Raw genomic sequence first — 72,089 nt, forward strand, 5'->3', positions numbered from 1 at the left:
AGGAAAGACTGTTTAAGAGAGAATTTCCAGTAACAATAACTTATACAATTCTTCTAAGTATACAGGCCAATCCCAGTCATAATTAACTCATTAAAACTATTTCCAAATTCATAAAGTACAAAACCCTGGCTTACCTTAGTAATAGCTATGCATTAATTACTCTGATGGTCATGCATGAGTACATGCTAAAATAATTCAGACTAAAAAGGGGAACAGAATTGTCTCAAGAGTATAATCATAGTTTATGCATGCTGATGGCATATTGATGTGGCATGACAGTCATGTTTTACATATGAAATTTTTAAGGCTTTGTTCTTTGATAACCTGGATATATATATATATAAATTATTATAATATATATTGTAGACTATACTTTTTTTACACTATTGCAGCACTACTCCTTATAACAGCTAAACATTTTCCCTCCAGTGAATCTATTTACTGCTAGCAACCAATGCTTCCTTCTGTTAGTGCTTTTTTTGATGATTTTTTCTGTAGAAACACTCATAATTAATGTTTATGTCTTTTAGGCTAACTTTCTTTCATCGTCGGTTAGGCTTTAAAACTAGAACGTATTCATATCGTGCTAAATATTTTAATCTTTCCGCCAATTTTGTGCAGTCGTTGACGCCATTGGTGAAGGGATTAATAAAACTAACAGTTCGCCCAAAACTCGGGGGCAATACGAATCTTTCTCTTCAAATAATGGCGTTTACTGGGCGTTGGCAGTGATTCGTATCTTCAACCTTTGTCAATCAATTGGTGAGTATTACGATATTGGACATCATCACCATGGCTATCATAAGATAGAGATTTGTAAAACAGTTCATCCTCAATCAATCAACACCACACTCAACTCAACTGTGAGTTTCACTTGGTGAAGCTATTGCTGATGAGGAGTACTTTAGAGTTAATGATGAATCAGCAGCTAATGCAGATGTTATAAGGAAAGGGTGTTACTCAAACAATTACAGAAAGTTTGGTGGTGATAAAAAGAGCAGGATTGTATTAGCTAAAGCATTTAAAGATAACAACAATACAAATATATCATGTATAGCTGTTGATTTAGGGATAGTATACAGTAATTATGCTGTACTAAACAATACAAGGTGAAACATATATAAAATAATAATAGTTATACCAACAATATTCTTGGGTTGGAACCATATTTTAGACTCCTTATATTTATGAGTATGGTATATATGATTGAAATGAACTTATTACATTTAAGCATGAGAATATAGAAAGTTTTTATGTATGATCTCTTGGATATATATAGAGTAGAGTATTGCGATTTACGAAAATATTTCATGTGACCTATAGCTTTACTAGCTCCTGTTAAAGATCTAACTGCTACAGTTTCAATGGATCTAGTGTGTTCCTGATGTGGTCTGACCATATACATTGGTAATGTACCTATCACTGGATATATAAACATCAGATGATCAAGGAAGGAAATTTATAGACACCAGTTAATACTACTGAGTACATAATGACATCTTAGTAATGATGATCCATGTATGTAACTACTGTTATATGTCTCTGGTATTATGGAGCTGGAATAGGAGATAGTAATAGTTGTTAGTTTTATATTTGCTAAAGGTATATTGTATCATTTAGAAAAACACACAATGTCATACAATTATGCATTACAATTCAGCTCCCAAAGATCTGTATTCAATTGCAATAGTGAGCAATCCAAATTTTATGTTTTACTCAACTGATCTTCTAGTTGTGCAACTAACAGATTCCATTTATGATTGTTAATATCATGTCTCCTACGAGCATATGTTGATGTAATCTATATACATAACAATAAACTGAATGTTACTATATCAGGTTCAACCCTCTTTGTCCTGGAGAAATATTCTTACTAGTGTGGATATAATAATAAAAAAAAACCAAAAAAAAAAAGATTCAATAAAAAAAAACAGATATTGAAAATAAACAAAAAATCAACAGATAGTACATTGTCTCCTATTTACTGGACAAACATTAATGGTTGTGTCATAAATAAAACATGAGTATATTAAAAAAATACTAGAAGTAACCGTGTAAATTCCTATACAAAAATAAAAAAAAAAAAAAAAAAAAAAAAAAAAAAAAATTCTCAACTAAAGTTACAAAAACTTCAGTAATCTTGATGGAGAATTGAAAGTCTTAACAATTGTGGAGTTCAGTAAATAAAAAAAAAAAAATACGTAACAAAATATTCCTTTGTCATCAAAAAAACTATTAAACAATAAAAAAAAAAAAAAAAAAAATTTAAAAAAAAAAAATAATAATTAGCGAAAAATACACTTCAGTTAATATCAGTATGAAAATAAGAACCAGTTATTTGTATACAATGTTATAACTATATTATAATACTACCTAAGTTAGGGATGTCAATTTGAATATACTTAATGATTGAAACTAAACTATTATACACTATACAAATATTTAAGAGCTTGACTACTAACAAAGCTAAAGGTTGTATACGTGAATATATCAACTGGTTTCTATGATTCTATATATATGATATTAATGAGAATGGGACAATAAGTACTTGTTCCTATTTGATATCAAGTTCAAGTATTTGTACCTGAGTTGGTACAACCGTTGATATCTTCAACTACAATACCAATGCAGCCTTCAGTAAGTTTTAACATTTCTTTTGTCACATACATATTTCCTTTAGCTGTTCCGCAGAGTTACTTATAATTATATATCCACCACTATGCAGTTATAATAACAGTGACAGTGGCCATCATCATCATCATTACTGTGCTGCTATCAAGAGGTTAAAACAAAGTACATACTTTAGTAGTATAAAGTATTATGTTAGCATTTATAGGACCCAATCTAACTGGTAATGAGGTAAACACAAACAAAATGAAGCATATGAGGTTATTGACGGTTCAGATTGAAAATGTTTCAAAATTTGTCTTACGAAGATGGTTATAAACTGAAAACCAATAAAAGAAGTGGATGTGATTATCAGCCATGGTGTCCTGGGGACATTTGCTATCACAATAGTATACATATTATAGATAGTGTTTGAATGCATGTATATATTGTTACACGTTACATATTTGATCAAATCTGCTATTGTAATTGTCAGAAATCTTAGAGATTTATTTTGTAAAAGTTGCAAGTACATTGAAATGTATCTAGAAAAGTAGATATTATAATTTGTTAGTTTTATATTACAGAATTAGAAATTGATTAAATTATACCAAAGAACTAGATGTATTTCTATCAGTTCACTTGTTCAAACAATATATCATATATACCCACTTACTACACAATTACAGTGTACAACTATTTAAGTTAAGAAGATAACCAACATCATGTAACTGTTGAGTTAAAAAGTGACTACTATTAAACAGGATACATACTAACAGCAAAATACAGTATTAATAATCATGTTGATATAACTATAAACTATAACAACAGAAGGAGTAATAATAAAAACAATTGTTTATTGGTCAAAGGAAGTGTCGGATTTTGGAATAAAAGGAACTCTTGAAAAGTACTTTTCACTAAACTCCAGCTTGTGGCTCATCTACACAAAAGAACAGAGAAGACAGTAGGTACATTACTTATAACATTGTTCATACATTACATGTACAATAGCACATTATATTACATAATAAGACTGAATGATAAAGAATCATAATGAATCCAAGGGGCTATTGATATCAACCTATCATAATATACATGTATACATCATATACATGTATATTACAATTACACAACATGCATGTATTATGGAATTTATTAAAAGTGCATTTGAAATCATTTTTCTTCTCACAATCTTGTAATTTAGTATGTAACAGTCTATCACAGACCTTCTAGCACACACAAACTGGAGTGTTTTACTAGACAATATATAGCATCTCTTACTTTTGTAAGGTACAAGTAAAAACATCCACAGTATCTCATTAAATACTTGCAATGCATATTGTTGGTAGAGATTGCTTTCACTACCAAAACTATATAATTAACAAAATTATTAACTTGAAACAAAATAAATTGTTATTTTTAACCAATAATTTTGAGTATTAATTTGTTACAGTCTTGTGAGATTTCAGTGTTATTAAATGAAATTATGGTGATAACTATTTATAAGAGATTAAAAAAACTATGACAACTTTGCACTCTGGTCTGGTTCTAGATATACTTAAGTATAACATTGTATAATATAATGTTACAATACAATTAATATTATTGTGAACTATTTAAAAGTACATCCCACTTTATTAGATGTAAACCTCGTATATACTCCAATCTATTAAGTAGAGTATACCAACCATACTGTTCATAGTGTATGTTTATTTCTTATCAATAATGCATATATAACTCACAGTATGTGCAGTTATATATATGCCAAACGTATCCATACATGCACAGATAGATTTGTCATTTTTATTGTTTAGTATAGATCACTCTAAAATCTGATTGGTGATTTAACATTTATGATTAGTTATACTCCAGGTTGCATATAGCCCCAAAAATTATTTTATGCAAAAAAAAGGAAACATATATCGCAAGAAAAAAATGTTTGTAATACATACTGTTGTAATTTTGATGTGACGTTTGTTGCAAAATCTTATAGCGTTAAAGTGTAAACAAAACATATAAGTTGCTTAATATACAACTAAGTATTATTAAACAACTCTTTTTGAGCTCTATATGTACATCACCGCTAAAAATGATTTGGTTATATAAACAATTAAAAAGTCTGTGAGCATTTGCAGCACAGGTAGATTTGTTTAGCTGCTGTAAACTAATCAACATATACGAAACAAATCAAATTATGAACAGTTAATTGGTCCTTTGTGGTACAGTATATACTCATTCATAGATTAGAGTATATGATGTTTTATGAAATAAAGTGGCAATAATAGTATTGTATTTAAGGGTAACATTATATATTTATACAATTGATAGGTTAATTATGATATGATGGGAGTACATAATTGTCACAGCTTTAATGCTTTGCTGGTTATCATAGTTTCACTCATAGCCGTTATGAGACGGAAATAATACTATCATGACTGTAGCAAATGGTAAAATTATTAGTTAAAGCAAACTGTATTATATGTATTGGGACATTCTAAAAATTGACATTTTTTAAGGAAATATGAATGATTGGGTTTGAACTTTGAACTTAACATTTGCCTTTTAAATTGTCTTTTGTAACTTCTTTTTTATCAATACTAATATAAATATGTCTATTAGGTCTACTGTCTGTGTTACAATTCAAGTGACCTACTGGCCAATATCATGGGTATAATAATCAAAGTGACAAAATTTGCAAACTATTCAATAAGGTAATCCACTTAATTAGAATGGTGTACAAGTAGTTGTTTATAATAATTATGTTATAAAATTGTATTTGCTTTCTCTTGCATTTTATCTTACTGTCTACTCTTCAGAATGTCTCTTACAGAGAAGACCTCAAACAGAGCAGGTAGCAGACAATCATCAACAGTTACTGGCAGTGATCCTAGAGGACATGCTAAGAAATGTCAAAAAGAAGATACATACATATGTGGCATTTTGAGGGATTAAGGTAGGGTTACTATGATTTTAAAGGACATAATGAGATATGAGGGAAGAAGCAATGAGAATATGGATGACAAGGAAGTGATTTGCAAGAAGCAGAAAATAATATTATACAAGAAGCAAAAAATATTTGAAAGACAGCAAGAAGAGAATTACCATAAATTACAAGATTAAATCAAAAAAATATATGTAGCCACATGTTATGTTCACATATAATGGCAATATAAAATCATTTAGGATTATACATCAATGACATCTGTTTATAATTTAAAAACTAATTATGATAATTGAGTCAGTTGATGCTTATTAATACAAAATACAGACAAGTCAGTTTCTGTATTAAGCGTTCATTATAATTAGAATAATAATAGATTATTATAAACAACATCAGTAAGTATGTAACAGCTAGCGGGCTGTAGTCATGCACTGATCAGATCAGTTGTACACATTGTTATTATAATATGTTAATATTTTAACAAAGAAGACTAATATCATGTAACTGTTGAGTTAAAACGTGACTACTTATAAACAGAGATACATACTAACAGCAAATACATGTATATAAAATCATGTTTGAATAACTATAACTATAACAACAGAAGGAGTAATAATAAAACAATGTTTATTGGTCAAAGACTTGTCCGGCTCTGGAATAAAAGTGAAACTCTTGAAAATGTACATTTCACCAACTCCAGCTTGTGGATCATCTACACAAAGAAAGAACAGAGAAGACAGTAGGTACATTACCAAATATTGTCACATCATTATATGTACAATAAGCACATTATATTACATAATAAAACGAACGATAAAGAATCATAATTGAGTCCCAGGCTATTGGGTATTAACTATTGAATTACCTACATGTGAATAATTAAGTTCAAAGTTGTAAGCAAAATTTAATAAACAGAAATTTTTAATAATAACTAAATGAATTTTCATATCCTTAAGAGCAAAGTAATGTGTATTACAGAGTATGATGGTTTAACACTTTGTTTACCAACGAACTGTTAAATAAAAGGTCTAGTTTTATTTTTATGCACAAATTTGAGGTTGGTATAATGAAGTTAAATTGCTTCATTACAAACAAACTAAGAAACTTTTACTTTATCAAATGTGAACTTAATTTTTAAAATTTAATTACAAATCAATGTAATTTTTAATTACTATTACTGTGTAATACACCAAAATGACTTCTAAAAAGTAAAAGCAATGGAAAATATATGATTGCAAGTCTGTACAGTCTTCAATCTACAAATATAGCAACACCTATATATTGAGCAATAACACCTTAACAAATCAAACAAACCACTATTAGCTATAAGTAAATGATAAAAAGTTCAAAATTGCTAAAGAAAAACTAAATAGTTAGTTAAATATTAACTTCTAATCAAATTCGTAACATACCATATAAGTGGTATATTTTGCGGGGATTTAATTTTGCAATTTCGTGATTTGAGCACATTCTCACGAAATTAAAAATCCGCAAAAAAGTTATCTTCCTTAGAAAAATGGGCTTGTCACTTATAGGGCGTGTCATGTAAAAGGCAAACTGCAGAGATATTTATGAGAACATGTCCAACTGTAATGTCGTCACAAGATCGCTTGACAGCAGTAGCCTACAGATCATGTATATTAATTACCTGGTTCTTTTTTGCACGAAAGGATTTCTCCTAGGCACAGCATCCAAATTTCTTTATAATTTATTTTTTTTGGCCACATATTGCAGAGTCCACATAGATTTATCTAAATGTGTTTTTTTCGCGAATATGAATTTTGGGTAAAATCGTGAAAATTTATACGCGAGAGAAATATACCTATATGTTACACTTACCAGATCTGGTGGTGTAAGTTATGTGTTACACTTACCAGCATCTGGTGGTTGTAAGTTTAGGTTCTTCTCTTGTAAATTCAGGAGCAAAATACTTAGTATCAGTTTTATCTGTAATGTCTGGGTTGAATGGAGGAGTGATCTAAAGATACAGAAAAGGACAAAATATTAATTTACACTATGAATATAATAGATTATTAATATGTATGTGAAATAATAATCTTGTACAGCCAGAGATGTATGAGGAAAAAGAACTCTCTGTAGAAAATATTTAGCAAGACATGCTATAACCTGGATGGAGCTGGACTTTGCACATTAACTGTTCCTTGGACCTTTAAAGGCTCATAGCTAATATATTATAAATTCATCTAGTTAGGTAGCTTTCAATAGTCTACTGGTATATGAAATTATAGCTGTTAGTATGTCTTTTTATTAACAACCTTCTCTTCTTGTGAAGTTGTTGTTATATCACATACACTCCCTCAGTGAGGAATGCAATTAATTTTTATGGTGTAGGTAATTTGATTTGAACAGATGCTTGTCCCTATCCTTAAGCATGTTTCATACAAGACTAATACTCAAACTTTATTTAGTTTTAATGTTTATCCATATCTAATAAAGTATTTTTATAATATAAATAGTACTATATCATGTTATAATGATAGAGGGACATCACTTCTTTCATAGAGGTCATCCCAATTTATGGTAGCAAAGAAAGGATGTGATTTGACTTAGCTGCATTCTTCAGCTCCAGCCTCCCAATCTGTGGAATGACAATATGATATAAGAATAAATCTTGTGATAGCTGTATTAAATAAAATAAATAAAAAAATGGAAAATTTTAAAATGTCCAGTTTTAAAAAAATTGTATCTGAAAACATACAAAAATTATTTGGAAATTAAACTAATTCAAATTTAATAATACTGAATTATTGATGCAATAAACTTGAATAAAGGAAAAAAAAAAAGCAGATATATTTAAAACAATTAAAAGATGGGTTAAATCGTCTACTATATCGTGAAGGTGAATAAGATTAGAGACTAAGTTAGAAGCTAGGTGGTATAAAATTATGTTATAAATGCTAAAGTTTATTATATCCTGGAAAGACTTAAGGAAGATATCAAAGTCACATTTGACATTACTATCACTGTGCCAGGCCAAACCTGCATATCTGTGTATTCCTAGTTTATAACATTTACCTCTTCTCTGGATTTTTAGTAAGGAGTCCTCCAAGTAAACCTTTAGCTAGAGCTGAAATTCGAGCTGGAAACTTAACCTATTCCTATACATACAACAAAATCAACATTATAGAATTGAATACATTACAAGTATGATTAGATAAAGGCTACAGAGGGAAATTAATTATCTTTTATGAAGTGACTAAATCTCATGCACAATGTACAAATGTGTCAGACCAAGTTCCTCTTATATGAATTAATATGACTTACCATATATCACTAATACACTAAATATGTACATGTACATGTACATATTAGTGGTATTAGTGATATATTAGTGACTTACCACTAATATCACTAATACCACTAATATGTACAATGTACATGTCTATTCAGAATAAACATACATGTACTATATTAGTAAAGTGTAAATATGTTACTTACCACTAATATCACTAATACCACTAATATGTACATGTACATGTCTATTCAGAAAATACACAGACATGTACTATATTAGTTAAAGTGTACATATTTACTTACCACTAATATCAACTCAAACAAAACCTCATGATCTCGAGAATAGAAAGGTAAACGCCCACACATCATTTCATACATAACCCACACCCCACACCCACCAATCTATGCTCGACCATAATCACATCTTCTAGTACCTAAAGTGACAGAGGGAGGAGGATTAGATAAAAAATCATATGATAATATTTACCTCAGGGTTCTAAATATCAGGTTGTACCACAAAAAATGTTCGTGTAGTTGCTCCAAAAGTGATATCTTCTTTACAGAGACCAAAGTCAGTTAATTTGATATGTCCATCACTATCCAAGAGAAAGTTCTCCAACTATCAATAATAATAATAATAATAATAATAATCACCCCATAATTAATTATTAATAAGCTCCTTAATAATACTTAATAATTAATTATTTCTATAATAAGTGAATAATAATAAATTAAACTAATAATTACATACAAATAAATGTTTTTATTTTTGTATTGTAAAAATAACAAGGCAATGAGAGATCCAATATCTCTTATTGTATGTTAATGATTTTAAATGTACTAGCTATACATACACCTAATAGTCACTATAAACAAAAGTTACAATAATAATGTAATAATATTATGTGCATAATGTGTATTCACAATATATATATATATATATATATATATTGCATTACCTTTTAACTAGCTTAATATTATTAGTAGGTTGTTACATCAAAAAGTTATAAATACGATTAAGTTTGTCTCAGTTTTTAAATATAAATCCCTGTACTCTGCCCAACACAAAAAATAAGTTCACAAGATCTACCACTTTTGCTTATATTTTGATACTAAATGTATAGTTTGTCAACATCTAGGAACTCAGACAAATGACTTCTATAGTATCAGTACTTAATGGTAAAATCCTCTTCTATGATCTGAGACAAATCAATTATAGTTATGATAACAAAGTCTTTATATAGAGACATGTAGGTACTGTATGTGATATTAAAATACCTTTCTCACTATTATTGTATGTGGTGTGTACATGACATTACATGTTGATAATTTATTACTGACTTTTAAATCACGATAAACAACACCTAATTCATGTAGGTACTGGATTGCTAGTATGATTCCCCCTCCATAGAATCTTGTTCTGTCTTCAGTAAAGACTCTATCTTGTGATAAGTGAAAGAAGAGTTCCCACCATTGACATAATTCCTTACAAAAACATAATCTATATGATGTTTGAAATGAGTACTTGAGTTTGCTGGAGAGGGAGAGAGAGAGAGAGAGGAAAGAGAGAGAAGGGGGGGAAGAGGGAGGGAGGGAAGAGGGAGAGAGAGGAGGGAGAGGGGGAGAGAGGGGGAGAGAGAGGAGAGAGAGGGGGGAGAGAAGGGGGGAGGAGGGAAGGGGAGGGAGAGAGAGGGGAGAGAGGGGGGAGAGGGGGGAGAGAGAGGGGAGATAGGGGGGGGGGGGGAGAGAAGGGGGGAAGGAGGGAGGAGAGAGAGGGAGAGAGAGGGGGAAGAGGGAGAGAGAGAGAGAGAGGGATAGATAGATAGAGATAGAGAGAGGTTATTGCTATACAAATTTCCTACTGATAGTTTAGTGTTGACACTATAAAGTGACCCAATATGATAATCATTAGACATACCTAAGTTGATTAGTAAAATAACAACCAACACAGGAGCATGTATAGTCCATATCCAAACAAGCATTGGCAACATTGATTATTATGATACATACCTTACAGGAAGGAAGGAACCTTACATGTATACATGTATAATACAATTATAACATGTTTATGGAATTTATTTAATATAGTAATTTGAAATCATTATTCTTCTTCACAATCTTGTAATTTAGTGTGTAAACAAGTCTATCACAGACCTTACAGCACACACACAAAGACTGAGTGTTTTACTAGACACTATATCACTTCCGTTCGTTTTTTTGTACAAGTAAAAACATTACATTATCTGATTTAATGTTTGATGTTTACAATACTATTTATTAGAGATCTGTTTTTCAGTACCAAGCTATAAGTAACAAATTATTAAAAACAATAGAAATAATGACAACATTGTTTCAAGACCACACTCATCGTTTTCAAAAATAACTCATACAATAAGGTATGAAAGCTACCTATTCTCAGCCATAATACTCCCCCAACCCATTAAAACAACAATGTACTAATGATGATGGTAGTAATATTATGAGTCAGTACTTACTGTTAGGAAGGATGCTTTGTAGGACTGTTAAACTTTGTTTTCTGTAAGAGTATGAGCAATTTCATCTTTAGCTACAATCACATCTTTCTTGAGAATTTTCATAGCAAAATATTTCACTATAAGTTTCTCGACAGAGAACCACTTTTTCCAAATGTACCTTTACCCAAGTACTTTGAGCATTTCAAAATCATCCATAGTCTAATGGAGAGAACAAAAGGTACTGAGATTATAGATTGCAAAAACTAGAAATGTAATACAATGGGTTTGAGTAAAATTTTGATTTAATAGTTGTTCCTTAAAGTGGTTAACATTGACAAAGTGAAACAGTATGATATTATCACTTTAATGAAAAATACAATCATTAATTAATGTTAATTTAGCTCAATCCATTGTATTATGAATTAAACATGTCATTTAAAATTATTGCTTTGAGAGAAAAAACGTTTGACCAAATCAGAGGCCATAGTTGCTACACACACACATATTAATCTCACAACATTGTTTTTGTTAGGACAAAAGAGCTAGTCCTGTCAGTTTAGAACTTATTTGTAAGCTGACACTGTTAGACACTTACTAAATTATAATATTAGAAAGTACAGAACACCTCATGGTTTTCCTAATTAGCAAAACCATCAGTGGCATCGAGGAATGCTGCTCTATAAAACCACACCTTTATGGGACACTAGAATTGTACAAAATAGCGAGTGCATTAACTAAATTTATCTGGTGGCTGACAAATTGAATTCAATAAACTACAAACATTTGATATAAATGTAACATGTGTGTACACGTACATAACCAGAAAACTAATAGTGTACATGTACAATACAAATCATTATACAATGACAAGAACATTATCTTAGTGCTATCCATATTTCTGTCATGTGACTGTCCCACATACACAATACAAGGACATTAACTACTGAATGCAAGTACAACTCTAATACATACACAGGACCTATTTCGTAATGAGGACATCCTCTATATTTTTACTATTCTTCAGGTCCACTGCTTACTACATTACTACGGAGTACGGACACATCATACTGACTAGTTACAATGTCCAATACAGAGTGTTAAGGTGTGTAGTACGGTAATCCTTCAAATTGTCATGATCATACTTTTAAAAACTGGTTTTTGTCTTGGTATCAGCTGTGTTTTGTTAGGAATCACTCCTAAAGCTGCTCTATCTTCTTCTCTTCTCTGTTTTTGTTAATCGCTCAATAACACCATCAATGGCCGCCATCCACTCATTTCTAATAAAATATATGAAGACAGTCACAAAAATTAATAAATATTTAATAGTAAATATCCTTTGAAGTAAATAATTTCAAAATTACTACCATATAACATTATACTACTACTAACATTATAAACATGACAATGTTTATAATTTCAGTTTTATAATATTTGTTCAGTCTTATTTACCTTTCAGATTCATTTTCAGTACAGAGGTTTCTCTCAACAAATGTAGTTAATTTAAGACATCTAATATAATTGAACCATATATACAACACGTACTGATTAGTTAAATGTAAACATGACCATATGAAGTAGATGAGTAATGTTACTAATATCAAACCCCAATAACAATTAAAATACCACTCCAACATTTGGCATGGCTATTCCAGAAAGTGCTGATCACTTGTTTTGACAGAGAGCTCATGTACAGCACTTTTAGAAGTGCTAGATTTAAGGGGACTTCTTTACGGATGTAATCACTACAAACACTTGGTTATGTATTATAATGTCATCATAACGTACTACTCTGTGATTTTAAATCATATTAACAGCTGTACCATATTTAGACAAGATGATATAAACAAACTAGTCTACACAAAAACACCAATACATATACACATATATCAGCATATGTACAAGTATTTGTCTCTTCCATGTATCATAGATGTTATATGTTTTTATAATATCAATTATTGAGATGTATATTAACTTAAGGATAACGTAATTATATTATAAAGAAGATTCATATAAATAATAAAATTGACATAATTATGACATCAATCTTATCTTAAAGAGAGCAACCTGTTTCTTAGTTTTAAAATGGTGTTTATCATGAAGTGTATTATATTATTGTGTAGATGTTACTTTAAAACAAGTCTATTATGAAAGTGAAAATTGCACTGTTTGATGACACTCAATGTAGTGTTGACATTGAAGATTGGACTAAACATATCTATATAACCTTAAGGCCTTCATTATAACATGTTCTATCAGAACTATTCATGCACAATTCAATTACCTTACAACAAACGCATTCTTCTTGATTTTATCATTAGCAAGATATGAGCACTTGCTGTAGAGAGAGAGAGAGAGAGAGAGAGAGTTGGAAGTGTAGCTAAACTGTGACATACCATCAATTTTGAAGTTATTCAAAGCATCTTGTTGTTCTCCAGTTCCTCCAGGAGTCATTGCTTTAAAACCTCTAAAAGTACCATCAGAATACAATACAAACCATCGAGATCGCCAGTTCTTAATATACTCTCCTGATAAGTAGTAGCAAATTGGACAGTAAAGAATTATTCGCCTGTATAAAAATCTCACCTCGTTTTTGTAACCAGCCTTCTTTCACAATTTGAGGGCCTTTACCAGACTCAGCCATAGCTGATGAGCTAGAACCCCAAAACAGGACGAGATAGTCTAACCAAACCACACATAAACAACCACGCCCTTTAGAGCGGCAAACACGTTGTAAGCATCACTTTCGCATATAAACTTGATTAATTAACAAACATCAAGTTAAGAGTCGAAATAATACAAGTTGAATTTAAAAATTACAAAAGAGGAACAATAAATGAGTAAATTTGTAACATAAAAATTCACACACCGCTAACAAATACATCTAATAGTCCTATAATAAATGTATTCCAGGATAATAAGTAGCTCCACCCACCTAACAACAGATTAACTGAAGTCTGTCCAGCATCTGGAGCAAAAGTGAAGTCCTGAAAATGTACATTTTCACCCACTCCAGCTTGTGGATCATCTATTATAGAAAAAAATACGATCATGTCACCGCAAAATATAGTCCAACAGTAATGCCAGACTGATAATAATGTACATGTACTGTGTAATAACTTATTATTAATACATTATTTACTGTCTCTAGTTTGTATGATAAATAAAATATATCTTAATAAACTAATATCAGTTACAATACATTATACAGCTGATAAGAAAAGCAATTTGAGAACCACATCAAATGACATATCTCAAAAGACACAGGATATACTATAGTATATTACATTGAAATCATATCAATTTCAATGTAAATAGATCTATTAAGGGTTAAATTTAGAGTATGCATACTACATAATGTACACATATTATATAATTATGATAATAATGCCAGTTTTTTTACATTGTATAACAGAACATACTTCTACAATAAGAGGTTAGTTTTCTAGGTAAATTAATATGATATTTAAAACAACTTACCAGCATCTGGTGGTGTCAATTTAGGTTCTTCACTTGTAAAGTCCTCATCAAAATAGTTAGTATCAGTTTCATCTTTAATTGTAGGTTTGAAAGGAGCCTCAATCTACACAAATAAAAATTGATTTTAAAAGTCTCATAATTTGAATGTTTTGAGGTCATAGTAAATGTGGAAGGTCAACCAAGCCAATATTTACAACATCACAGTGCTGTATCAGTGCTTTGTCAGCACTATGATATCACTAGGTATGATTACAATAACATACCATATGTGTACATGTACAGTACATGTAAGGAATAATAGTTCATTGAACTATAATATCTAAACAATTTGTTACATAAACTATAGTAATAACCCAATCCATATGTGGTAAACAAACTAAGACGTGTTCAATATAAGTACATATGTCCAGCTGTTGACAGCTCTAACAGCATATGGACATCTTGTTTCTGGATAAAGATCACATGATCAGTTATTAACAGACAAAGGACAGATAGAGACAGCCACAATGTTGATAAAAAACATTTGATCTACATATAACAAACCTTTCTTTTATTAAAACTACATTTGTCATACTGTATCATGTTATAATAATAGAGGGTCATCACCTTTCTTTCATAGAGGTCATCCCAATTTATGGTAGCAAAGAAAGGATGCGCTTTGACCTCAGCTGCATCTTGAGATCCACCTCCCAATCTTTGGAATAACAATATGATATACTCATACATACTAACTATTATTAATATATATTATTGTAACATGTACCTTTTATCCGGATCTTTTGTAAGTAGTCCTCCAGTAAACCTTTAGCTAGTGCTGAAATTCTAGCTGGAAATTTGACTTCTTCCTACCATAATATAGATGTAGTAATACACTGTTATAATGTAGATGTAGTAATACACTGTTATATAGTATTCACTTTGGTACAAGACAACAAACTTAATTTTAATAAGGTAATAATATTCATTGGTTTCTGTGTGTCAGCTGTTACCTTGTATGAGTTAATTTCATTCATTGTTCTCAGAAAGTCATACACAACAACAGATTAAAATAGTGAAATAGAATTACTCACATGGTTCTAAACAATCTTAGGACCATCTGGCATGTGTAGTGTACTAGGTAGAATAACTTTAACAATACCATCAAGATACATAAAATTTCCATCATATGTATATTGTATATGCAGAAGTTTCATCCCAACCAATGGTAGTCTAAAACTCATGTACAAACCAAGGTCTCCTTCCAAGCACGATAGTCTCAAACCCATGTACAATCAATTGAGCATAAAAAATGTACTTAGTCTCAAACCCAAGTTAAATGAAATGCACTAAAGTGCTTAACCTTGCTGCAGTCTTATCCAGAGACTTTCTTTATTCTTTTTAGCCTTCTCAAATGATGTAATCCACGTGATGTGCAAGATGATTATTGATAACTCAGCATTTCTCTTCAATCAAAGGGAAAAAAGCTTTGCCTTTTAGTGCATCTACTGGGTACTTTGCACTCTAATTGACAAAAGGTCCAATACTTTTCCAATTCTTAGTAAAAGTTAGTGATTCTCCCAATGACAGCTATGGTGCTAGTATTTTTAGTTCGTGCTCAATGTACAGACAAAGATAACTGCCAGAAGTTAGTAAAAACTGTCATAACTTTCCAAAGAAGTATTTTTTTGCAAAAATTCTAACTTTAAAAAAGTTAGAAAATGTCATAAGCTGTATGCAGGAGGTTTTATTGAATTCTTGAGTCTTCACTGAAAGCTGTGCTTTTTTTCAAAGGTTTTTCAGACTTTTAAAAGCTTTTTGTTTGTTTCATGCTCCTTTTGGCAGTATTCTTAAGAAGTACAGATGCTTTGCTACCGTCCTACCATCCACTATAGTTTGGTGGCTACCAGTGCCTTGTTTGCTGAGTTAAAGCAGTTCAAAGCCATTTGCCTGGGTAACAGACACACGCACAGACACAGACACACACACACTGACAGACTACAGTAACCCTCACTATGCACCCACGCACAGCGAGGTTAATGAAAAGAAAAACTCCACTCACTAAACTATGCATATGTCTCAAGTAGAGGTATATGTCACTATAGTAATATATATATACCGTAAACATCAAAATTTTTCAAGTAGTTATATTTTCGTGGTTTACACAAAACGCGAAAATTAGACTCACGAATAATTAATAGTTAATAATCAAATTTTCGCAGTTGACACAAAACGCGAAATTATGAGTTCGGGAGCTGGCGAAAAATTTTACACGCGAAAGTTTGAGCGGCGAAAATTTTGACATTTATGGTACATGTACATGTCTATTTCAGAAATACACAGTACATGTACTATATTAGTAAAGTGTACATATGTTACACTACTTACCACTAATATCAATTCAAAAAACCTCATGATCTCGAGAATAGAAAGGTAAACGCCCACAAATAATATTTCATACATGACCCACCCACACCCCACCAATCTACTGCTCGACCATAATCACTATCTTCTAGTACCTAAAGAGACAAAGGAAGGGAGAAAAGTGGAATGAGGAGAGGGGGAGAACAATTACATATACATCAGAAATAACTACAGTATAACTGATCTTCAGGTATAAGGAAAATCTTTGATTTGTACAAAGAATTTGATTCTGTAGATAATATTTCTTCCATAATGACAACTAAAGGTTGTCTAACTTTGCATGGCATGGAATGTTTCAATGAAATTTGTATGGACATGACTCATAACTTTTATTATTACATTACATTCATTACTTATGAAATAGAACTTATAGTTACAATAACTAATAAGACTCATAAGTTTTATTATGTTTTCATTCTTTGTACACAGGAAAACTAGCAACATAAATATTAGCATTAGGGTTTCATTTAGGGGGGGGGGGGGGGGGGGGGGGAGGGGGCATTGCCCCCTCTTGCCAGAGTATCACCCACCCTTGGAAATTAGGTTAGCCAATTTTTTTCAAGGGGTAATTGGATGTAATGAATACAGAACTGAAACTTACCACAAGGAATATACAGCATAAGATAACCTAGAGGATGTGCTGTCGCACACAGTCCCTTCGCCCCCCTAAATTTTCTCAAAGTATTATTTTGCCCCCCCCCCTTGTCCTTTTTTCTAATGATGAACCCTAATTAGCCTCATACCCAGGCTTTCGCAAAAGAAAAGAAAGCCTGGTAACTACTTAGAGTGGCTTACCAAAAATTATTACTAATTATTATTATTATTATTATTATTGTTATTATTATACAAATCATTGACTATTTGATATTTAAGAAAACATAAAACGTTACAGCTGGAAATAATGGGTGTGGTCACCATTGATACATATATATGTCATCAGCATGCAAAGGGTTAAGTTAATCATACATAGGTCCACACATATTCTGACACTGTCACTCCTTCACTTAGAGAGAAACGGTCTGGGAACAAGTGCATATAGAACTTGTATAGCCTAAAAAATTTTTCAGGCCACATTGTGCACTTATGAGTTCCTCTTTTTCACTTAACACCTATTCCATGTTGATAATGGCTAATAAAGTCCTTGAAGCTGTTTGAAACTCTGATCTAAATCCTTGAAGCTGTTTGAAACTCTGATCTAAAGCAGACACAACACAAGGCAACACTAGTTAGTAAAAGATGGTTTGTTCTTCTATTTTAAAGATCGTCAAAATGGCTGTTTTGCATTTTCACTTTCAGGTCTAAGAATGCTCTACCCACATCTGCATCCTGCTATATAAGTCCTATATTTACTTGTCCCCAGACCCTTCCTCTGCAAGTGAAGGGGTGGGCAATGCCAGACTAGTCCACAATATTCATGTACAAGTATCTCTAACTAACATATACACTCAGTATTACTGAAAATTTAGATATGACAATAGAAGATATGTATCATGTGAGGCACATTGATACAAAATCAGTTTAAATGTATACACAATGTTCAGTAATAATATTAACTTTATATTCAAGTTAGGAGCTACAGACTACATTGTATGATAATATCTTACCTCGGGTGCTAAATATTCAGGTGTACCACAAAATGTTCGCGTAGTTGCCCCAAAAGTGATTTCTTCCTTACAGAGACCAAAGTCAGTTAATTTGATGTGCCCATATTTGTCCAAGAGAAGGTTCTCCAACTATAATAACAATAGCAATATAATAATAATAATAATAATAATAATAATAATAATAATACTAATTATGTAAGGTTACTATCATCAGAAAATTACAATATTATTGACCTACTCACTACACATGACAAACAACAGCAGTGTGTGCGTGTGTGTGTGTGTGTGTGTGTGTGTGTGTGTGTGTGCACGTATGCACGTCATATTACATAGTGTGATATATATTATCCTATGTAGTCTAGAGAAGTACACTCGAATGCTTCAATATAGGAGTGTTTATCTAGGCACTTACTACAGTTATTGTGACAATTGTCTAAAGTGTGTATATGTACATAAAAATGTATGTGGTATGCAATTTAAACCACATACATGTACACATGTATACATAGTGTGTAAATCATGTGATCAGAATACACATAGTATATATCACAGACATTGTCCTACATGTCATTACTGAACTTTAAATCACGATACACAACACCTAATTCATGTAGGTACTGGATTGCTAGTATGATTTCTGCTCCATAGAATCTTGTTCTGTCTTCAGTAAAGACCCTTTCTCTTGATAAGTGAAAGAAGAGTTCACCACCATTGACATATTCCATTACAAAACATAATCTATCTGGTGTTTGAAATGAGTACTTGAGTTGCTGGAGAGAGAGAGAGAGAGAGAGAGAGAGAGAGAGAGAGCATTCAATTCGATTACAACAATCACTATATTGTCAGTACTTACTGTTAAGAAAGGATGCTTTGTAGACTGTAAGACTCTGTTTTCTGTAAGAGTATGAGCAATTTCATCTTTAGCTACAATCACATCTTTCTTGAGAATTTTCATAGCAAATATTTCACTAGTGAGTTTCTCTCGACAGAGAATCACTTTTCCAAATGTACCTTTACCAAGTACTTTGAGCATTTCAAAATCATCCATAGTCTAATGGAGAGAACAACATCATGTCACATGACACAAGCTGTATAAACTAATTCATGGTATATATGAAGATATTAGACCATTCAAATTGTAGTCCTTACTTTTAAATCTTGTTTGGTGCCTTTACATCAGTTGGTATTTTACTAGATATTGCTCCCAAAGAAATGCTATCTTCTTCTTTTCTTAGTTGTTGAAGTCGGTCAATAACACTTTTAATGGCTGTCATCCACTCGGTTCTATAGTTTAAAACAAATTGTTTATAATAATATTTTGTACATGTGTTAACTCAATACATTATTACAATATATATATATATATATATATATATATATATATATATATATTTTACTATAAGTGAAATGAGATAGGTAAAATAACTGAAATTATGAAGACAAAGAGGTGTCATGCCATTTCATCTAATCCCATTTTATCTAACAAAGTGTATTAATGTTCCATTTCATTTAAAAGTGTAAAACATCTAACATAATTGTGTAATTAGCTCCAAGTTTTTGATCTTAACTTTTTAAAAGGTGTAGTACACTTAGGATAATGTCCTAACACTAATAACAATGCTGAAGGATGTCACAGCAAAATAAAGAAGCTTACTAGAAAAGCTCATCTTTAAAATAATATAAAGCAATCATCCTTTTCAAATCTGAACAAGCAGCAACAGAATAGTCAGTTAATGGAATTAGCTGTGGGGGTTTTTAAAAAGGAGATTGAAATCTTGAGAACAGACTTTCAAATATAAAAGATAAATATTAAGTATTGGATAATACATTACATGAACTTCTTAGAACATGTAGCTACTGGGTTTCATTGTAATTGGTATTAATTTAAAACTCCATTGAAATCTGGATCATTGCTATTTTAGACGAAATGGGACAATAATACATTTTGTTAGACAAAATGGGATTAGATGAAATGACTATAAACTGTCAAACAATATTTGTAAGTGTGAAATGTTTTGACTATAAACCATCAAACAATATTTGTAAGTGTGAAATGTTTTGTATCCTTCACAGTTTTAGTACTAACAGAAATCCATACATAGAAAACAATATAGTATCTAGTTTGTTATTTGTTTATTTGGTAAGACAAGTTAGACACCTTTTAAATATTACATAAATTAAGAGAAGAACAAAAATTAGAGTATGTGAAGATCTTTGTCTTCTTTTACTGCTTTGTGCTTCATTTTCATAGTTATTACAGGGTTATCCCCATCACAAGTTTATTTTGTATTAAGTACAACATTTTAACTGTCATAATATAAACATCACTACATGTAGTTGGTACTGATACAGCAGATCATCAGATCACACTATTTAATTCACATTGATACAGCAGATCATCAGATCACACTATTTATTCACATTGATACAGCAAATCATCAGATCACACTATTTAATTCACATTGATACAGCAGATCATCAGATCACACTATTTAATTCACATTGATACAGCAAATCATCAGATCACACTATTTAATTCACATTGATACAGCAATCATCATATCACACTATTTAATTCACATTGATACAGCAGATCATCAGATACACTATTTAATTCACACTGATACAGCAGATCATCAGATCACACTATTTAATTCACACTGATACAGCAGATTATCAGATCACACTATAAATTCACAATGATACAAATTACACCAGACAATGATACATCTCAGAAATTGCTATCAAAGACTAATTACTATCTAGGCATACTATACTACACACAAGTTAAGATATTTGGGTTAACTATTACCAACTACTTTTACTATTCTATTTTTTATGAAGTTACTTTTCTGATCAAAATACAAGTTCAACATTTTGAAACATTCAACTATCAAGTATTAAATCTATATTAAGAAGTGACTATATCTATTATGTTAAACGAACAGTTAAATTGAAAATGCAATTGTTGATATAACTAAAGACATCAACTTTATACAGTTAACATAGTAGATCATAGATGACATATTTAACATCAGTACTATCCCATAATGCTATTACAATGATCTGTATCATGCTCTTGTTTACATAAACATATCAGAACTAAGTAAACAAAAAAACAGACATGACAACATCAATACAAACATGATAGTTACTATAACAACAAGATAACGAAGCAATGCTATACAAAAAGAAACAATTCTTATAAAATAAAAACTTTGTAAGCGGTTCTCTTAAATTCGTTTTTCCTTCTTATAATGTGATACACTAAACTAGTTAGAACTTTTTCCAATGACTTCAGACACTAGACTTTTCTCTGTAAACATGATCTATACTTGTAACTAATATATCCTTTAATCACAATAGACAAACTACTATCTATCTTCCAATAACATTTCCTTTTTTCTGATTTGTTGTTAGGTGAGAGATACATAATTTGGAATTTTAAAGTTGCACGATTCAATATTTACAAATACACACATTGACATGCACAGATGTGTGTGTGTGTGTGTGTGTGTGTGTGTGTGTGTGTGCGTGCATGCAAAGAGTGCTTAATCTTACCTTTCAGCTTCAGTGTCAGTGCTAAGGTTTCTCTCAACAAATGTAGTCAATTGAAGACATCTAATATAAAAAAGATCATATTAAAATGTCTGCAAACATCACTTATATCATATACAAATATGACATGTTGGCTTTTTCATTCATGGGTAGATTTCTAAAATTTGCTAACTGAACCTAATAATAACAATAATAATAACAATATTCATTACTTTCAAAATCATTACAGTTTACAAATAGGAAAGCCTATTAAATAACATCTTTAAAGAGTAGGTACATATCACACCCAATTCAACTATTACTTTTAACTTTTACAGTTACCTTACAACAAACGCATTCTTCTTGATTTTATCATTAGCAAGAATATGAGCACTTGCTGTAGAGGAGAGAGAGAGAGAGAGAGAGACAGAGCTGGAGGAGTGGCTAAACTGTGACATACCATCAATTTTGAAGTTATTCAAAGCATCTTGTTGTGCTCCAGTTCCTCCAGGAGTCATTGCTTTAAAACCTCTAAAAGTACCATCAGAATACAAGACAAACCATCGAGATCGCCAGTTTTTAATATACTCTCCTAAAGTGAGAAAATTAAAGTTACTATCTTTATCGATAATCTCACCTCGTTTTTGCAGCCAGCCTTCTTTGACAATTTGAGGATCTTTGTTAGACTCGGCCATTAGTTGCGTGCCACTAGACGGTTTTAGTAATGCCTCTCTTGAAAGTTCTTGTCAGCACTCACTACAACTGAGCATGCGTATTGTAAGTAGGAGGTGTGGCTGACCGAAGCCAAGATTAGAACTATGTTAGAATTTACTTCTTGGTACGTTTGCTTTGAATTATACAATACCTATTCCTAGTCATTACTATAATATCTTATTATGTTTTAGAAGTGTCTTTACATGTATGTTAGCGTGTATGTCTTACGCATCCAGTTCTTAGTTGGGTTGGTGGGTGGAGTAGTGGGCGTGAACTAAAATGGCTGCCTTTACGCCGTTAAGAGGTTTATCAGCTTCTGATTGTCCCGTCTGTTTCGAAGAACTAGGAGATGAAAAAGTCCCGTATTCATTAACCTGTGGTCACACACTTTGCCTTATTTGCGTTAAAAGACTGAGTCGAGGAAAGCAATGCTTTCTCTGTCCATTATGTCGTGAAGAAATCCCTGTCTCTAGAGTAAAGGTACTGACATAATATATGTTGTGAGAATAATACAGATAAATGAATGTTGCCAATTACTTGTAGTTCTGGTAACTAGTGGGTGTGGTTTAACTCCCTCCCTCCTCCCTCTCTCCTCTCTCTCTCTCTCTCTCTCACTCTCTCTTCTCTCTCTCTCTCAGCGCAATGTAACTTTATTCCAACTTATCAGTCAGTTGCGTACTGGACTGACCAATTCTCTATCTCAGACATTGACTATACCATTTGAGTCAATATAAAGTTAGGTCCCCTATTAGACAGAGGAGCTAGTGGAGAGGTATATCGAGGTACATGGCAAGAAAATGATGTGGCTATTAAAGTAAGTATTTTAGATTAATTTATTTATTATAAATCTACTTATTTTAACAGTACTATTTTAATGTAGTATCAGTACATGTACAAGACTATATGTAATAACTCAACATATATAATATAATATGGTAACTATCACAAGACTATATGTAAATAACTCAACATAATATAATATGGTAACTATTATAGATTAAGAAACTTTTACACTACAAATGTTTCATGTAAAAAATTAATATGTTGAAAAAATTTCGAATATGCATTACATATTGTAATATTTCAATGTGTAATAAATAATCTTAGTTTGTTTATTTTTGTTCACCATCCACTGTTGAATTTTTTCTCAATGAAACTTTCCCATTCTAAGGTATTTGAACTATGGGATGCAAAATTTAATACATATTGTACATGTACATTGAACCAGTTCCTCATAATAAAATTTTTTATGGATCTATTACTATTACTGGTAATGATGTTTTGAAATGAAGTTAGTAAACAGTAAAAAATATGTATTATGCCAGTAATACTACATGTAAAGTTAATTTCTATGATGGTTTTGAAGTGTTAGTGGTAACATTAACTAGAGATCAATATGAATGCTTTTTATTTATTTCTTTATAGGTCTTTTCATCTGGTCAGTTGTCACAAGATGCTCATGTTTCTTTTCGACGTGAAGTATGTGTCATGAACACCTCAGACATCCCAATGTGGTCTCCTGTTGGCTGCTTCCCCATTCCCTCCTCGTTTAGCTATTGTAATGGAATATGTAGGGGGTGGATCCCTATATTCACATATATATATTGAAAAGACTGCACTATCTGTGGAATATTCTGCACAACTTATTGCTGACATATCTCGTGGTCTACAATATCTTCATTCTATTAATATACTCCATCGTGATCTTAAAAGTAAAAATGTCTTGTTAACTGGACCTCCTCCAGTAGGTCAGGCTAAATTATGCGACTTTGGACTAGCCAGAATGAGATTAGAAAGTGCCACAATGACAGGTAAAAGAAAAAACTTTTTTCTATGAGCTTCTATACTATATAGAGTATGTTTTAAACATGTACACTGTGTTATTAAACATTACTTTATCTATGTAAGTATCATTGAACTGTGAACTATTTCCTACATGTGTTTACTTTAAAAACTCAGTTTGCATATTTTTGTTGTGTGTTTATTAAAGACTCATTCCTCCATTTCATAACTGTTACAATAACTTCCTCGAGTTCTCCCTTCTTAGCATATGGTACATGATCATGTGCATTAATTAGCATTACCAATTTGGTGTTATTAGTGAACTATATAAACACTGTGGTTCATTGTACAGGTGTTCCTATAATGTCTGGTCTCACATTCAGACTTATAACAAAGCCCAGTTATTACCAAATTTATACATAATATTATTATATAATACCACTGACTGACTGTATTATTAATTTGTAGCAATTGTAGAATGTCACTTATTAAAGATATTTGTATGGATTTGTCCATTTATCCTCCTTAACTTGTCTCTTTCCTTGTTGTCATTACTTACATCCCCTTTCACTTTTAAATGACTTTATAACACTTGCTACATAATACACATTGATTAAATATAATATGGACTGCATCAATGTCTACTACAGTTGTATAGAACATCTGTTATCTCATAATTATATAACCTATATTTTTTAGTGTTATTTTAGATCAGCTCACATATTCATAAGAGTTCTCCTAGTAGGGTAGTCAATTAATATTATTATTGGATTAATAGACAACTCCTTGTTTATACATGTACATACTAGTGATTACCTTATCCAATCTATTGTCTCAGAGTGTTAACTCACAATTAAGCCTGCTCAACTCCATATAAACTCCTTGTAGTCTTATTTTCACATGGTAAACCAATCTAAGCTATAATGGTAATGCTGTATTATAATATCAACAGATGAGATATTCCCAGAATTTCAACTCCCAAAATGTCAACTCTTATGCCAGTCTGTTTAGAATTTAAGGCTTAGTGTCTAAGGTATAAGGCTTAGCAGGAAGACTCATTTGCAGGCTGACAAGTATATAATACATTGTAAACCTAACATTACTAGTCACATGGACAAATGTTTTTTAACCACTTACATCATTTACATGTTGTGTATATTTTACTTTAGGCAACATAGGAACAGTTCATTGGACTGCACCAGAAATACTGAACTGTGGTCATTATAATTTCTCAGCTGATGTCTACAGTTTAGGGATGGTTATTTATGAGATGATTAGTAGGAGCATCCCCTTCTCAAACTTGCCTCCACCAGCTGTTATTGTAGCAGTATTAATAAGGAGAGAAAAACCTAAACCTCCTTGTGATATAAACTATATCTTTGCCTCTCTCATAGACAAGTAATTGTATAGTACATAGTAAATTAAGAACCAGTTTTGTATGTACATGTACTATTGTCCTTTACTACCTGTCTTCTACAATCAACTTAGTAGTTGAATGTTTGTTATTAGTTGAGTGTTTTGTTAGGGTATGTTTTAAGGGTGTGGTTTAGTTATCTCAGTACTGTATGCAATTGTGTGTGTGGCATTACTGAGTGATGTAATGGTGGTTTACAATGTATGCATTTACTTGTGTTAAAAGATTTTCAAACCTTCATCTCAGTCATATTCTGATATTGAAATCTCTCCCTCCTCTTCTCTCTCTCTCTCTCTCTCTCTCTCTCTCTCTCTCTCTCTCTCTCTCTCTCTCTCTCTCTTTCTCTCTCAGATGTACATCCTGGGAACCTATAGATAGACCTTCAATATCTTCTATTCTTCGTGACTTGGGTCCATTGTATCATCTTCCTCATCACAGCAAAATATCATTGGTAGTGGATTTGATCATACTGATAGTCTGGGACATGTAATGATAGAGTTTGAACTAGATGATGATGAAGATATGAACTTATGAAATTTCTACAAGTAATACAATTTATTATCTATTGTTTACATCAATACCTCCTACCTTTCTATATCCTCTTTACAATATCATCTCTATACTATAGTCAGGTCTACATCAAGCCTTTATTTTTTCTATCTACTAAAATATATTGTAATATTTAGATTTTAGCATATTTTGAATTTTAGTTATTTTCCAAGCCTTGGCCAATTCAAATGCATAATTTCATCTTGAAATTTAAATTTAGCATGTGAAATTGTAGCCTTTATGACATATCTGCTAAAATCAAATAGACACATTTAAAAGTGAACTTAATGTGTGCTAATAATGATAAAGCTGTATTCAGAAAGATTCTGAACACTACATCTTAAAATTAACCCTTCCTCCAACAAGTTCATAATATGTGTTTATAATTATAGGAGCAACCTAATGATAATGAGGAGACCAAAGGAAGAGAGATATTTGAATTACAACAAGATAATATACTACCAGAGACAGCTCTCTATGAAGATGTTAGGTTTGTGATATCATCATATCCCATATTATTGTACATGATATATTTAGTCATCATAGTACATGTACATGGATTAACTATAAAAATTCTTATGTATATTGGTCATATACTTCTTTGTGACTTGCTTTCAATAATTATTTTAACTAATGTAGCTATTTTCTACTAAATTTACTACATATTAAAACATAAGCCAGTGTTCTCTATTCAAATAGTTACTACTACAATTACTATAATCTTGAGCATCAAATGTCCAATTACGTTAATATAATTATTCAACCAAAATAAAATAAAGGAGCTATATAGTATCCTATACATGTAGACTGTATACTACATGTTTTTCTGCCTTTCTAAACTGTGACAAATATAATTGTCTTATTTACTATGACATTTATTATAATATATTATGTTAATACATTCTTTTATTACTAATAAAGAGGTGTACTATCACAACAAGAGCTGGATCAATATCATAATATGACTGAGGAAATGATTTATTCTTCACAAGTTCGTTCCAGTTTGGGGAGGTCTTACCAAGTTCCTTCTCTACCCATTATAACCTGCTAACAGAATTTCACCAGGTCACATGGTCAGTTGCCATAGTTACATGTTTTACATGAACAACAAAGGAAAGTAGTATAATATAACAAAATATATTTTGTGTTCAATACTTGACTTTCCTCTTTACAAGTTTTGATTTTGAATGCTTAAGTATTTCTTTGACTAATGAAGCATCATCCTGGATATTTTTCATGCTATTAACATTATAACATGTGTATGTAAGGTGTGTCTCATCCTTGAAGCATTATTTATACTAAAACAGTTAATATATAGGATTGCTGGCAGTTTAGGGGGCATGGTTTAAGTGTAACAGTAACCATACATCTGGGATAAGTAATCCTGGACATAGCTGAGAATTAAGAGGCTATATTTACTTACCTTTTTTTTCTAGTATAACAACAGTCCTCCTGTTAAGACCACACCCAGTGGTCATTCAGACAGTCAAAATACTTTATATCTCAACATCTGGTACATTATCACTACATAACCTAGTACAATGTTAAAGAATTATTACCTTAAGCACAAATACATTTGGAAGTTACATATTTAGCAATCTTCATGAATTTCACTATTTCACAAAAAATATAACAATGACAATAATGTAGCATATGTAGGGGGAGGAGCAATGTCTCAAAATTTTTATTTTGATAGATTTCTTAAAATATTTTTTATCTCAAAAACAAATTTCTTATATCATACATTCCTGTAAATTAGGAGAGGAAAGGTTTTAATAAATTCATTTAACAGATTAACTAGGAATATACAGAATATGCTAGGTTTTTTTTTTACCTCACATAGTAAAATGCCATATTTATTGATAATTGTTGTTGTTTTGATATCTATCAGTTCAGAATAATAGTAACCTTTAGTATTTGTAGCATAACTCTATTGCTGGAATGTTCAGATTAGTTTGCCTTAAGCTAAAGTACTCAGCACTAAACACCATATTGACTTCATGTAGTTGTTAAAATAACCATATTTTTTGAACAATTAAAATATAATATACTAACTGACCCTACTTATTAATTCACTATTATTATGTTCTTATTATGATATTGTTTGTGATGAAATATTTTTATATCAACTTTTATTTGATTCTATAGCATCATAACAGTGCCCCAACTCTTCCTCCTGTTACTGAGGCCACACCTACTACACCTCCATCACGTCCAAATAGTCAAGCTATGTCATATGATGGATTCAAACTGATGAAGATATTCTATTGGGTCCCTATTATGATAGAGATAGAACTTGCTTTAAAACTTCACAAGACGACAAAAACAACAATTAGTGCATGATTATCGTTTGGCATCACAACTTCAAAGAAAAGAACACACTGCAGTCCTCCAACTTTCCACTCTACAGCTTACTCGAGCCACAGCAGCTCCACCCCCTCCACCTCCCCTTCCTCCACCCCTCCACCTAGTCATTCTATTCAAAAATACCAACTAAAGTGAATCATCTTCTTGTTATGAAACAAGTTAAGAGAACTGGTAAAGAAAGAAGCTCAAAACATGTAGAAACAGTAGAAAAAAAGGCTTTCAATGTTGGTTAGTAGTATCATGTACTCTTTTGCCCATTGCTTTTTTTTTATTTTCACATGATGATCACATGACAGTGAGTCACATGATGATTCTTTTATTTTTTCTCAGGTCGTGTTGTAGATGGTACGAATAGTGAACTAACCAACTTACTTTACAAAAAGAAATTGCAGCTTTTAATCATAGCTATTTATTCAAGTAGAACTTCGTGAGCCTCCTCCAGCTTTCCAGTAGGAAGTAAGTTTCCTGTCAATACACAATTTACTATCCTGTATTGTAGACATAAATACACTAGTAATATGTATATGCATGGTTTTGTCTTGGCAGTTATAAATAATTAATTATTGTAAGTGTGGTTTTTTGAGCACATGTCATAAAACAATCATCAATGTGTGACAGCATGATGAAATGACAACATGAATAATGATTGTTTTCTGATATTTTATTATCTTTATATTCCTTCATTTGCTTCTTCTTCATTTCAAGTCTATACTCATATTCAGTATCACTTTCTTTTAAATGTCTTTTCTTTTCTAAACAGTCTTCAGCTCTTCTCTTTAAATTTTATTATAGTTTTTGCTCTTTCCTACCTCATGTTCTACATGTTCACTAGCACAATCTTTCAACACTTCCATTTTAGCACCAAAATATTAATGTGTGGTTACAAGTTACAGTAAAGCAATTACTACATTCCTAAGTGTGACCAAACCACACACACACATATATATAGATATAGATATAGATAGATTTATATAATATATATTTATATAGGTAACATTTCAATTGAAGTAGTTATAATTTGAAACAACAGAAACTAGCCCTTCTTTAAATCTTAATTTTTAAAGGTCTGAGTATCATATGTACTCTATGTGACTTTTAACAAACTGCATGCTATTTGTCTGTCCATTATTATAATGGGAGTATATATAACATATAAAGATTATAATAACATCATATGACTATTTATTCCATGCAGGGTTGTTGAGAAGAGAGAAAGTCATCGTGTTAAACCTATAATGACATCGTCTGAATTCACTCACACAGTCTGAAATACAAACTTATAAGAAATTTAAAATGAACACGTACAAACTAAAGAAAAAACAACACTTCCAACACATCAAGGTAACCAATAATTTGATAAATAAACACTATGTCTGGATGTAACCATTTTTTTACAATTATAATTATGTCTGTTGTCATTGTTTGGATGGTTTTTTTTAAACATGCTATTATTATTATTATTATTTGTTATTATTATTAATGTAGTTATGATTTTGTACTTGCCAAGTAATACCAAAAATATGATTCTGTGTTACACAAAGCACCACAAAACAAAGTGCTATTGTGTGAACAATTATTGTATTGTATTATATAACTTACTATTGATATGATGATTGTTACATAATTTTAGATATAGAAGCTGAAAAGAATCCTCCTTATCACAGTCATCCTCACCTCCTCCTCCTCCTCCACCTCCTCCTCCTCCCCCCACCCTCCAAGGTCACCCCTCCCCCGACCATCTTCACGTCAAGATAAAAGTAAAGAGTCGTGTTTTATCTCCTTCTAGTAAGAAAGGTGTTCCCCTAAAAGAGTAAAAAAAAAAGTTAGCTCTCAATACGAACATCATTGTCACAAAAGAACAGACCTGGACGAAGATCGAAAACTAAAATCAGTTCTCTCAACTTTTCCTCAGCAAAAAAAGTCTCAAGGAATTAGTCCTAAATCTGATGTTAATAATAAGATTCCTTTAAAGAATGCAGTGGGCAGTACCAGTAAACAATCAGTCTTGCCATCTGTAAGGTCAGTGGTGAAAAGTCAGTTCCTCAACTTTCTTCACCAAAAAAGCCTAGAATATTAGTCTATCAGTAAGGAGAGACCTCCAAAGAATACAATAACAAGTAAGCAGTCAGTCAGTCTCACAGTCACATGTTAAGGTCAGCAGTGATGAAGAGTTTGTTGAACCTAAACCAAAGTCACCTGTTAAGAAATCAGAATATGTTTATGAAAAAAAAAGGCAAGAAATAGTAAACTTATTTAGTTCATGAGATGAATAATTATTATTGTAATTTACTCTTTTACTGTTTTCATGATCTTCTATTATCTTTTGTAATTTGATCCTTTGTTAATAAGTTTTGTCTATTATACTTTGTTTTTGTTTTTGAGACAGTTTAATCTATAAAATTTTTATGAAGAAAACTAATACTGTTAATTAGAGGATATTTTTCTATCTTGGCTTTCAAATTAAAGAAATTACCACAATTTGAAATATCAATTTTGTTGTGGTTATAATTCATCAATGACATCATGCCAAAATGGTAGAGATCTGAGAGACAGTTAAATACTGACTACTGAAATACTGTTGAAAATATTAATGCTCAAAACATGAGATAAGAAAATACATAGTTTCATCCATAGATATTAGAGTAGAATATCTATGGTTCATCTAAATTGTGTTACATCTCAGAAAATGGTGGCAAACATTTTTTTGCCTATGAAAATTACTGGTTATGAAAAAAAGAATAAAATTTAGCATTTGACACAATTAATATTGATAGTAATATAATAATAATAATATTATAGTAGTAGTAGTAGTAATAATGTTGTTATTATTTATTATATTAATTACAGTACTGTTTGTACTGGTGCTTATTAATATTGCTTTACTTTTAAATCAGTCATCACTTGTGCATTATTGTAAAAAGAAATCCTATCAAGATTGAGAGATTGTGATGTATCTTGGCTGAGATATTTAGTGTGTTTTTGCCAATACGTTTCAATACGGACATCCTTACATGCATGTAGGGTGATTGCTATACCACGTGCCTGGGACATTTCTGTTCCACCACACTATATACAATTATAAAAAACGCCCCTCCCGTAGCCCTTGTTTAACATGGTTGCTTCTCAAGTAAAGCATGCACCTACTCCACTGGAGTATATCCCGATAGTACGAGATATTCAAGCTAAATTTGACATAGAAAATGCCCAAAACTGGGCGATTGATTATTGGTCTCTTTCAATTCCGATATCCGTCGCGTACGTCTTGTTAGTGTATGCTGGACGTAAATGATGGAGTCAAGGCCTTCATATAATCTCCCTCGTGCTCTTTTCTTGTGGAACCTTAGCTTGGGCTCTATTTTCTATGTTTGTGCTATGCAATTTGTACCAAACTTAGTTCATTCTGTCTATGACGGAGGCTTCAAACAGCAGTTTTAAGACCAGATACAATAACCAATCCACATATCAGTCTTTGGGCTTCCTCTTTGTCCTCTCAAAATTCATTGAACTAGGTGATACAGTCCTTCATTGTTCTACGTAAAACTCCTCTTCAATTTCTTCACTGGTATCATCATATGACAGTGGTAATTTATTCATCCATGGATCAAGTTCACCAAAAACAATTGCCCTCGGTCATTGGTTTGGCAGTATGAACTTTAGTGTACATACTATTATGTACACTTATTATGCTCTAAGAGCTGCTGGATTTAAAGTTCCTTCCCAAATGGCAAAGATGGTAACTATCCTACAATTATCACAGATGATTGTGGGCGTGCTAGTGAATATAACTGTATATAGGAGCTACTTGAATAATGAAGATTGTGACTTTGATATCAAGACATTTCGTGTTGGAGTAGTTATCTACAGTTCTTATGCTATTCTGTTTATGATCTTCTTTACAAGAGATACATAAAAATAAAAGATAAAAGGAATAGATACTAATGTCAATTTTGTTTTATAATTTGTATTTTAGTTAAATTATTGAAACCAATCGTATTATCTTAATAAAAGTGATATAAATTATTATTATTGTTACATAATGCCTACCTTATTTACACTATCATCTCTTTAATCAGACTGGATACGTTTCATGCTATAAACTTTAATAACGTGCATAAAGCTAGTCTTGTCTTCGAAGTATGTTTTACACCTAAAATGGGGGATTGCTACACTTTAGGAGAGTGTGGGGGGGGGGGGGGGGGGGGGGGGGGGGGGGGGGGGGGGGGGGGGGGGGGGGGGGGGGGGGGGGGGGGGGGGGGGGGGGGAGGGGGGGGGGGGGGGGGAGGGTTAGTTATAGTAATTGACCCTTGCAGCTCATTCGTGGGCGAGGTTTACGTCTGTCTGTCTGTCATTAGCTGACAATGCAACAGTAATTGCATTGCTCTCACTGCCACATCCATGCATTATAACACTTGCCACGCCTATAGCAGAAGGGTAGGAATGAAGTTTAAGTTGGGGGCTGACCTTATATTTACTTACGTTATATTATCAAACATCAAAAATGACCCAAAAATTTAATTCATCTGTTGTTAAAGGAAACAAACTCTTTAGCTATTTCTAATAAGTTTATGTTATCAGTATGGTTTTATGTGTATGTAACAGCATGACATGGTTTAGTAGTTCTTGGGTCATAGTACTTTGTAGGTTATTTGTAAGAGGTTATTGTGTACATAGCCTTGAGTGCAATTAGGGGGACTTAGCTCCCCCTGATTTGAAGTTGGAGGGGCTGTCAGCCCCCCTTTTCCTACCCCTATGCTATAGTTTCAACCCATAACATAATTGCATCGTTTATATAAAGTAGTCAGTATATTGAGTATAAGTTTTCATACAGTGACGTCATCACAATTGCACAAACTAACATTACTACAGACACTGCAGCAAGGTATCTGGGACATAGGATCCTGTACTTGGCTTGAGATTTCTTATTCCCAGATACCCATCAAGAATGCTATATCTACTTACATAATACACCTACATGTCATTAAAAGGAAAAATGGCCACAGCATATTAGTCATTGCATATAATGGTCTCAAATATCAATTACAACAATGATACAGCTTTTATAAAACACCTGATTCTTATTTTTAGTGTCTTTAAAGCCATTAAGACTACTATAGTTAAGCCTGAAAGTATTGCTAAAGTCAAAAAATGGGTGGTTCTTGGTGTAACTTGACTATGATTAAAGATGGTTGGTTAGGAGATAACCTTTGGCCTGTTGTTGATTGAATGGTAGTTAGGTGGCATTGATGATTGATAATAAAGCATCATGAGACAGTAGATGACAGACATGATGGATAATGTGTGGTTACTGTGATGTGTGGTCACAAACTAATGTAGACAGATGTAACATAAAACTAAGGTGTGCATTTTCTAAAAAAAAAAGAAATTTATTAGTAGATACTAGACACAGGTATCACTTTGTTGATTGTGTGAATGGATATCATTACCTTTTTGATCATCTTCATCAATATCTTCTAAATTGCTAAATTCATTATCACTTTATAGCATGACAGGGCGATCTTGAGGATCATCTAGTTCAAGAAAATGGTCGTGACACTTAATCATTTTGCAGTGTTTGCCATGTTATTTCACTATATAGCAGATTAGTTGTTTATATTCTAAAATTTTTAATTTATATTGTGTTCTTGTACAATATTCATACTTATGAATTATCATATAATTAAAATACTCGGAAGTGAAAACTTTGTGGTCATAAACGAGACTGAAGTCTATAGCAACCACTTGAAATAACACTTGTCAGACGAAGTGTTATCACTAGAGATAACTACAACCTCCTGTACTAATGATCTCCTTGATATTGTTTCTGCACACAACTAAGTATATCATAAGATCCACGTGACGCAAAAATGCTTCTATCGCATATAATCAGTGAATTAATCAGAACTTAACACATCTCACTGAGGTCACGTTAATTACATATTAATTACATTCCACAGAGCTTAATTTAAAACAAATGGTTTATTAAGACTAAATATTCAAAACATAATTATAACTGGACAGTACAAAATCAACTACTCCTTTTTATTCTTTGGTCTAATATACCTCCTGTAATAATAATACGTGAACAAAAGAGCATATGAACTATAGACAGTTGTTGCAACATAAATCACACTGATCTTTACATCACATTTCTCTTTGTTAATAACATATGTTTTATATGCAACTAAGCAGTTATCAAGCCCATAAACATTTGCATTAACTGCATAATAGTAATTGATTTTTGCCACTTGAATGGGATTTTGACTCCAACAGCTGTAAGTGCATAATAACTGTATAGAAACAATGCACACTATAATTCATGGCACCTAACCACTGGTTGGTAGGGTTAGCTCCACTCTGACTATATGCATATGTAAAGCTCACTAATACTGTCATGTGATGATACCAGTGAAGAAATTGAAGACGACTTTTACGTAGAACAATGAAGGCTGTATCTCCTAGTTCAATGATTTTTTGAGAGGGCAAAGAACAAGAGCCATATATTGATATGTGGATCATACTTTGTTGTTGTTATACAGACAGATTGTTTGAAACCATTCTTGTATATATTGTGAACTAGGTTAGGTACTATGGATAGTGCACCAAATATAGAAAATATAGCCAGACCAAAATTCCATATGAACAGAGTACGGTGAAGATCATAAGCAGGCTTTGACTCCATCCATTTTCGGCCACCATACACTAACAAGACGTAAAGTACTGCTATTGGTATGACGAGAGTCCAGTTGTTATATGCCCAGTCCTGGGCCTTTAAGACGTCATGTTTGGACTGAATATCACTGATTATAGGAACATATTCCAGCAGAGACATTTCAGAAAAGCTCTGACACGATAATTTTGGTATCCCTATATCCTCACATTCAATATTTCCTAAGCAAGCAAAAAATGGACCGGGTAAAAAAATGGACCCCCGTTCCAATTTTGGTCGCGCCAGGACTGGGCCCCAATTAGGGAAATTTCCCTAAAATAGGGAATAATTGATTAACTTAGGGTCCAGGGAGGAATTTTTTAAAAATTAAGTAATTTAGGATTTTATATTTAAAACTTTTAATAATATTCATAACTAATAATAAATTCATGACCTGTTTAAAATCTATTTTTGATAAACATGCATGATTACATACATGTAAAATTACTGATTAGCAGGCATACTACAAAACAAAGACAAGAAATAGTATAAAACAAAACTTTAGATTATTTTGACTAAACGAAGCTTGCCTTGCACTTTGTGGAATTTAAACCTGAATTCCATGTGCAAAAATGTTCAATTTGAGTGATGAAAACCTGACAATGACTGGGGGGGGGTGCCTGCCATGATTTTTTAAGTATAGAAAGTACCTCAAGGAAATATTGTAAAACTTAAGGGGGTTTTTAGGGCTTCCCTTTTTTCCTAGGGAAAATCAAACTTGAGTTGGAGGCCCTGGACTCACATTCAAAATAGATCCCTGTGTTACCCATTTTAGATAAGCGATCGAGAAGATTTTAAGAAGATGCTCTTGTTGAAGCTACCTGAAGAACTAGTTGATGGTGCTTTCCGACTTAACTGTTACCCTAAACTGATGTAGTGATGCTCGAAAGAGAGCTATCAGGAGCTGGATGTTTTTCGTGATGGAAGAAGAAGAGAAGAAAGACAAGGTAATAATGAAAGAAAGTCTTTTGTTGACTTACCATATCAATTATATAGATAGTTGAGCTTCGATTTATCAAAACTAGAGAAGAGCAGCTGAAGATACTTAAAGGCTTGCCACTTTGATCCAACTGCTGGTCACATGGGTGAAAAGAAGACTATTGGAAGGATTACTGAGCGGTTTATATGGAGTGAAATAGTTAAAGATGTAAAGAAAATGGTAATGAGGACTGATGACTTTATGATGAAATAGTTAACATGAACGGTGAAAGCTCCTTGGTATTATGTGGGCATAGATTTCCTCGCCCCAATGAGTCCACCTTCAAGGCAAGGAAACCAATATATCTTAACTGTAAGTGACTACTTTCACTAAGTTCGTGGAAGCTGTCCCATTGCCTGATAAATGTGCTCATGGTGTTGCAAAACCGTCATTAAGGTATATAATTATATTGTAATATAAGGGAATCAATACAGTTCAATCAATTGATGTATGGATCCTATATTAATTTGTGTTTTTTTTACTTTGTTAGATCTTCATGAGGATGGAATTCCTCGGGTCATAACAAGTGACAATAGTAAGGAATTTAAGAATGAGCTAGATAATGAGTTATCAATTAATTTGGGAATTAAACATATATTCACTACCCCTTACCATCCTCAGGTAATTGTATGATTTTTTCAATCACTTTATTTAATTTATTTCACAGGCAAATGGACTCGATGAAAGGTATAATCAGACGCTTCAGCATATGCTGGTTAGATTGTCCTTGACAAGAAAGATATGTGGGATGAGTTTCTTGATACAAGCATATATGCTTATAATACTTCAGTTCATGAGTCTACGGCCTTCACTCCATTTGAACTTATGTTCGGTCGCAAAGCTTTCCTTCTAATTGACATTGAGATTGATGACAAAGGTCCAGAAGAGCTAATAGAACAACTATCTAAAGATATAGGTGATGCTCAAGCAGTTCAAGAAATCACTAGTCAACGTCTGGAGTAACTTGAAGTAGCTAAAACAATATTAAGAAAGCACAAGAGAAGCAAAAAGAATTTTTGTTAGAAAGCATGCTTGTCCTAATGCCTTTTTAGTTGGAGAGAAGGTGCTAAAGAAAGATATGAGAAGGAAGAAAAGATCAGGAGGAAAGATGGATGAACCTTATACTGGTCCATATATTATTACCAAATGCTATGGCAAAGGTATCTATTCAAGTTGCTGATCCAAGTAATGTAATTTTGCAAGTTAGTGGTGCTCAACTGAAACCATACATTGACCACCCTGATGAATATGTAGGTACTATCCACTTGATGACTCAATTTCTGCCACTACCTCCTTGGATAACATAGTTAACCTCTCTCAATAACGAAAGTGAAACTAGTAGCTTTGATGAACACGTGAGTTATTGCTGCCAAATCTGGAACCGCCAGGTCTAATTTTTGCTGCCATAATTGGACCCCCCCTGGTTCGGTTTTTTTCCAGGTCCATTTTTTGCGTGACAGATCCCTAATAGTAAGCATTAGGAAACATTGAATTCCAATACTTTATTTTGACACCTAAGAGAAAGATAGATATAAGCGATCTAGATTTCCAATAGTCATCATTGGAGATATGAACAAGGAGATTAACAGATTGATGATATATGATTAGACTTTAACAGTTAGACTGTATTTCTTACCATACTAGTTTCCCTCTTCAAGTGGCAGCCGTTTTATTGCTAAACAAAATTTACGAGATCACATTCCTTGTGGTCAACGGAATCTGCTATACTTTGCTTATGAAAAGTACACTAAATCTTGTTCTTATGGTTTGGATCATATTAAAAATGACGTCAAAAGAACCAGATGGTTGCCAAGAGACCACTTGACTTTGAGAGTTTGAAATTGGTTGAGTTATTATAAAGTGTTGATAATATTTTTTACATGAATAGATTATAGTATATAACACTGTGGTAAACCAAAATTTCATAAGCTTAGACTTGCAGCATTTGTTTTGAAAGAGAAAGTTTAAAGTAAGACTAACAGATTACTAAGTTTGGGAATTAGTTCCCCTGTTCAGTCAAGGCAGGCTACACCCATAGTGACACTGACCTTCTAGTAGCAATTAACTTCCACAGCATTTTTAATAATTATAAATGAAGTAGGGAGCAATGAAGATACCAAACGTTTGTTGTGCCTCTCCTCCCCTTTCAAGACTTCTTTCTTGCCATTGGTTTGATCACAGATTGCTTCATAAGCAAAGTCACTTGCTGTTTTAAAAGTTTGATGTTGGGAGCAGAAATGTTCCTAAAATGGTTGTGTTGGTTAGTTGAATCTGCAGTTAAGTTCACAATAGTCAGGCAACTCGGACTCAAGCCACTTCGACAAGATGATCAAAACATTTTCTTCTATAAGTCTAATTATCATATATTGTCAATGACTTTATCATGTAATGATTACAATTACCATTAATTCATGATTATCCAATTACCATTACCATTGGCCTCTATGAGGGCAGAATGGACACTTGTTTCATAATTGTCACATTGGACAATGACACTCTGAGAAGAGCCCTTTATTAAAAAAAGGTGTTTTATGCATGGATGTAAGGTGAGGTATTTCCTTTCCTATTAAATCCAATTAGCGCTGAAGTACAATTTAAGTTTATTCATTATTTGTTCACGTGCATATCGTGATTCATGCGAACACACCATGTTTTTCTCTCGTGTTCTGCCTAAGATCACATAATCACTAATGTCTGGTCAAATTTAGTATATTAATAAATACAACAAAGTGATGTTTACTATACTTTATTATGTACTATGTCAAACAAAATGACAATGGATTGACTAAATCAACCAATATTTTTTTACTGTTTGATACTATTTACTTTTGACACCTAATTGTGCTGAATTGACAATTCATGAGTTTCTTAAGATAGGAACCCAGATAACGGATTAAATGAGTCAGTATATATTGGAATCTCTTGGATTAAAAATTAACAAATCTAGAATGTAAGATATTTGAAACATGTTGACTGACTGACATTTTATTTGCATAATTGTTATAATATTACCAATAACAGTATTAATTTTAAGTTACCATCATTGTCCAAAGAGCCTTTAGGTGCATAGGTACTATCCAATAACAGTAGTCTTCTAACATCGTAACTATAAGCACATGTATACTAACTCAGAAATGAAAGAAGTCAACATCTTGTACCATTTCGTAATTGTTTTGAACAATATGATCAATGCCATTTTTTGAATCTATGTATTATGTTTATTACTGCTTATTATTCATTGAAAAGTAGGTATAATTAATATAAGATCACGCCCATTGTAAATTTACCTGACCTGTCAAAACTTTGTGGTCAAGAAACGAGACTAAAGTCTATAAGCAAACCACTTGTAATAACACTTGAAGCGTTATCACTAAAGACAGCCTCTTAGAATAATCCTTGGATATTTTTTGCCAGCTGCACACATTAACTATATCATACGAATGAAAAAATGCGTCTATCACGTATATAATCGGTTAATTTATCAGAATGTAACACATCTCACTGTGTCACATAAATTACATATTTAATTACATTCCACAGGGCTTAATTTAAGAACAAATGTTTTATTAAGACTAAACATAGTTTTATAAGTCAGTACAAAATCAACTACTTTTTGTTCTTTGCCTAATGTACCTCCTGTAATAGAAATACATGAACAAAAGAGCATATGAACCATAGACACTTAGTGCAACATAAATTACACTGATCTTTACATCACACTCCTCTTTGTCAATAACTGATGTTTTGTATGCAACAAAGGTAGTTATCAAGCCCATAAACATTTGTATTAACTGTATACTAGTAATTGATTTTGCCACTTGAATGGGGATTTTGACTCCAAACAGCTGAAAGTGCATAATAACTGTATAAGAAACAATGCACACTATAATTCATGGCACCTAACCACAGGCAGGTAGGGTTAGCTCCACTCTGACTATATACATAGCAAGTGCTCAGCAATACTGTCATGTGATGATACCAGTGAATAAATGAAGACGACTTTACGTAGAACAATGAAGGCTGTATCTCCTAGTTCAATGATTTTTGAGAGGGCAAAGAACAAGAGCCATACATTGATATGTGGATCATTACTTTGTTGTTGTTATACAGACAGATTGCTTGAAACCATTCTTGTATATATGGTTAACTAGGTTAGGTACTATGGATATTGCACCAAATATAGAAAATATAGCCAGACCAAATTCCATATGAATAGAGTACGGCGAAGATCATACGCAGGCTTCGACTCCATCCATTTTCGGCCACCATACAATAACAAGACATAAAGGACAGCTATTGGTATTGAGAGAGTCCAGTTGTTATATGCCCAGTCCTGGGCCTTTAAGACGTCATGTTTGGACTGAATATCACTGATTATAGGAACATATTCCAGCAGAGACATTTCAGAAAAGCTCTGACACGATAATTTCAATCCGGGACTAAAACTGACCCTTACGGAAAAATTATTTTAGCTGCTAAATTTGGCCCTCACGACCAATTTCGTTATATACCATTTTTCTGTCCGAGCATGGTGCTACAGGTGTCATCATGACTTTTGAACCAACAGTTAATTAGGACTCATTCACTGAACAGACTTCTTTAGTACTATCTCCAATGTCTACTAACAAACCTTTAAGTTCAAGTTGATATATCCCCCAATGATGTGCAAGTGCATCATTTAACTTAACCAATCAACCTCCCAAAAGTGATTTCCATTTGTAATAATTATTATTGAATATTGTGTATTAATTATATTTGTTATAGTATTCTGTCTAGGTACTAGAAGTATGGTATTTTTCAAGTAAGTATAATTATTACATTCTTCTGTGATGTAATATGGTTTTGTGAATTAATATTCTATGTCTTGAATTGTATTGCTTAACTTCAGTTCAGTTTTAGAGTTGCATTGTCTAGTTCATATATTAGTTAGGTGGTACCCTTATGTGTATGATTTCTTAGAGTGTTGTTACTTATTGTAATTGAGTTATTCATGATCAAGAGATGCATGTGTAAAGAATCTAATTATTATATTTATTATTATTATTATATATTATTATATTATTTTACTATGATAGTTTTACAGATGCAACAAGATAAAGTGTTAAAGAAAAAAATTCATAAAAGATAAATTGAAAGTGCTGCTCTGAAGGTCGTTCACCAAGATCTGGTGATGTCTGACTATCTATGAATAAAAACTCTGGACAGGGATAATTACAATGGACAAGGACAGGAAATGTTTCTGGAGCATACATTATCCACATGAAACTTTGTAAAAAATAGTTGAAGAAGATTAGTTTTATCCTAAGGTTGATGGAGGCCATACTGCCTGAAATGACAATAAAGGAAGAGAGCCAAACACAAGCAATCAATAAAATGTTGGTATTTTGTTGTATTACATTTGTTATGAATCAGTCTTTTAGTTGAAGTTACTCTAGTAAGCGGAAGAGAAGGTTATATATTGAAGTATATCAAAGTTGTCAGATGGTTCTTTGAGACATCTCATAAAAAAATACATCATGCATTTCCAGCCAAATAGTTAAGGGCAAACATTTTTGAGAAAATTCTGGCCTTATAATCAAGACTTAAAGTCATTTAGAATATATTTGGTGGCTCTATGTTGTAATAACTCCATAGCCTAATGTCCTTGAGGTATTGTGACCTCCACAATTGAGAGCAAGGATTAAGTGTGTACAAGTTAGAGTTAAAAAATATATGTATAGTACTTTTTAGTGCTAGAGTTGATTGGAAAAAAAACTCTGCAGATTAAATAAAGGGAATGATAGCTTTTGATAAAATATATTGTAATGGACAAGGCAATCAAATCTGGAGATAAAAATATACCAAGATCACAGTGGCATCTGGTTGTTTGTGTGGGGTTCCATCTAAGTAAAAAGTGAAAGATTTAGAACGTGATAGCTAAGAAAAAATGCATATGGACACATTTAGAATGATTAAACAGAGGTCAATTTGAAAACTTAATCTTCATACAGGTGAGTTAATATCACTACTTGATAAAATTAAATACAAGTGAAGCACAAGAATCAGGAGGAGGTCCTTTTGTAGTAAAGGGGACTGGTCCTAACCTTATCAGAAGAGACTGGCTCTGCAAAGATCAAAGTAACCTCTGGAATGTTCACACCCTAGTTGACCGACACCATTAGATAAACTCTTAGAAAAGCATCCATTTGTGTTAAGGATGAACTGGTTTGTCTTCAAGGTGTCAAAGTTCAGTTATTGTCTACTCATAAATTAGCAGTGAACATAAGTAGTATACATAACAGATACTACACCTCATAAATTAGATACTTATTTTTATCTCATGAAAATAAAAGCCCACATGTCTGTGTGTATAAAAGTTGATTTTCTTTTCTTGTAAGAACAAATTTATGCTACAGTACAGTACTTTTACCTATATCTATATGAATAGACTTTAACACTTAGAATGTATTTCTTAGTTCTTACCATACTGGTTTCCCCTTCAAGTTGCAGCCATTGTATTGATTAAGAAAGCTCATGAGATCACATTCCCTGTGGTCAATGGCATCTCCTATACTTTTGCTTATGAAAAGTAAAATAAATCTTATTCTTCAGGTCAGATCATATAAAAATGACATCAAAAACAAAAGACCGGCTAGTCACCAAAGACCATGCATGTTTGATATTGGTTGAGTTATTATAAAGTTATGATCTTTTTTTACTGGCAAGGTGAACATGTATAACTATAAACAGTATGCTTGTAATGTATGACATTTAAAGCTCTGTGGTTTTCCTGTATGTTAATTTACTTTTAATGTGCTGTATAAATATTGATTTTTGTGTAATCTTGATCAGTGTGTGTAACCTGTGAAAGATATCTAAAGTAATAAAGAACAAGATATAACAATGGCGACGAGAGTTTTGGGAGTGGCATAGCCAGAGAAGGTTAGCCTTCAATTTTTAACCTTTTTCTTCTAAACTGGCCCACGCATGCGCAAGACCAAACAATACACGTTTATTCCCGGGAATAAAGTGTATAGCCATGCTATTTTTATAGCATTACAGCCTCTGGTATCACTAACACAGGTTACACAGCTAGCAATTGCTATAATAGTATGGTCCTCTCAGTGTCTGTTGAATCACCTTACCTTTTTAGAATTCCCTCAATTCCTGTCCAACAACCAGCAAACATACAGAATGTACAAAATCAGGTATAAATATAATAATATATTATTGTAAATTTAAAGTTAAAAAATTCAAACTAATACAAACTTATGTTACACAGGAGTATGTTTATTAAAGGTATTACGAAACCTATACAACGTGTACAGGTATAGCAGTGGTACAACAACACTTCCATCAGAATCTCTTGTTCAAACTCTATCAAGTAAAGAGAAAAAAAATACACTAAAATAAAAGAGTTTATTATTGCAAACAGATATTCATGAATCATTTGTTCCTGGTAGATACCAAGATGCTCATGAGTATTACATTCAACTAGTCAATAATTTTAACTGAAATTATTTGATGCAAGGTAAGGGCTTGTAACACATTTTAAAATGTTTATTATTGATACAGGACAAACAACTAGTAGAACAATTTTTTTTCAAAGTGGATGGAAACAGGTTACAATTCAGTAATATTTTTATCAGCTATCTGACTCTTTTTATCACAGTGACATGTAACAAATGTAATTACAGCAACACTAAGACACAGATAGTAGTGTTGGTGTATTGAAATAAATGTTAGTAATAATATTAAGAATGGTGTTCGTTGAACAGGGTAACAAGAAAATCCACTTCAGGACTTGATTTTGATGAGTTAGATAATTCAGACAATATTGTAGACTACATTTGTGAAGCTGGACATGTACACCTATAATCCTGTTATTTGACAAGATTCAATAGATTTGTCCCAAGGTTAAATAATATAAATTTCGGTCAGGCCTGGGGTCAGTTACATTGCAATGTACTATTATACTTCAAAAGTTTTCTATTACTATTACTATTACTATTACTGGCTGAATTCATAGTAATATAGTACTATTACTATTATTATTACATATTACTATTACTACCCCAGGCCTTGAAGCTGTGGTGAATTCTTTTCAGGACTTTTGATGTAACAAAACATGCCAACCTTTTAGTATTCAGATAACAAAGACTTCAACATCGTTAGTCAAAACATATTTGTAACAAATAACTTTATGGCATCAATCTGATGCCTTTGACACTGACTGTCTGAAGAAGGCATCACACTACATCAAATTGAAGCTCACACAAAGTGTGCAAGTAATACTGAATACAAAGTACACATATTATTGTTCATTGATTTGGTAACAGTTACAAAACTTCCAGCAAATCTATCTAGTCAACTAGTGAACAAAACGTGTTCAATCTGTGGAAGGGTTATTCATTTCGAAGTGGTCTCATCAAACACATCAGAGAGTCCACATAATGATGTGGAAAGTGGTCTAGGTACATGTAAAGGTTTGTGATAACATGCGTTTCATTACCTTTTTTAGTTAATATCTTTTACCAAAGAGTGCCAAGTCTTCAAAAACTCCTACATCTTCAATCAAACCATCAGCTGTCTATAGAAGAAAAGGAGATAAGTTTTGATACATTAGAAGAATTTTATGAATGGAAGGAAGAGTTTGAAACAAACACGTTCCTTATTGTTCTTAAGTGTGCACCACAGGTTCCAAAAAGTGTTTTACTATTACTGTAACAAAGCAGGTACATTACAAATCTGAGGGAACTGGAAACGTCAATTAAAAACACAAGGAACAGCTAAGATAGGATCTCAGTGCTCAGCTTTATATCAAGCAGTACGTAGACATCAACACACACAAAATTCATTGTTACTATTGCCCTATACCTATAATCACAACACAATTAGCTTATTTACGACAATTCGACAGGATATTGCTAAAAAACTTAAATAGGGAGTGAGTATGGAACATATTTTAGATACTATTTCGCGAGTCTATACAACAATATCAAACGAGAACACTTAATTACAGACAGGACAATCCACAACATAAAAACTCAATACAACAAGGGCGTTAATCGTCATGCCAACGACTTAATTAGTGTCACACACCTGAATATTAGATATCAAGCACTTCCTATAACCCCCATTTTAATTTATAAAGAGCAAGGAAGACCACAACCTGATGATTTAAATAATTTGGCAGATGATGATTTTCTGTTATGTACTTCAAACAGAATTTCAGAGGACATGCTATTGGCTTTTGGGCATGACACAGTATGCATAGATACCACACATAGTACCAACATGTACCATTGCAATCTAATAACTCTGGTTGTGATTGATGAATATGGGAAAGGAATACCAGTAGCTTGGATGCTTTCTAACAGAGAAGATGCAATATCATTGATACCTTTCTTTGCAGCCATTAAAGGTAGTAGTGGTGTGTTTTTCTCCATCATGGTTTCATGTCAGATACACTGACAATTACTTTAATGCATGGAAAGCACTGTTTGGTGAAGGAGATAATAAGAAAATTATTTGTGTCTGGGACATAGACATAGATAGAACATGGAGAAAGCATTAGCTGAAAACTGTGAGAGACAAAGAAGATCAAATAAAAATATACCATCAACTAAATATTTTACTCAGTGAAAGAGACAAAGCTAAATTTAGAGTTACATTGCAAACTATTCTCACTTACCTACAAAACAGAAGCATACTCATTTTTTTGCCTACTTTACTTCAGATTACTGCTCACGGTTACCACAATGGGCAACATGTTACCATACTCAAACGACAATCAACACTAACATGTACCTTGAATCATTTCATAGAGTCCTAAAATATTGTACTTAAAACCACAAAACAAAATAGAAGAATTGACAGTTTACTTTTTACTTTATTAAGAGTAGCAAGAGATAAGGCATTTGAACATTTCATAACCAAGAAATGGGAAAAAAATCACAGAATATGTGAGGTAAACAAACACCACAAGAGAGCTCTTTTGTTAAAATTGGTCTTCTGCTAAACAAACTGAAAATACAAAATGGAAAGTACAGTCACAATCATCTCCTGACACAAATTATGTCATTGAGAAAGCTCAGAAAATTGTGGATGTAAGCTTTGATGTACAGAATGTGAAATTGTCCCCATAACTACACTTGCACTTCCTTAGATTCTATCTTACACGGAATGGTATATAAAACATGTTCGCCTTGTACATATGAAATATATGTAAAAGGACTAAACAGTATGTCAGAAGATCCTACTCTGCTAACTGATACTTACTCCTACTTTACCAGCCTGTTATCTAACAAGAACCTGACCATCTTTGACACAAACTAAAACAAGCTTGTTAAAGAAACTTCAAAACTTGAAGCACTAGTACTTACTGTCAAAATATAGATGCTATACAGACTGCTAACAGGCATGTCAGCTGCTATCTCTGTAATAACTGTTATAAACCAACAAAGCACTGAAAAAAGCTACCTGTTTAACAAAAGGTGTCACCAAAACAAAATGTGAATATCAACACATTTTTTTACAAAAAGAGAAGGTACAGTTCTACTCCAACTCTGTCTGAGGCCTACTGTTAAAGAAATAAATAAAATTGAAAAAGACCTTGAGAGTGCAGACGTAAAATTCTGTGGTAGCTGTTAGATGACAAAACTGCTGTTGATATTGTTGAATGGATACATGTGACATATGCACAGTATGGTTACATCTCTATTGCACACAACCACAACTAACTACTATACCAAGCTAATTATATATGTCATTTTTTGTAACATCAAAGAAATAAAATGATTTTAAAGTGTATAATATTTCTTTCTTACTTATGATTAGTGTTGTTATATCCTCTCAATAATCCGATGCATAAGATTCTTTTTCATTATCTTTTGTTCCCTTGGTTACAACAGGTCCTTTATTTTCTTGACAGATCCTTAGCATCTCTTAAGTATGGTTGTTCACAATGTGGTTGATCATGTGCAGTACTACTCACATGAGGGTACTAACAAAACGAGAAAACAAGGGGTTAAATTTTTTTGGATAACCTCCGGCTAAGGCTATCTTACTTGGTGCCATAGGCGTATCTAGGTCTCTAGAGTACTAAGGCTCATTAATTATTTCATCATTATTAATTTAGTAATTATTAATAGTTATTAACAATTTTTAAACTTTTATTCAACCAAAAACAAGGCACGTTTCCTGTCCCTAACTCGTTCTGAGTGAATGCATCATCTGGATTGCTATAATAGAAAACCTACATGGGAAACAAAAAGCAGCATCCAAGGTTTTGAATTTCAAGCCAGGAGGAACATGTTGCTTGGTAACATCTAGGTTTAAACAATCGACTAAAACAGAAAGTGGAAAATCAATGCCGACTGGTTGAGTAGGCTTTTGGATTTATCTTTAGCTATGTCTGCAGGACCATCTACTCTCGGCTTGAGCTTGATGCTATGTCACCAACATGTACATGTACGTTAACTTCTGGTATTGTAGGTATGTCATTACCTAAACCCTATGAATCTGTAGATCAACACCATCACCATCTGTGTCTGCAGAGTACAAGAAAAGTAGAAAGAATAACTTCAAACTACTTTGTTATTAAATTTACAGCTAACCATTTTGATCATTTAATCCTCTTCTCTGTCAATTTCTTCATTGCTGTCATTTCCACTGTCATCTTCCTCACTCTCTGGAACATTGTATGATTTTTTTGATGGACCTACACCACTACTGCTACTATTACTAGAGCCACAAGTCTATAAGAGTCTTTTCATATTTGTACTCAGTCACTCAGATCACAGTTTCATAAAACAGGTGCTAATTGCTAACTGCGAAGTCATACATGGCATGTGTTAGTGGTTAATCTTTGTGTAAATAAAAGCAATGAATTTATTTTTGAAAAATATAATTAAGTTTGGTCTGGCCAAGCTTACCCGGGTAAAGCCCGTGCTGTCCCGGGTGCCTATGCTTGGTGCCTTAGCCCCGTTCGAGCCAAGCAAGATGCAGTGGACATCGTACCATAGGGGTAGAAAGATAGTAGGGATTAGGGGGGCTAAAATGTTATCAGTAGCAATAACTGTTCCATGAGCAGGGGGTTGCATTCCCAGAAGTTTTTAGTTTGAAAACCTTGTAAGATTATGTTAAATGATGACAGATGATTATGACTGAATTAAAGAAATGACATATATGTACATGACCTAATAAAATATGTTAATAATGTCCAAAATAGTTTGCACGTCTCTTGTTGCTGGTTACAAAATCCTTTGTGATACTTAATAAATTTACCTACACGCTCCTTGTGTGTGTGCATTAGTACTACATTATTAAGTCTCTTTTGAGTCATTGTGGATCTTAAATAATTATTTAGTCTTCGAAGTGATGAGAACGTTTGTTCTGCTGTAGTGGATGTCATTGGCACAGTCAAGTAAATGGGTTAAAAGCTTGTATACCTCAGTGAACATTGATTTTCCTAAGTCGCTACTGTTCATTACTTCACAAATGGTGCTGAGCTTGGTAATATTTTTTATCCTTGGCTTGGTGTATTTACTCGGACAAAATCTTGAAGCATTGAAAGCTGGTTCACCAGCTTGTCAAAGTTGATGACAGATGAATATATTTCCATGATTTTTTCAGATGGCTGTTTCAAAGTTCCATTACTGGGCTACTGGCACTGATGAGAATGTCTTCCATTTCACTTAAAATACTCAAACTGATTTGATTTAATCACTGCTGTATTTCAGTAAGTAATATATCTAGTACCTCAAAGTATTGTTGCCTATAATAATCTCTAGGTGTTATATGTTGATAGTTATCATCTATTCGTTTAGGAATTCTTTTTGGTTGTGACAACTTTGGTTCGTCAGTTTTATCACTTGCCTCTTGAACAACAGAATCGTAAAAAGAGTTGAAAGCTTCCTCACATCTTTGTCTCCGTAAGTAAGCCATTGTAGCATCTCTGGCTTGAATGGAAACTTCAGCAGTAATCGTCTTTCCTTGCAGAGTGGTAGCTAGCTGTTCAGTAGCACTAAATACTAGATGACACATTTTAGTCCAAAGTAGGTATGAAACTGCTCCAAACTTGTAGCCAGACCAGCAGCTTTAGCCCCTTGCATCACTAGTGCAAGCATCTTCACTGATCTTTTCCAATGCATCCATTAACACTAAATAATTCCTCAGCACTGAATCAACTGCAGATGTTATAACAGCCCATCTGGTAGGACATAATGGCTTAATTGATGGCAAACTTGGAGAACTTGATTCTTTCTGCAAATGCTGGAAAATGGCTAAACGCTTTGGAGACAGTTTGATCAAGTTGTCGAGCTCATTTGCTGCAGAAAGTCCTTCCTGAATTGGTTTTGATTGAGCTGCACAGTCTTGTAAGCAAAGGTTCAATGAATGAGCTAAGCAGTGTATGGAAATAACTTTTAACTCTATTTCTCAAATTTGTACTGCTACTCCTGTCAAATAGCCAGCCATAACAGCTGTCCCATCGTAGGCTTGCCCACAACAGCCGCTTAAGGGCAAATTACAATGTACAAGGCAATCCAGAATGACCGACTTGAGACTGGATGCATTAGTACATTCAATGCTTACAATGCCTATGAAATCTTAATAAATCTCATAACTCTGGTCCCCCATCTAAGTGATAATGCTAATTGTTCAAGTCCACTAGTTTCATCTGCTATTATTGCAAAAAAGGGTTGATCACACTGATTGGTCATCAAGTAAGGATCGTAAAAGTTGATTTGCCATTAATGCAATCTGTTCATTTATGATTTCAGGAGACAGATATTTTTTGGCTCGTAAATAAGCATCCTAATCAGGAACATCATCTTTTCTTAGTAGAAGTAACTGATTTAGATTACCTTCATCATTGTTGCTATGTCCTCTGATGGCCAAGCCTTGACGTAGCAAATATTTTAGGGATTCAAGTTGTTTAAGAAGGATCTTTTACCTTGTTTCCTGGTCTTTTTGTTCTGCGGAGCTAACCATTGAAATCACAGTAGGTCTCACTGACATCTCATGTGAAAATAATGCTTCTTTATGGGCATGGTTTTTTTCGTGCTCTTTGAATTTCTGACGTCCTTTTTTCCAGTTATTGAAACCTGTTGTAACAAAAAGAATTCTTGAATTTTGTGCCAATGCAAAACCTCCATTTCTATTTTTCCTTCAGCAATGGAAGCAGTATAATGAAATTCTAGTGGTGCAGTACATCAGCCATTTAAAATCATTAAACCAACTTCTTTGAATACTACGATTCTGTTTACCGTGCTTTTTTGTGCTGCTACTAATATTCACCAAATGATATGGTTCATTTCTAGTTAACAGGCAACATTCCTTTCTGCAAACACTACCTTCATCGTAGTATGATTCATAATTACTTTCTTCTTCTATTTCATTCTCTGACTCACTGGATAGTTCATCTTCAGACTCATGCTGGTCAAGATCAAGTTCAACTGTGGGTGTCGGTTCCAAGGATCCAGTTGAGAGGAAAAAAAGGTTTGAGAGTTGACTGCTTTGATGCCATTTCTACCTTTCTTGATGTTCAGCTGCTTTTCAGTAAAGTGGGATGGATTAAATGACTTCAACAAAAGAGGTACTACATACATACTAATTAGGTCAAAGGTTTAGCTTGTGCTGAAAAGCAGCTGACTACAAACAAGCCTTTGCATGCATGCATGCATGATTAATTTCTTTAAAATAGATCTATATACATGTGTATCTTTACTTCGTTAACATTATTAGGGGGCTAACCCCCCCCCCCCCCTTAATCAACATTAGGGTGGCTAAAGCCACCTAGCTCCTTTGGTTCCTACCCCTATGCATCGTACTCTGAAAGAATAGAAGAGTATCTGGTAGCCAACAGTGTAGACAATCCAAGAAAAAAGTACGCATTCTACTTAGTAGTATTGGAGATGCTACATACGAACTCTTAGGTGACTTATGTGCTCCTGATAAACCAAACACAAAAAGTTTCGAGGAACTAGTTGAAAAGTTAACAGAACATTTCCAGCCGACACAGACAGTAATTTCAGAATGTTATAAGTCAACAGACCGGAGAGACTGTGATTGAATATATTGCAGCACTGAGACATCTAGCCAAGAATTGTACATTTGGAGACTTCTTGAATGATGTGTTATGAGACAGGTTTGTATGTGGTCTTGCTAGTGAATCAAATCACTGTTGAAAGATAAGAAGCTCACGCTAGAGACGGCATGTGAGACTGCCACAGTTGTGGAAGTAGCAGCTACAGACACCTCTCTCATGTCACAGACACAAAAAACCTGTATGAGTACACCGTCTGCAGCGAAGGAGAGAGAGTCAGTCCCTGACAAAAAGCAAGGCATATGTAAAACAAGAGAAAAAACTGTTACTGTTGCATGAAATCAAGGAATACTCCAGACAAATGCAAGTTCAAAAACACACAATATTATGGTGTGTGGAAAAAACGGCCATATTAAAGAAGCTTGCAGATCGAAACCAAGGAAAATAAAACAGGTTGAAGAAGACATAGAAGCGGCTTAAAAAACCAAAGTGATGCCCATCAGAAAAAGGGAAATTAATCATTAACAGCCAACCAGTAAACATGGAAGTGGATACTGGTGCAGCAGTAACAGCAGTTTCAGAGAAGACACATAGGTGAAAGTACAACCAACCAAGACAAAGTTGAAGTCAGTAACAGGACAGACGATGCCATTAGTAGATGAAGCCATTGTACAAGCCGAGATTGGAGGTATGAAAAGAAAGGTCAATTGTTTGTAGCAAAAGGAAACTGCCCATCACTATTTGGCAGAGATTGGATTCAGTTTTTCTATGGAGATAATTGGGCAGGAAGACTCACACAAGTCAATGTGTTAGAAATGACACAGAAAAGTATCATTTGCAAGTACTACTGGAAAAATACGATCAGAACAGTATTCAAACCTGGGCTGGGAGAATTAAGAGAAACAAAGGCAAACTAAAGTTGAAACCAAATGCCATCCAAAGTTTTACAAGCCACGTCCAGTACCATATGCAGTTAAGGTAAAGTTAGGAGAAACATTAGAAAGAATGGTAATGAAGGGTAATCTAGAAAAGATAGACTACAGTGAGTGGGCAACACCAATAGTAGCAGTGATGTAACCAGATGGCTCAGTGCAAATCTGTGGGGATTATACAAAGTCACCCTGAACCCTGTTTTGGAAGTAAATCAGCACCCACTACCACATATTGAAGAGTGTTTCCAAACCATGAATGTTGGAAAAAAATTCACTAAGTTAGATCTGGCTCAGGCATAAAATCATGTGCAGCTGGAAGAAGCATCAAGAGAGCTAACAGTAATCAACACTCACAAAGGTCTGTACCGTTGGAAAATACTACCATATGGTGTTGCTTCCGGCCCTGCCATTTTTCAACAGATCATGGATAAAATTTTCCATGGATTATCGCATGTAGTTTGGTATTTGGATGACATATTAGTGAGTGGAACAACAGAACAAGAACATCTAAAGAATTTAGAGGAAGTCTTCAAGTGATTAGAAAAATATGGGTTGCGAGTAAGAAAGAGCAAATGCACCTTCTTCCAGGACTCAGTAGAGTGTCTGGGATATGTGATAGACAAGGAAGGTGTAAAACCAGTTAAAAAGAAGATCAAAGCTATGGATGGCAGGCAAGTCACCAGTGAACACTGAGCATTTACAATCATTCCTTGGAATGGTCAACTATTATGGCAAATTTATTCTGAACCTCTCCACTATAGTAGCTCCATTAAACCAATTGAGAAGAAAGGATGTTCCATGGAAATGGACAAAGAAGGAAGAAGGAGCTTATCAGAGATTGAAGGAACTGTTGAGTTCAGCAAAATTGTTAATCCATTACAACCCAAGCTACCATTAAAGTTAGACTGCAATGCCTCATCCATGGGAATTGGAGCAGTGTTGTCTCACATCATGGAAACTGGAGAATTTGAAGAAAAGCCAATTCACTATGCCAGCATTTTTTCTGAATCATGTATAAAAGCAATATGAATAAGTCAGATATATCTGAGAAGCTTCTGAATTATTTGCACTTCTAAAATATGAAAGAGACTAGATCTGAAATATATCTTACTATATCATACTATATCATGTGATGCACATTAGATATCTGAAAAGATTCTGAAGGGAATATAGCTTTAAAATTTAAAGAAGGCGGGAACTTAAGAAAATGGCTTGGCAAGAGTTTAAATATCGTACTCTTTTTACCAGGAAACAGTCAGTCCATTGGTTTCAAGATACTCCAATGGTTCTTGCACAGTATCTACAGTCCTTAACCGTTTTGAATTGCCTCTATATCTATCACCAGACAATTTCTGACTACACTTGTTGCTATGCCTCAAGTTCCTGAGTCTTCAATCTTGCCTTTTTTGGCGATGCTCCAAAAAAGATGGAATGCCAAAGGAGATGGACATATCAGTCATGCCCAATTCTGAATAAACCAGGAGATTGTATCTATCAAAAGGCAAGAAACTTTCCTCATCTAAGAAGAGATCCCAGGTACGTCTTATTTTTCATTTTACTCAGTATAATACAACAACATAAAATAGTATATACTGATGAAACCTTCAATGGAGACATTATATTTGGGATAACAGACCCCAACTGACCTCACTGCAGTTTATTTGAACCATATTCATGATAGAGTGAGTGGCAACAACCATATGCACATATAACTATAGTTGTGTCATATCTATGTTAGGTTATTTGTCAATGTCTCTCACTGAATTGTCATGAGAAAGAAAGAAATCTTATACTGGCAAGTCTCTAAGTGAGTCAAAGTATTACAGGAATAAAATTAATGTCAATTTTGTTTATGTTTATGTGTTTATAAAAGAAATGAAATTGAACCAAATCAAATCAAATGAAGTGTAAGGTATTGTTAAAGTAGACATTCTTAATTCTGACACATGTCTTTTATGTTTTAAAGAAATCTAAGTAAAAGCAGTACAAGACTAAGAATTAAGGTAAAGCAATATTTCTTGTAGTATTAGACAATATGTACTATAGAAAAAGAGTAGGAAGAAGAACGTTCAGGTGACAACCACCAACTTAGTATAAGCAATACATACTTTATAACAACGCAATAAAAGCTGAAGAGGCGAACATGATGATAGAGTCAAGAATGCTCTCAAATAAAGGACACTTCAAACTAAGGTAAGTTATATAAATGTATAATAATGCTTTGTTAATTTTTTAAGCTTTTTAACTTTTGTCAAAGAAAACAAAGAAGATAGTTGACATCATGACAGCAGTGACTCAACTAAAGATGAGATTAAAACCAAATTAAAGTAACTTTCTTGATTATCTTATTGAGTTAACTTAAACATGATGCAGGTATTGAGTAAGGAAAGAGAATGTCAGGTAATGTAACACTACTTTGTTGTCATTTACTATTTAAAGATATTTCTTAGGATAGAAAAAAGGAAGAAAGACTAAGTAGTGACGATAGCTTAAATAATTCAGCGGAAGAAGAAAACATCACATTTTAAAGTAAGTTTGTTAAACATAGTAATTAACCTTATATATAGTCTTGCGTAGCCAGCCCCTCCCTCTCGGGAAGGGTCTGGTCAACTGTAAGTATAGCTCTCGTTCAGAGAACTACCGGAAATCCAGTAGTTGATAAGTGGTATTAAGAGGTAGGAGGGCAAACACCCACTTTAAAAATTGCTGACTCAGCAAAAGCACAATGCTAGATATGCAAGCAAGCTTTTCAGTACCTAAATGAATTCAGCAGGCTCCTTTACTCTGCCCTATGCAAAGCGCCATGAAGTTTACTGGTATAAAGCAGTATGTCTGGCAGGCTTCTTTGTAGTTCCATTTCTGTCCTTACCACTTCCCTTTTCAATAGCAGTTGGTTAGATTTGTGCTCTATTCCAGTTATGGCTAGTATAATGTTTGAACAGTGTCTTTTGTATAAAAGTGATGTCAGTTAAAGAACAAGTAAAGTGAAAAGGAAAAAAATTATGGTTCAAAAGCAGATCTGTGGTAGGAGGCCAAAGATCAAGGACTTGTCATAACCTGTTGGAAGAGTCACAAACACATCACTCCCTGAGATGAAAGCCATTAATTGCTTCAAGTTGCTTCACCTTAAGTGTAGCTCCTAGTCTAGTAGCAGCAGTTTGAATTGCAGTTTCTTGATTGTCCATGACAGTTTCGAAGGTCATAACTTATTACAACTCATTTGATGAAAGCATTGGTTATTTGTAAACCTCATGGCGCTTTGTATAGGGCAGAACAAAGGAGCTTCATTTACACTGAAAAGTACTAAAAAGCTTGCTTGCGTATCTAGCATTGTGCTTCTATTGAGTCAGCAATTTTAAAGTGGATGTTTGCCCTCCTACCTCTTAATACCACTTATCAACTACCGGATTTCCGGTAGTTCCCTGAACGAAAGCTATACTTACAGTTGATCAGACCCTTCCCGAGAGGGAGGGGCTGGCTACGCGAGACTACCTTATATACACATGCATGTTCCAGAGAAGGAGGAACATCTCAACAGGTAATACAACACTACCAAATTGTAATTTGCATTTTTAAATTGCTGAACATTGCTTTCAAGAGAGGAAGAGAGGAATTACCAGCAGAGATGACTCTACTGGTTCCACTGAAAAAGAGATATCTAAAACTGAAGTAAAGTTTCTTTGCTGTCTTATTAAATGAGTTTAAACTATGTTCAAGGGATTGTACAAAAAGAAGAAACATCAGGTAATGATGACTTAACTGATTCAAGTGAAGAGAAGATATCTCAAAGTAAGGTATGTTTTCATCATTATTTTAGCCAATCATTTATTGGCTTACACATCAGGTATCACAATGACTCTAAGAAATACTATGTTTTATTAAAAGAAAGAAAAGAGTTGTTAGTAATAGAAGTAATCAAGGTACCAAATCGACTGAAGAGAAAATGTTCCAAGCTAAGGTAACTTTGACTTTGATTCCTTTATTATTTGACTATCATATCCTCAAAAGATCAAAATAATGAAACAGCAGATATAACATTAGTATCCTGTATAAGTAATAGTTGATGTCTTTTCTCTTAGGATAACACAATGAAGAAGGATAATCCTATAGACTATGGAAGTAATCCTTCTCATGCTAATAAGGTTGGTAAGTCATTATTAATTTTTTTTAATTTTGTAAATCATACACCTTAAGACCAAAATTTTCATATTGAATAATACTAGGATTACACTGTATGTACCAGCCTATTTACACAAATTAGTGAATGTATTAGATATACACCATATGTAACAGCCTATTTACACTTAATAGTGAATGGCTATGCGTTTACACTATTATTTTACAGTATATTCATACCACTAGCCCACATAAAATATTTATTTATTTTATCAGTTATCTATTGATACAATATACTATTATATATGTATAACATAATATATATATATTGTATGTATGTGTGTATGACAGTATAATACTCAAACTTCAGTCTATTAATGGAATGAATTCAAGTATTACCTTTGGTATATGGTGGTAAGAAATGTGGTTGTGAAGATAGTCATAAGTGTACTTGACAATCTTTATATGTTTAGATAAAGAACACTCGATCTAAAACAATAATCACAAGTACTCTAACATATTCCACTGCTACTTTTAAGTTCTAAATCATCCTTTAGTCAGGTTTGAGTGCTATTGATATTAAGAAGGATACGTTACAAATAATGATCTTTCATTAACATGTAATATATATTCTAACATAGGCAATCAGTTTTAATTTCATACAAAAATGACAAAACTGGCTATTGGTACTTACATGTCCTCTAGTGATGGTAAAACTATTGCAATTGTTCTTATCACACTGTATGTTTTCTTCATAGATATGTGCAAATATCAAGCTTGATTGCCATCTTATGAAGCAAATTCCAGAGTTAACTTCCAGCTCCCATTTGTTCATCTATTGGTCAAAAGAAGTCTGTGGAACCCTCTCAAAGATCAAAAGAGAGGCCCTGAGTATTGTTTGGGGTATCAAGAAGTTAATTTATATCTCTGTCTAAACAAATTTATTTTAGTGACAGACCACAAGCCACTTACCACTTTATTTAATCCAGACAAACCACTACCAGTGTTGGTATCTGGAAAGACTCAGAGGTGGGCCATTTTCTTAATGAATTATCAATTTACTATCCAGTTTAGACCAACAAATAAACGTACCAATGTAGATACATTATCAAGACTCCCTTTAGACAATCAAGAGTTAGTGAGCACAAACAATGTGTCAATCTTACAACTACAGAAGTTCCAAGAGATACGAGTCACAGTGAAGCAAGTAGCAGAGTGCATCCGAAAGAACCCACTACTATCAAACGTTTTACACTATGTAAAGATGGGGGTGGCCACAGAAAGTGGAACCTGCACTCTCACCATATTTTGCCAGGAGAAACAAACTAACAATTGAAGAAGATTGTTTGTTAAGAGGTATATGCAAGTGGTAGTTCCTCCCAATCTGCACAAAAGAGTGCTAGAATTATTGCATGAGTCTCATTAGGTGTTGTGGAATGATGAGGCACTTGCAAGATCATATGTATGGTGGCCAGGAACAGATAAGGCTAAGTCACTAAACATTGTGAAGAGTGCCAGACTAACCACAAGGAGACCTTAATACACCACTGCATCCATTAGAATTCACATCAAAGCCTGGGAAAGGATTCATTTAGATTTTGCTGGTCCATTTCAAGGATAGATCTAATAGATTCCTATTCAAGATGGCCAGAAGTAGTACCAATGAGAACTACAACTGCAAGTCAAACAGATTAGACTAACTAGATTCGGTCTATCAGAACAAATTTGACGGATCACTGTCCACAATTTGTGTTAGAGGAAATTTGAATTTACAAGGTCTAAGGAATACAACAATATCAAAATAGCACTTATCATCCAAGTCCAAGAATGGCTTGAGAGAATTCAAAACACGATGAGAAAAGATTATTAATGAAGGTGGTTGACATCAATCAAAAGTTGGCAAATTTCTAGTATCTACAGGGATACAGCAACTAACCACTAATGGAAGCGCCAGCCATGTTGCTCACCCAAAAAAAATACGAAGCAGGACCTACTCACACCACTTAGAGACAAAGTAGTGAAGAGACAGAAACACAAAAAACAATGGGACAAAGTTCTCAAGAAAAAGAATCAAAGCAAGGGAAAAGTATGGGTACAGAACTATATGGAGAAAGAAATGGATACCAGGAATAGTTATAAAGAAACAGACATGTCATACCAAGTTACAGTAGAACATGATCGTTTATGGAAAAGACATGCAGATCAACTGAGACATAGAGTAAGGAAAGTGTCACAGATACAAAGAATAAAGAAGAAAATTTACCAGAGACTACAGTACAAAAAAGTTCCAGAAATAATCTCCGAACTAGATAGACCAAGAGTCGCTTCGGAACCTGACTGTCAAGAAACAGACAGACCAATAGTTACTGCAGAACACCAACCTAATCGTAGATCTAGTCAAGTGTCCAGAACTCCTGGAAGATTGACTTATTTTCATCCTGGAGTTCCAATTTAAAGTAGAACTGAATAAGAGTGGAGATGTAATGTAGGACATTTAATTTAGCTCTGTGGCTTTCCTGTATGTTAATTTACTTTTAATGTGCTATATAAATATTGATTTTTGTGTAATTTTGATCAGTGTATATAATTGTGAAAGATATCTAAAGTAAATAAAGAACAAGATATAACAATGCTAATCCAAAATTTCATAAGCTTAGACATGTAGCATTTGTTTTGCAAGAGAAAGTTAAAGCAGAACTCGACGGATTACAGACTTTGGGAATTATTTCCCCTGTTCAGGTTTCAAGGTGGGCTGCACCCATAGTGCTATAGTAAAACAGGAATGGTCAATGAGAATTTGTGGTGACTTTAAAGGTACAATTAATCAGATGTCTCAAGTAGAGTTCTACTCCCTACCAAGAGTAGAGGAGCTGTTGCTACTGTAGGCCTCTCAACTCAATCATTAACAGATGATTCGAAAGAGTTCGTAACTATCAATACCTCAAAAGGGCTGTTTCAATACAACATATGCATGTTGCCATTTGGAATTAATGTCCTCAGCTCCATCCATCTTTCAGAGTTAACCTCTTACAAGGATGTGTGGGTATGTTCATATACATAGATGATATTTTGGTAAATGGTGAAGAACATTCACATAATTTAGTCTATTGGGCAAACTAGAATTAGCAGATTCAACATATGGTTTGGTCACATATTCAAAGATGAGCTCTTACACTACAGTATCATATCAATATTCCATCTGCTACAAGCAAGGGAAGATGCTAAATAATGCAGATACACTCAGTGGTGCCTAGGTCTATCACAAAATCATCAGATTTATTCCAGAGACCTTACCTATCTTATTAATCATCTCTCTACTACTGCTATAAGTTCTGACAAAATAAAGAATAGACTAGAAGAGACCCTAAGGCTATTCTATCAAATGTTTACCACTACTTATCTATGGGTTGGACAAAGTAGATGAAATCACTCCATTCATATCAGACTCGACAGGATGAACTAAACACATTGGAAAGATATTTTGAAGTTGAGACAGATGTTTTCAACTCATGGACTTCCAAGGGAAATTAGTACTACCAGTGTGTTTACCCTCAGAACTTTTAACAGGGCAAATACTTTTGATCTTGCCTAGATGATTGTTTCTGATGTACATAAGAAGGTAAAATCTCAAACAATGAAACAAAATTGAATCAGAAGGAGCTCATGATAAAAACTCAACTCAACGAGAATTCAAAATTAGGAACCTAATTTTTGCTGAAGATTATAAACAGTGGATCAAGTTGATCCCAGGAACAGTGTTAAAGATTACAAGTGCAATTGACTGGTTCTTAGATTAGTAAATATGCTGAATTTCATTTTGATACTATAACAAGTTTTTGTATCTCTCATTTTCTGTAAATTGTTTACTCAAATCTGCATTTTCAATCTCAAAAAAATATTACAATTAACTGTAAACTCATAACCTGTTTTGTTGATCATGTGCTTTTTAAAATTGTTACGAGCAATTCATTTGAGAAAGTTAAATTATATGTAGTAAATATGCGTTTTAGTCATGCAGTCTATGGATTAATTATTGGTAAGGTAAATTATAAGTGACCTGATTATTATTATGTATGAATTGAGTATTCTACAAAAGGTCAATTTGTATTTAACATCTAATTAATTGCATTTTATTGCCTACAGTCTTATTATCACTTACTTTATTCATGTATGCAGTTGCCATACTGGGGCTTTGAATTCTTATTAATGTTTCTTTCAAAAGTCATGACTATTTCTTACCTTGTCAGTTGTCATATTTATGTATATTTTTAGTAAGTTATCTTTTAGTACACATGGCAGTATGACAACCATCACTCAGTGTATTAGCTACTACTGTGCTGAGGGTTCTATTTTAATGCTCTTCCTGATTAGGTATTATTTAGGTGTTTGTCTCTGAAGTCGTAATAAGTCAAACACAATATAGCTAAGAAAAATTCACAGAAGGGAAGCAACAATTTAAACAAAAAGAAGAAATACAAATTTGCTTGTGGGGCAACGAATATGGCACCAATTTCTAGTTGATGGTGAACTGGTATGGTTTGAGGCTTCAGTTCTAAAAAATGAACTCCAAAACAAAGGATATTTACTGAACAGTATGATGAGGATGATGATGTATTTATTGTAATTTACTGGAGGTTTTGAAAGGAAGGCGATTACAAATCATTACATTATATTGAAGAATGATTCTTTCTTATATCATTCCCATGTCAAGTGTGTGTGTAGACAACACATACTGACAAAAAAGCATTGTGCCAGGACTCTCATTAGTTCATGCGGAGAAATGCAATTATATACAAAAATTGTTTTCTAGTTGAAAATGTAAAGAAGTTACACCAAATTAGGGGTATTGTTAGAATGAACACAACTTGAATCAAGTGAATCAAGTAAGTATTTATTTAAGGGATTAGTTTTAAGACATGTTACCAAATACAACTGTGTACATGTTTATGCACATACATTCTAATTATAATTTGATCCTAACTAATTAATCTATTGATCTATTATATAATTATAACAGGCCTTATCGAGACTGTCGATCATTGTTACAATATCTATTTTATTTAAGTCATGAGATGATAACATACAACAAATCACAGGAAATTGTAATTAAGGAATAAATATAACATGGTATATGTACCACATGACAATAAATTGCTTGAGAGTCGACTTAATTAGAGTAACAAAACATACATACATGACAGTCTTACTTTCATTCCATCATTGTATCAAATAAAAATTGTTCTTCATATCATACTATATGATTCCTTTTACTTTAGGTTCAGCTATATATGGACCAATATTTGTCCTGTATTGACTGTTTTTAATTAAGGATGAATGAATTACAATAATTTTATCAATGACGTTACAATAATGTGTCCAATGGAGGTAATTTCCATGTGACTTTATATAAATTATATTTGGGCTTGAACAGACTACTGAGAGGAAAAGCAATGTATTATTATTATTGAAAGTTTATAATTAAAATATTAATCACATCCCAACCTAGATTGTAATGATTAACAATCATCACATTTATCATGTATAATACTACTAAAGAATAAAGCATTGTAATTCTCCATGTCTGATCATTATCATTGATCAGACATGAAAGAAACAGCAAAATGGTCGAAATGTCAGAAGTTTAGGCTCTTAGAGTTTAGTGTTTTAGGGTTTAAGGTTTTCCTTTAGCCTTCTTGAGTAAGTAAAAGATTGTCTCTGAGTATGATTTCTGCTATTTCCACTGTTTCCTCCGTTTCTATGTATACACAAAGGGCATGTAATAATGTCACCAAGTCTCTCTCTTTATCTGGACTTCTCGACGAATGGGGTGTTCTAACTGTGACTACGACGATATTATCATGAACTTACACGTAGGATGTCACTCATACATATGATAATATCACTAAATCATACATTACAGTACTATTGTTAACGCTATGACAAAATGTGATGTCATCATCAGAATCATCAAGTGATGTCATTTCAGAGTTTCGAAATTATAACCAAGAAAGCGCCCTGAAATGCGTCTGCTTGAAATATATTCCTATAGATCAGCGATAATCCAATACCATAAACATGAAAACATGACCGTGTTGAAGACCACAGACTGGGTTTTTAACAACTGGACTCTCACAATACCATAGCTGTCCTTGTTACGTCTTGTTAGTGTATGGTGGCCGAAAATGGATGGAGTCAAAGCCTGCCTTATGATCTTCATCGTACTCTGTTCCTATGGAATGTTGGTTACTGGGAATGTTGGTCTGGCAATATTTTCTATATTTGGTGCGGGGGGGGGGGGGGGGGGGGGGGGGGGGGGGGGGGGGGGGGGGGGGGGGGGGGGGGGGGGGGGGTCTATCCATAGTAACAATATTTCTAATCTAGTAGTCAACCACCATATATACAAGGATGGTTTCAAGCAATCTGTCTGCATAACAACAACACAAAGTATGATCCACATATCAACATATGGTGCTTCTTCTTTGTACTCTCAAAAATCGTTGAACTAGGAGAATACAGCCTTTGTTGTTTTACGTAAAAGTCCTCTTCAATTTCTTCACTGGTATCATCACATGACAGTATTGGTGAGCTTTATGTATGCATATAGTCAGTGTGGAGCTAACCCTACCAACCAGTGTTAGGTGCCGTGAATTATTGTGTGCATTCTTTTATGTACAGTTATTATGCACTTAAAGCTGTTGGAGTCCAAAGTCATACTACTCAAGTGGCAAAATCAATTACTATTATGCAGTTAATTCAAATGTTTGTGGTCTTGATAACTACCTTAGTTGCATATAACAAAACATAATGTATTAACAAAGAGGAGTGTGATGTAAAGATCAGTGTGATTTATCTTTCAACTAAGTCTTTGTAGTTCATATGCTCTTTTGTTCATGTATTATTATTACAGGAGGTACATTAGGCCAAAGAACAAAAAAATAGTTGATTTTGTACTGTCCAGTTATAATTATGATTTGAATATTTAGTTTTAATAAACCATTTGTTCTTAAATTAAGTCCTGTGGAATGTAACTAGAATATGTAATCGAATGTAATATCAGTGAGATGTGTGAAAATTAACAATTATACACAGGATAGAGGTGGACCTTATGATATACTTAGTTGTGTGTGCAGAACACTTTCCAAGGAGATCATCATAGTAGGTTGTAATTGTTATCTTTAGTGATAATACTTCGTTTGACAAGTGTTATTCAAGTGGTTGCTACAAACTTAGTTTTTACAATCACAAAGTTTTGACTTCAAGTCAAGTATTTTAATTATATGATAATTCATTGGAAATATCTCTATGTAGAGTTGCTTTTCTCCCAAACATCAGTTCAAAAGGAATGAAACAAGTTTGATTCCTAATGAGAGATGTTCTGTCAGTTTTTATAAAGAACTGTCATCGAACAAGTACCATATACAGATTCATCTACTTTAACATGTACATTCTTCAGACAAGGACACCTTATCAAGGAGTAATTGATTTTTTTACTGTCCAGTTATAATTTTGATTAGAATGTTTAATCTTAATAAACCATTTGTGCTTGTGGAATGTAATTAAATATGTAATTGAATGTGTGAGGTTCTGACAATTAACCAATTATACATAATAGACGCATAGTTTAACTTTTTCTATATAATTTCTATCTTTTCTTGTTTTAATACCATCCTTTGACAACTACATTATATCAATTGTCTTCAACTTCGATAAAAAATTTAAAACAATTGCACGTATCCATCAAGAGTTACTGGAAGTAACAGTATACAGAACAAAGGTACATTTTTCTAAAAACTTCTTATAGGCAGAAATTAGAAACTTACCTTGCTATTACAGTTATATGAGATCTACAGTCCTATGAAAGGTTTTTTTGAATTACTGCTATACTTTCTGAGATACACTAATCAGAGTCAATCTTTGAGAGCCTTTGGAAAACTGAGCGCCATTTTTAAAAATTGGGTTTATAGGATTATTCGTACGTATGTTGGGTAGGGTTGTTCAAGATTTCTTACCTGTGCGTAATATTAGAGCTGGGATAAATGTACCTTCAGTTTTGTACTTAATAATTAACTTTAACTACTAAACCACTGGAATGTGAGAGGTATGTCATTATCTTGGAACCACACCCATGTTAATTAATCATTATTATTATTATTATTAATGTTACACAAACAGCACCAATGGCTTACGAGTGAAAGTGATACGATATAAATAAAAAATTTTGGATTAAGTAATAAACTTACAGTGGACTATACAAAACATGAAAGGAAAACAAAACTAATAATTACAAAATTAAAGTTGATCTTAAAATGAACATCTCATTAAAATACAATTGATGATATATGGGCTGATTCATTTGATAAAATGATAGTAAGTTTGTCTGTGTGGGGAAGTGAGCAAAAGGATGGTACTTTGGAAGTGATTGTGTTGTAAAGTTTGAGTCGTATGTTATTGTACTTTGGACAGAAACAGGACAAAGTGAGGTACATCTTCCACTGAATTTGTGTTACAAAGAATACATAGTCTATCCTTTAGAGGTATCTTTGGTACATGAAAACGCCGCCTCTCAACTGCTAAGGGCAGACAACCTCCACGTATGGCTGCCACAGTCCTACGTCTCTTTGTGGTCATGTTGGCAAGCACATAAACTAGGTGTCAATGGCTCCTGTTGTAGTTGTCTATATATTACTAACTTACCTCCTGTCTCAGATGAAGGATCTAAAGGTTTATTTAGTTGAGACTGCCAGTCCTCATTGGCTATAGTGTTTATTATATTATGTAGTTCTGAAGGTATTGGGTTCATGCTTTTATTATATCCTCTTATTTTACACATTAATTTCATGCAATGCCAAGACCAAGTGTCTTTTCCTAATTTACTAAACCAGTAGATTGTTTGAATAGACTCTGTAGTAAGGGTTACATGTATTACTTTCTAATTGTATAAAGAGTTTAAGAATGATATTCATTTGTCTATAATGGTGGGAAGCATTTCTCCTGTTAAAGCAACTAGAGACATGGTCTTATTACACCCTAAGAATAAGCGCATTGCATTGTTTTGTACAATGGTTAACTGGGGATATTCTTGATAGCCCCATATAACAAGCACCATAGTCTAATATTGGTGTTACTAATGATTTATATAACAATGTATATGTCTGATAAAGAATGCCACCAAATTCTTTAGAACGAGCACAAACTCCTGCTAGAGCTTTCCTGGCTGATCTTGCAGTATGTTCAAAGTTGTTTACAGTCCAAATATTCATTAAATCATATTCCTAAGTATTTATATTCATTACAATAGTCTATGATGGTACTATTACATGCAAAGGGAAAAGATGATCTAGCTCTCTTTTTTGGTCTAATATGCAGTATTTAGTTTTATTGATGTTCATAGCTAAACGATTCTTGTCACACCATGTAGCTACTCTACAAATAAGCTGTTGTAAATTATTTTTCATTGTTGGCAAACATTGCAATATCATCAGCATACAGAAGGATACACATAACTATGTCCTCTTCTGTATTTACGATCCTAAATTTAAATTTTTAACATAGGGAACTAGGTCCTTTAATATATAAATAAAAAGTGCTGGCAATAGAGGCAACCCTGTTTGACACCCCTATATTTACTGTAAACCACTCAGTGCCAGTACCATTTATTTCTAAACAATAATTAACTCTAGAATATAATACTTTAAGATTTTCTAACAAATTACCATTAATTCCATAACATAACAACTTATACCAAAAATAAATTCCTATCTACACATTCAAATGCCTTCTTTAAATCAATAAAACATATAAATGTATCTTTATTAATAATTTTCTATTTTGTGCCATTAAGTAAACAGTGAGAGCATGCTCAAGACAATTTTGACCACTTCTAAATCCTAGTTGTTCTTGTACAACTATTTCATTGTCTTCTAGCCAGTGAGTTAATCGTTTATTTAACATACTTGTATATGCTTTAACTAAATTACATTGGAGGGCAATTTCCCTATAATTTAGAGGGTCTGTAAGATTGCCTGATTTCGGGACTGGTAATATAATTGCTTTATGCTATAAATTAGGGAAACAACTAGTTAGGAAACATGTCCTGAAAAGCTGAATAATAAAAGGAATAAGATTAGGATGTTTAAAGTAATCTGCATATATGTTATCAGGTCCACAAGATTTCTTAGTAGGTGCTAGAGAAATTGCCATATGGATTTCATCAAACAAAAGGTCATCATTGAGTACAGATGTATCAAGGCATTTACTTTTAATATTTATATATGTAAAGTAATAATCTATACATATCATCTATCTTGTACAATGGAGCAATTATATAGTTTGTAGTAAGTGTCTTTCCAAACTTGTAGTATTGTATCCTTGTTGGTACAAATATTACCCTGTATAATGACTTCCCAGGGGATGGTTGATTTCTTATTAAAATAACTGATAGATAACTTTTTGACATTTTTCCAAAATGATCTTGGATTGTGCTTTTGTAAGTCTAATAGTTCTTGTCTTTTGGTTGAAAGAAACAGTCTTTTTTTATGTCTAACTAGTTTGTCAAAGTTTTGTTGGAGAGTCAAATAAGATTGCTTAACACTTACTACTAATTTGTTCTTTAACCATGCTTTAAGAGCAAGCCTAACTTCTTTCCTCATAACATGAAGATCACCATCCCACCATGGTTTGTGGATTTTTTTATGATTTTCCTTTTTACATTTATGATAGGGAAAACTATCTAAGTGTAATGAGTTAGAAATAAAAGAACAAAATTTAGCATAAATACTGTCCACTCCTTCACTACCAGAAATTAATGAACACAAATCATCAATATGACGTAAGGCTTCCTTATGTTCTAAATAATTCTGTGGGATAACCTGTTTAGGTAGTCTAACTACAGAAATAATTATTATGGAACCTACATCCATAATACCATGTGTGGTATTATGGATAGGGTTATTAAATTTAAATTCCTAAAGTAAATATAGAATGATCTGGACAATGCTATCTATGTGAAAGTTAATAATAGGTGAAATGTTTTGGCAATATAGCTTAGAATGCAAACCCAACCACAAATATGTGTTAATGAGTGTGTTTATGAATATTATGATTATAATATGAATTTATTATAATAAAATTTATTTGGCCTCTGACTTCCACTGTACCCACCTTAACTAAGGTCTTGTTACCAAAATCACATCAATACAATGTAAACCCAATTCTAAGTTACTACAAGGTCAATACTAGTGTAACTCTATATGTATATAAAGCCAACTAGTTGCATCTACAACCACATTGTTTTTAACCCACTTTGCTATAGTAACTGATCATGGCTTCAATTTAAGCTATAAGCAGATACTATTTCAAATGAACTAACCCAGTTAAGTTGAAAATAGTATCCACCTCTCCCTCATAGTTTCAATTATTGGACATAAACTACAAAGAGTACTTTTTGGCCTCTAGTTGGCAGATTAGTTTTGGCTTTGTGGGTACTCAATATTGAGCTTACATTATATTGATGAGATTCTGGTAACGAAGACAACGGTTGAAATGACAAAATGCTATTTTAAGTGGGATATACTTAGTTGTGTGCAGCTGTAGGACAATTTCCAAGAAGATAATATGAGGAGGTTCATAATTGTCACTTGTAAACACTGTTATTCCAGATCTTGTTCAGTTGCAAACAAAGTTTGTGCCTCTCTCTTCTCCTGTCAAACTTCTTAGCATTGATTTGATCAAAGATTAGTTGCTTCATAAGCGAAGTCTCTTACTTGCTGTTTTAAAAGGTTGATGTTGGGAGCAGTAACAATTCTAGAATGGTTGTGCTGGTTAGCTAAATCAATAGCTAAGTTCACAATAGTCAGGCCATCTAGACAAAATGATCAAAACATTTTCTTCTATAAGCCTAATTATAAGATATTGTCAATTCCTTATCATGTAATGATAACGATTATCATTACCCTCATGATTACCCAATTACCATTACCACTGATATCATCACATGACAGTATTGTTAAGTATTTGGTATACATATAGTTAGAGTGGGCCTAACCCTATCACCAGTGGTTAATTACCATTTAAGCTAGGATTTAGTTTAAGACATGTTACCAAATACCACTTGTGTACATATGTTTATGCACATACATCAAAAAGTAGATGGCCGTCAGGGATTCAGGGAGACCACTTGGCTTTGAAAAATTAGAATTTGGTCGACTTATTAGAAAGTCATGATAATTTTTTACCAGCAAGGAGAACGTGAATAGACTATAATAGATGTTTAGATTGTCAATGAATTTGATTAATGATAGACGAGATGTTGTTTGGACTGTAGTTGATGATTGAATGGAAGGTGGTAGTAATGATGTGGATGATAAAAACAGTTGGACTGTGGATGAAATTGATGATAAAGACGGCTGGTTAGGAGATAACGTCGGACTGTAGTTGATTGAATGGTACGTGGCATTGATGAGTGAGATGTTTGCATAGTAGTGAATAATGAGACAGTGGATGACAGGCAATAATGGATAATGTTTAATTGCTGTGATTGCAAACTAATGTAGACAGATGCATAAGGTATGCATTTTCTAAATTCTAAAAAAAAAAAGATAAACATGTAACTACATTGGTAGATACTAGACACAGATATCACTTTGGTTATGTGAATGTTATTACCTTCTTGCAATCAATCGTCCTCATCAATATCTTCTAAATGAATTAATTCATCATCACCTTCCAGCATGACAAGGTCTTGTGGATCATAAGAAATGGTCATCTCCGTCAAGCTCATGAATCATATCGTCTGCCATCATGACCCTTGATTTTTTTTTGCCATACTACTTTACAATATAGTAGATTGATGTTTATATTCTAATATTTTTAATTTGTATTGTGTTCTTGTATATACAGCATTCATAGTTATTAATTATCACATAATTAAAATACGCACCTGTCAAAACTTTGCTCAAAAACGAGACTAAAGTCTGCAACAACCAGTTAAAATAACACTTGTCAGACGAAGTGTTATCACTAAATTAAAACAGATAACTACAACCTCATCTCATTGTTCTGCAGCTGTACACAACTAAGTATATCATAACATTCAGAACTTAACACAGAGCTTAAGAACAAAAGGTTTATTAAGACTAAACTTTCAAAATATAGTCATAACTGGACAGTACAAAATCAACTACTTTTGTTCTTTGACCTAATATACCTCCTGTAATAATAATACATGAACAAAAGAGTATATGAACTATAGGACACTTAGTGCAACATAAATTACACTGATCTTTACATCACACTCCTCTTTGTTAATAAATATGCTTTGTATGTAAACTAAGGTAGTTATCAAGCCCATAAACATTTGTATTAACTGCATAATAGTAATTTGATTTTGCCACTTGAATGGGGACTTTTGACTCCGACAGCTTTAAGTGCCATAGTAACTGTACAAGAAACAATTAATACTGTCATTCACGAGAATTATAAGCACTGGTTGGTTGGGTTAGGTCCACTCTAACTATAAGTATACAAATACTTAGCAATACTGCCGGGGATGGATCGGGGCACTGGGTGGATAATCCTGGGCAGCTGTGGGAACCGTGGTATATCCCACCAATACCAAGCGAATCACATTTTGCCTGTTTAGTGAGATACTGGATGTGGGGGCAGGGGCGGGGGTGGGTGTATAGGAAACCTCTGGGGGAGGGAGCTCCATAACAAGGTTTTAAGCGATTCTGATGGACCACTAGTAGTTTTGAGTTCCACCGATCAGTTGAATTTTATAGTCAACTGGTGCGCACTTTGTCAATCACAGTGTAAGGTCCTTTCCACATGGATGACAACTTCTTTGACTGTCCAGGCTTAACAGCAGGGGTTGGTCACCAATATCAAACTCTTCCTACTCGAGCATTTTATCATAGAGCTTTTTATGGCACCGATGCTGTTTCTTAATGCACTGACGAGCGAGTTCTACTGCTTGCTTCAGTTGGTGATGAACAGAATGTACAAATGCAGGATAAGAGGTATGGGAGGTACGATTCGCAATTAGAGAATGTCCCAGAAACACATCAATGGGCAAACATGGTGAATGACTGAAATTCAAATGATAGGGGGTAAAACCCATTGATTCATGTATAGAGGAGCGGTACACAAATATGGCTTTTGGAAGGTGACAGTCCCAATCTTTCTGATTGTCCTGGGTCATCTTAGCCAAGATAGCTTCAACAGTCCGATTAAAGCGTTTCCACCAGGCTGTTACATTGAGAATGATAGGCTGATGTGCGAGTTCTCTGTATTCCAAGAGTTTTACAGACAGGACTGAATCACCTCACTGCACAAGTTAGCTCCTTGATCACTGTGGAGATAAGAAGGTACACCATAGTGGCATATCACTTCATCAACTAATACAGTGGCTAAGGTTGTTGATAGCGTGTTCTGAAGGGGAAAAGCTTCCACCCATTTCGTGAAGACATCTGTTACCACAAAAATATATCGATTACCTTTTTCAGTTGTAGGAAGTGGCCCCATAATGTCCCACGAGAGGGCACTCAAACGGATAACATGCCTGAACAGTTCCAAGTGGTGCTTGTGGCTGTTGCTTGACTGCTGGGGGTTTTCTTTGTTGACATTCTTGACAATCAAGCACCCATTGAGCAATGTCAGTTTCGTACCCCGGCCAGTAGAAACGCGTTTTGACAGTGTCAGTAGTGCATTTCACTCCGAGGTGACCAGCACGGTTGTGGGGCTGATAAAGGACCTCACTGCGAAGAGATGAAGGAACAACCACCTGAGTGTGAGGGATACCAGTGGTAGAGGTTGTATAATGTCTACACAGAAAACCGTCACTGAGGAAACACGAACAAAGGCCAGCTGCACAATTGGTTGGAGGTTTCCTTTGTACCAAAGCCGAGGTGACATTTCATAACTGAAGGTCATTGTCTTCTGCTTTACGAATGCAGGTAGGGTCTTACAGCAGTTTCAACTCACTGATGAAAGTGATAGGTACAGGGGGATTACGAGATAGTGAGCCAGCATTAGTTTGAGTGGTTCCCTGCTTATACTGAAAGTAGAAGTCAAACTGTTGTAGGAAAGAGACCATCAGGTGAGACAACTACCGAAATCGTTAAGGTTTTTTATAGAGTTTAAAGGGTTATGATCAGTTAAGGGGGTAAAGGAGTGTCCATACAAGTATGGGTAAAAGTCCTTAATCACTGA

General features: G+C 33.3%; 2 pseudogenes; both read right to left on the reverse strand.

Annotated features, from left to right (window-relative positions):
• Nucleotides 1-7,422: 7,422 nt before the first annotated feature.
• On the reverse strand, nt 7,423-13,728 carry LOC121391334 (annotated as a pseudogene).
• Nucleotides 13,729-14,740: 1,012 nt separating this feature from the next.
• Nucleotides 14,741-22,990, reverse strand: LOC121391335 (annotated as a pseudogene).
• Nucleotides 22,991-72,089: the final 49,099 nt, after the last annotated feature.

The sequence above is a fragment of the Gigantopelta aegis genome, unplaced genomic scaffold (assembly GCF_016097555.1).
Source record: "Gigantopelta aegis isolate Gae_Host unplaced genomic scaffold, Gae_host_genome ctg2120_pilon_pilon:::debris, whole genome shotgun sequence".
NCBI lineage: Eukaryota > Metazoa > Mollusca > Gastropoda > Neomphalida > Peltospiridae > Gigantopelta > Gigantopelta aegis.